Genomic DNA, 72,089 nt, shown 5'->3' on the forward strand with positions numbered 1-72,089 from the left:
TGATAATCTCTACCAATAAAAAAAGTTCTGCATCTTGAACTTTCATAAAGTGAAGTTTGTTTTGTCAATCTTCTCCCTGACAATTTTAGTGATGTTGTTAGTTTCTTGAGCATTTGCCATAGTTGCAAATTTAGTGCTCATTGAATGCTTGATGCCCTGCACACCCCTCAGGCGTTTATGATAGTTTCAGTTCAATAAGCTATCACAATAAAAACTAACAATAAACAATGTATTTCAGCTCATATGTATGTCAAATACATCCCCAGTCATGTGGCAAAACATCTAGATGCAGTGGCATTCCAAATAGAGAGCATGTGTCTGCATAGTAGACATGTAGGTGTTCATGACAATCAATGAAAGACAACAACCTATAATAGCAGTCTGTGTATAACTAGTAGTGTTTTCTCTACTAAAACAAGAGCATTCAAACCTCAAAACAGCCCCAAAATATCTCATACAATTGTCACTCTATGTAGGAGTTGATATATGTCCAATCGGTCAGAATAGATTGCATGTGTGTCAAGTGAAGATGATAGGTATCCTTCCTGCAGATAATAACTAGTCAATACCCTAGTATAACCAGCAACAAATCAGCCCAAACTTTGGGCTTTCAGCACTCATTGTATCCCAGAAAGCATCTACCATTCAAGTGGTATGATCCAAGCATTTGTCAGTAGCAAATAAGCATCACAGATACTTCAACCCTGTAGGTATACCATTTCCAAATTCAAAACAACAACTAGTTCACTATTTCTAGCCTGCAAATAAGCTCCAAAACTGAGTATTTGACACTCCAATATCATGCCCATGTATGCATAAGTGTTGCTATAGCACTTGCCAAGCATCCAGGATGATTGTCGGCATCATTCTCAAGCATTTCTTGATCAAACAATGCCATATTTTAGTGCTAGAAATTCCAGGACAGATTTTAGCCTGTCAAAACTTTCCAAAGTTGAGCATTTGACATTCCATACCAATGCTTAAATGCATGAGAGAAAGCCCACATACTTTTCCAAGCATCCCTGAAGATCAAGTGTGACATTCATGAATCATTCTCACTGTTGTAGTAAACTGATCTAAGAGTGCAGGTACCAAACACATTTCTCCTTCCACAGACATGTCAAATCATTGCTGAATATACTGATCTAGATGGAGGCTCAAATTATCATGTCCAAGTGATTAAGCATGTAGCTATTGCTCAAGTAAATGAGTGATTAATCATGGTTAGATATGCTAACTTCCGTGCTTCAAGAAAGCAGGTGCAAACGGACAGATGACGTTTTTATATCTGTTGCTTATGCTAAACATGAATGCTTGCTAATGCAAGTTCTAATGCTTGATAATATTCCCCAATAATTCAAGCATCACATCTATGATGGTATTCAGTCATACTTGGTGCTCAAGCCTCCATAAACCATGTGCATTTTAGTAGGTCACGTTTTTGCATCCAAGCCACATTTTTTTTGAGATCTACTACTATTTTTATCAACAATGAGCTTATCAATAAACTCTCACACCTACCATCAATCCCTTATGCATGCTTCACATGGTCTTGGCATTCCATTTAGCATTACTGTTCATTGACAGTCCACCATGGAGCAACAGGTGCAACCATCCCACGTTTTTGTTGACAGCTCACATTTTTTTAGATTTACTGATGCTAAACATTAGGAGGCTCAATGATAGGCTCCATTACATGCCATTAACCCTTTGAACCACCTTCCACAAGCTCTGTTAGTTGCAGAAACTTTAGCCAAGATACATACCTTCCAGATGAGAGTTATGGATGCCAATATTGTAGGCTTACTTCAATCTTCAAGCTCCAGCTTCTCCCGCAACTTCACTACAGGCTCTCACACTCCAGGGATCCACAGTTCCATGGCTCTAATACCATGTCAAAAGATAGGGAGAGAGAGATGAGGCAACAGGGAGCAGTGAACTCCCATATTCTTCATTATTCCATGTACTTCGCACACATACTGAATGACTAGAAAGAACTAGGTCTAAGTGACCTGATGACTACTCACACTAACTAACTCTACCAGAGTTAAGTGTACCCGACTTATTGACTATGACTCACATCCTAGAGACAGTTGGACACTAGCTATCATGTCGTTGTACATGAGTTGAGCTTGAAGTCTCAATAGAATGGGCTTCAATAGGGCCTAGCAGAAGATGGATAATCCACAAATACATATAGCAATCCCATTAGTTATATGGTTCTTCGCATGTTAGAGACCTCCACAATCTAGCGTCTAACAAATAGACACACTAATTAGAAATTTTCATTAAGTAGGAGACATGAGAAACTGACCTTCCTTCTTGGATAACAACAAATGATAAGTTCATGATAACTAAAGTTGACATTTTACCACTTTAAAAGGAGATAGTCGATACTTGATTGGTCCCAGAACTAGCACCGCTTTCAATATCTCTTTAATGTATATTCCTTGAGCCTTTTAGTACACAAATTTTTATCCCCAACAAATTGATTGATTTCTCTACAAACTCAGGAATGACGGGCTCTCACAAGTGACCAGCAATGTAAAGTGTAAATTACTCCTTGAACTAATGCACATTCAAGCACAATCAAGACTTCTCAATTTTAGATGGGAAATCTTTGTCAAACAACAATCTTTGCAATCACAAGGCTACAATGGGCACACTTCTCGAGGTGATTGAGAAACCCTAATTATAGAAGTATTTAGGTTTAATAGCATAACAACGTTGGGTACTTTCTTATTTTTGGAAAGAGAAAATTACTAAGAGAGAGAATCTTTCAAATGCAATAACTCTCACCAATAGCTTTAAAAGGGGGATAAAACTCCTACACAATTGACCTAGCATGGCTCACGAGCTCTCTTCTTCTACCACCACCTCTCATGGAGGTAGAGAAGGAAATTTATTGGTCTAGCCCTATCATATGCATGGTGTGTTATTGTCTAATCCAAAATTGATTTGATGACCCACAAAATGCATGCAACAATAATGGCCTAGTCTTGAATAGAACCAATTGATACTCCACCAACAAAAATGGCTCTTGTTAGCTTTTTATGGTATGTTGTCTCTTCGCTTTCCAAGTGACGCACTTGTCTATGCACTTTTCAAACTCTAAAAGTGCATTTCCAACAATTATTGTGAAAATCTTAAAATTCACTTGGCCGTGCCTACAAATTGGCCATTACCCATCCATAATTTAATGTGCTAAGCCCTTTGAACATAAAAGTCTCTTAACTTTCATAAGCCTTAGTCTTAAGCATTAAATGTTGAATCTTCTCTAGCTTAATAACACCACAAGTCATTGGCAAGGGTTGGTTTTACGTGAACAACCAAGATTGTCAATCCAGGAGCACTTGTCCAACATAACTTATCACAACTTTTGTTAATGTTCCCCACTACCCAACTAGAGTTTTGGATTGTCGCCATGCCCAAAATAGTGCCAAAGTGATAAGTTAAAAATTAATGTCCTTGTGACAGATCTCCTTCTTAAATCCTTGCAATTATCCTTGACTAAACAGCAATGTGACAAAAGTGTATTAACACTACTACAAGAGCATGTGGTATCATAGTCAAACGACATCTACAATTGATGCGTACCCAAACCCATGCCAAATAACATGCTGAAACTTCTAGCTAGGAAAATAAAGAAATAATTCATGAGCATAAGCATAGCAACTAGAGGAATCATACGGGATGAATCCATGTACCATATTAAAGCAATATTGTTTTGACGATCAAGGTAAAGTAATGTGTAGACCTAGCATAGATAGTGCCTTATCACAATGAGATATCACATGATACTAATGTATGCTTTACAACACGATGTATCTTTTGTTAAACTACATCTAGCCATGGCCTATGCAAAGAAGGCCACCCTTCACATACCTTTTTGTGAATCAGCCCTAAACTTGGGCTATTAAAAAATGTATATGACAATGTACAGCAATCTTTTTCATTTTCTTTATCTTTTTTTTAAAATACTTGATACGATTCGATAGTATTGATTGTAAAACAGACATATTCTGGACAGGCCTCCTTTAGGCTTTTGGGGAGCTGTTGGCTGGAAAATATATGCAATAAGATAGTCAAATGATTGGGGTCTCGTAGGACTGGTAAAGCGGCTAAAGACGAGCTACAATCCACGCATATGGGGTTCGTGTCACCATAATTCAAGCATATGGGCAGATCGCAGATGCCGAAAAGAGAGAGAGAGAGAGAGAGAGAGAGAGAGATTTTGGGACCTGAAGCAGCTACGGCTCTGCGCAGCCTCTACAGACTCTCTCAGAGTCAGAGACTAAACGTTTCAACTTTCAATTTTCCTGTGCTCATGCAGGCTGACCGTATGACATGTCCATGTGTCTAATTAGACAGGCAGGCAAAAGCCCCATTGGCTACTTTCCCATAAGGCCGGACATTGGAGCACGAGGAGCTCGCAGCAGCAGCAGCAGCACACACCTACCCCTCTCTCTCTCTCTCTCTCTCGCATGCGCTTTAACCCTTCACATGCTCTTCTGAACCCTCCCCTATGTACCCCCCCCCCCCGCCCCGGTTATACATACTCATACGGTACGCAGGTGATCGTATCCATTCCTATCGCGTTATCCACCTGCCCCTCAGTTTACTAACCTTTTTCCCTACCCCCCTTCAACCCCTTTTACTTTCGATGTGCCACCATAGGCGCAATTTCATTACCTCATGCCCTTGCTCCGGAGATCCTTCGGGCCTCAAACATCATCATTCATCATGACCATCATCACTTTCACCCTTTCAATCAAGAAGGTTCCGTATTTTGTTTTTGTTGGGGAAATATCTTTTGAAGAATTGGATTTACCTATATCCATATCTATAGTCTTACTACTAAATTATTTTGGTTGTAGGTTCGAAAAATCTCGACTTTCAAAGGGTTTTCCAAACCTAACCCTTTTTCCAAATCTTTAATTAAATCAAACTTCTTTTTAAATTAAATTTTTCTCTCTCTCTTATAGATTAAATTTTTTAATTTAAACTTTCTTTTTTATTAAATATTGTTAAAAGATTTTTTTACTTTAAAGTTTTTCGAACATAGTTTTTCACACACTTTGAGAGAAAGATAGAAGAAGAAGAAGAAGAGAGAGAGAGAGAGAGAGAGAGAGAGAGAGAGAGAGTGTGTGTGTGTGTGTGTGTGTGTGTGATGAAGAAGAAGAAAGAGAAAAGGACGGAAAGGGGGGAAGGAAAGAGAATAGTCTTTTTTAAATTAAAAATTTTCTTCCCCCTCCCCCCCTCTCTCTCTCTCTCGTGTGTAGGGCCTAAGTTATATCTCTCTCCTTTAATTAAATCAAAATTTTTAAAATCAAAGTCTCTCTCTCTCTTAGTTAGATTAAACTTTTTAATTAAAAATTTCCTTTTAATTAAATGTTTTAAAAAGTTTTTTTAATTTAAAGTTTTTTAAACATATTTTTTTATACACTTTGAGAGGGAGATAGAAGAAGAAGAAAAAGAAAGGAAAAAAGACGAAGAGAGGGAAGGGAGGAGAAAAGAGAATGGTCTTTTGATATAGTTTTCAACTTAGAGAGAGAGAGACAGAGAGGAAATATATAATTTGAAAGAGAGAGAAAATAAGGGGAGAGAAAGGGAAAGAGAGGAAAGAGAATTAAAAATATATAGAGAGAAAAGAGAGCAAGAGAAAAAAAACTTGAAAGAGAAAGAGAGAGGAAAAGAAAAATAAGGAAGGAGAGAGAGAGAGAGAATTCGAGAGAAACATACAAAGAGAGCAAAAAAGAAAGAAAGAGGAGAGAAAGAGAGAGGGGTGAAACAAAGAGAAAGAGAATTATAGAGAGAGAGAGAGATGGAAAAAAAGAAAAAGAGACGAGAGAGAGGGAAGAGAGACAAAGAGAAGAAAAATAGGGATAGAAGAAAAAGAGAGAGAGAAAAGAAGAAGAGAGAGGGTTTGAACACAGAGAGAATTATAGAGAGAGAAAAGATAAAATGTAAAATAAAGAGAAAGGAAAAAATTTAAAGAAAGAATAAGAAAAAAAGGAAAAAAGATTAGAGGAAGAGAGAAGAAAAAGAAAGGAGAGAGGGGGGAGACAAAGAAGAAGAGAGAGAGAGAGAGAGAGAGAGAGAGAGAGAGAGAGAGAGAGAGAAGAAGAAGAAGAAGAAGAAAAAGAAATAGGAAAAGAGGAAGAGAGATAGGGAAAAAGAGGAAATACAAAAGTTTTTTTTAATTTAAATATTTTTTCAAGGAGGGGAAAGAAAGAGAGAGAGAGAGAGAGAGAGAGAGAGAGAGAGAGAGAGAGAAGGAGAGAGAGAGGAGGAGGAGAAGAAAGAGAATATGAACATAAAAAGAGAGAATTATATATAGGAAAAATATAAAATTTACATACTTTAAGAGAGACTTAGGAGAGGAAAAAAAGAAGAAAAGAGGAGAGAGAGAGAGAGAAAGAGAGGGAGAGAGGGGATGGAACATGGAGAGAGAATTATAGAGAGAGAAAAGATAAAATACAAAAAGAGAGAGATAGAGAAGAAAAAATAGAGGAGAGAGAGAAGGAAAAGAGAGAGAAAAAAAGGAGAAAGAGAGAGAGAGAAAGAGAGTCAGAGAAAAAGAAGAAGAAGAGAGAATATATAGAGAGAGAGAATAATAGAGAGAGGAAAGATAAAATTTAAAAGAGAGAGAGAGAGAGAGAAGAAAAATTTTAAAAAGAGAATGAAGAGAGAGAGAAGAAGAAAAAAAAATGAAAAAAGAGGAGAGGGAAAGAGAATGAAAAGAGAGGAGAAAGGGGGGGAGAATAAAAGGGGGGACAAAGAAAAAGAAAGAGAGAAGAAAAGTAGAAATTGAGAGGGAAAAGAGGAGAGAGAAAGATGAGAAATGGATTATTGAGCGAAGTTGCCACGCAATAGTATGGCAACTACACTTGTGCCGCTTTGAGCAGCGATGTTGCCGTGAAAGCAGCCCAATGTTCCGTGCGAGCGAAGTGCATGTAGATCACTAGTATTATTATTTTAGTTGTAGGTTTGGGAGGTTTCGAACCTCCAATTTGTTAGAAGATAGGTATAGGAACCCACTATAAGCAAGGGTGTATGAGGGCAGATGGGTGTGAATAGCCTTAGGGACAGGGAAAACCCTAACCCTAGCTTGACAGAGGCTATATAAATAGCCTATGGGTCACTATCAAACTTGAGATAGACTGTACCCAAGTTGTACCTTGAGCAACTTAATAAACAAGAATTTGTTATTGTACTTTGAGCTTCTTTCTCCCTCTTGTGTGCACATTCCAATGCTGTAACTCTGATTTTTCCACATGGTATCAGAGCCTCCTTTGATATCTTCAGCTTCCTATACCCTCAACCTCACTAAGTGCACAAGATGGTCCATCATCTTCAACTTATCTCCTTCACCTCCATAGCTAGCATTACTTGCAAACCTTGGAGGACTTGGGGAGGAAAAAGGAGGCCATATTTGCTCTTACTTTCTTTTGGAGATTCCTTCTCCACATTAGGGCACAGCTGCTCATCAATTCTACCCCCAACATTGTCCACAACTAAGCCCGACATTATGCATTTTCCAGAACATGTGCAGTTTTCTATTAGCGTGACATCCATACCAGTGTGCACACAACATGGGACACAATCTCAGCACCACCTTGGGGCTTTGATAGCCCCCCTAGTGGGCTATCCTCATATACAAGGGTTCCTAGAAATTTTCTTTACAGAGAGAGATATCTGACAAACCCTAACTATGTACCCTGTGGTATCTATAGCCAGTAAGCTCTAAACTTGGCATTTTTCACCTTTTTCACTCTGAGCTTTATTAACAGTGATTCTTATCACTAAAGCATCTTCTCTGAAGCTTATTGAAATCTAAAAGCTCTTGGTCATGCTCAATGGACCTCATTAAGTGCATTGGGAAGCCGACTTCCAACCTGCTTTCATTCAAGCATTTCACTAAGCTTGACATTAGTGTTTCTAAACACTAATCATTAATCATCTAATCATTTGCTTGTTGGGTATTTACTAAATCTAGTGAGTGTTATTTTGTCAACTTCCTCTTCTTATATTGTTGTAAGGTTATGTGTACAATTATAAACACATACACCATCATACACTAGAATTGTATTGCATATCTTGAGTGATTTTGGTTCAAGTACACTAGTCAATGCAATCAAAAGGATGAGTGTCATTGTACTCTCCTCGAAATCATTAGCAACAAGCATTGAGATCATAGACCGACCTTGTCCAACACAAGCTTCATTCCTAAAGCCATACCACAAGGAGGAGCCTGAAGTCCAATCTAGGTTTACCTCATTAAAACCTAAAAAGTTTATTAAACCTCGAAAGAAGATTGTACATAAGAAAGGACCACCACAGTCATACTTTGAAATATTACATTTGTATGATTTTCAGCCTTTCTCCTCATTACAACTTTGATTTCAATTGTTTGATTTGCTTTCGCATTCAGTGGCAAGTTTGTAAGGGAATAGACACTACCCCTGTCTTAACAAGTGGTAAGACCTTCCCAATGGACACAACATATGCTAATGTCCGTCCTCAAATTCAAAAGTTTGATGAAAAAGATTTCCACCCATGGCACGTACTTATAAAGTACAAATTGATGGAGAGAGAGTATTGGCCTCTCATTCAAGGCACTAGAGTTGTAAACTTTGCAAATTTGGTTGATGCAGAGGATGACCAACGTGCCCAAGCCATCATAATGTTACACTTAGATGAGTCCCTGATTCATCACGTCGACTAAACACTGCTAAAGAAAAATGGGATGAGCTTGAAAAACTCTATGGAGCCACTGGTAAAAATACTAAAATCTTCCTTAAAATTGAAATCTTTAGCTTGGAATATAGATCAGTAGAATATTTGGGAAAATTCATCTCTCACATGAAGGGACTTATGGCACAGCTTGCCTCTGTACAAGCTCCAATACATTAACAAGATGCTATTGCTATTCTTCTAAAAACTATAAAACAGGTGTTTCCTACTCTTGTAACCACTCTTACCAACATTCTAGACCCTACATTGGCAAGTACCATCCAATCCTGTTTGGATGAAGAAAAGAGGAACCACAAAGAAAGCAGCAACAGTCAAGCATCTTCAACTTTCCGTGATCAAGTATTGATACATACAATTCTCACTAGATGTTCTTTCTGTAAGAAAAAATGGCATCTTGTAAACAACTATTGGAAGAATTATCCCGAGAAAATGAAATGTAACAAATGCAAGAAGATAGGACATATCACTAGTAAGTGCCCCAACACTCGTGATGTACCCAAAGAATTGGTGGCCAACTATGCCTCCAATCCATTTGAAGGTCAACTGTTTTGACTCTTTAAATCATCTACCTAAAACACTCTTGTAAGCCTGATTTATAAAGGCATCCCGAGGGGAGGGGGGAGGGGACATCTTACATGCCTTGTAATCCAATGCCACCTTGGCATTGAGGGGGGGTGTTAGAAGATAGGCATAGGAACCCACTATAAGCAAGGGTGTATGAGGGCAAATGGGTGTGAATAGCCTTAGGGGTAGGGAAAACCCTAACCCTAGCTTGGCAGAGGCTATATAACTAGCCTATGGGTCACTATCAAACTTGAGATAGAGTGTACCCAAGTTGTACCTTGAGCAACTTAATAAACAAGAATTTGTTCTTGTACTTTGAGCTTCTTTCTCCCTCTTGTGCACGCATTTCCAATGCTGCAACTCTGATTTTTCCACACAAAGGGTCCCCCAAACCTACAAATTCTTGCCAATCCTCTTAAATTTGAAATTTGAAATTTATAACTCCCCTCTCTTTCTATCCCTAGCAACATTATAACCTTTTTAGATTGTTTTCTTCCCCCTTTCACTTCACTATTCAAGCGTACACATCTCTCTCTCTCTTCTCTCCCCCCTTCGAGCTTTAGCTTAGAGCTCTCTCTCTCTCTCTCTCTCATGTGCAAGTGCTCATGGAGGACAAGGATTCTTTCTTTCTCTCTATCTCTCTCCCTTGAAGAAGGGCAAGCATGTGGGTGGAGAAAAAGGGTGAGGGGGCTTCAGCATAGAGAGCTCACACACACACACACACACACACATGTGCAACTGCTCATGGTGGACAAGGATTCTTTCTCCCTCTCTCTCTCCTCAAGAAGGGCAAGCAGGTGGTGTGGATCATAAGGAAAAATTAGGCTCTCTCTCTCCTCGGGGCTTTAGCATTCACGAAGTTCATTGGTGTAAGCTTATACAAAAACCATCTAAATGGTCTCCAATTTTTTTGAGATACTAGATTCAATCTAGACATAAGCCAAAACACCTAAGCCGCTCTAAGCTTTTTATACATTATCTTCAAGGGCTTCAAACTTCATCTTAGGTCATTCATCTTCAAGATGGAAGGAGTCTAGTAACCTTGCAAAACCTCCTCCCCTTAAAGATTTGTGAGTTTCTGAATTGCCATTTAACTCTAGTATTGAGACTCTCATGCGTACCATTTTAATTGATTCTTCACATCAAACCCTTCTTAATCATCACCAAAAAATAGAACCACTTTGAGATTAAGGCAATTGCAAGGTTGGCTTCATTTAGCCAGAAATCCAAGCACAAGTTGAAGGAACTGAGAACTCATTAGGCCCAGTAGTTCTCCTTTTGGTGCACCTGTCCTATTAGTTAAGAAGGAAAATAATACCTATAGGATGTGCATTGACTATCGTGCCCTAAACAAGATCACTGTTAAGAATAGATATCCAATCCCTAGGATAGATGATCTCATAGATAACTACAAGGAGCCACTATTTTTAGCAAGATAGATCTCAAATCTAGATATCATCAAGTACGATTGGATACACCTAACATTTTCAAAATTGCATTTAGAAAATTTGGTCATTATGAATTCCTTGTTATGCCTTTCAGTTTGACTAATGCACCAGATATATTTAATCTTATGATGAATTGTATATTTTTGAAGTATCAGCATTGTATAATTGTTTTCTTTGATTAGATACTGGTTTTCAATAAGAATGAGAACGAACATTCTGAACATCTATCTTTGGTTTTCAAATTGTTGAAAGAGAATCAATTGTATGCTAACCATGACAAGAGTGAATTTTGCCAAACACAAATTGAATGCTTAGGTCACATTGTTTCTTCTAATGGTATTCAAGTTTATCCTAAAAAGATAGAGGTAATTTTGAATTTTCCAATTCCTAAAAATGTGCATGAGTTACGTTCTTTCTTAGGTCTTGCTAGCTTTTATAGAAAATTTGTGAGAAATTTTTCATTTCTTGCATTGCCTTTGACGAAATTGTTAAAGAAATGTGTTGTATATCATTGGTCTGATAACCAACAAAAGTCTTTTGATTTACTGAAACATGATTTAACACATGCACTTGTTTTACAATTACCTAATTTTAATTGACAATTCTTTCTAGTAGTCACTGATGCTAGTGGATTAGGAATAGGAGCTGTCCTTATGCAAGATTCACATCCCATAGCCTATTCTAGTTGCAAACTTAAACCCTCTGAACTAAAGTATTCTACCTATGATGAATAACTATTAGTTGTAGTTCAAGCCTTACGTCAATGGAAACACTATCTAATGGGATCTGAATTCATGATCAAAACTGACCAACAAAGTATCAAACATCTTCTTAGTCAGCCACAAATTTCTGACCGATATATTAAATGGGTTGCTTTCATTCAAAGTTTCCATCCACTTATCCAATATCAACCCGGAAGAGAGAATGATGTTGCCGATGCATTGAGTAGAAGACCAAGTATCCATAATATTTTTGTTATATCTTTTGATTCCCTTATTCCTATGAAGGATACCTTTGACCATAACCCCAATTTTCAAGCTGATTGGAATAAATTAGTTGCTGATAACTGGATTCCAATTGATTCTTTGCCTTAATATTTTGATGAATTTATGTTTTATGAGAAAAGATTGTGTGTCATTGTTCCATTTAGATCATTTATTGCACGAAATTCTTGTTCCCCATATCAAGGCCATAGAGGTATTATTTCTACTTTAAGAATGTTGGTTGAAGATTTTTACTAGCCACAAATGGAACCTGATATTTCTAACTTTTTTTAAAAGTGTTTAATTTGTCAAAGAGTCAAGCAATACCATGGTAAGCAATATGATTTGTTAAAATAATGCCTTTACCAATTCTCAAATAACCATTGGAACATATTTCAATGGATTTTATAACTGGTTTTGCCTAATACAAAAGCTCATCATGATATGATTTTGACTATAGTAGATCAATTTAGCAAACAAGCATATTTCCTTCCATGCAAGAAAATTTTAACTACATCTCAAGCTGCACAATTGTTTTTGAAGACTCTTTTCACTAGCCATGGTTTACCAAAAGTTATTATTTTTTATCGTGATTTTAGATTTTGTAATAATTTTTGGACTACTTTATTTGCTAATTTAGACACTAAGATTGATTTCTCATTTGTATTTCATCCTGAAACCAATGGGCAAACAGAAGCTACTAACAGTACAATTCTAGATCTCTTATATGCATACACAATTTTAAAACCACAAATATGGGATATACATTTGCATCTACTTCAATTTGCATATAATAATATACCACACACAACTACACATAAAGCGCATTTTGAAATAATTTATGGATATAGATTGCCTACACTTGTTACATCATTGTCTAACAAAGTTAAAGCTGTTGATGATATTGCCAATACGCATGCTACTATTTTTGCTGAAGTTAAAGATATGATTGTGAAAGCCTAGCAATCATACACTAAACAAGCTAATAAGAAAAGAAAAGCCATGAGTTTCAAAGTTGATGATTATGTTTGGTTATGCATTGAAAAAAGAAGATTGAAAAGTGTTGAGGAAACACCATGTTGTTAAATTAGCACCTAGATTTTATGGACCTTTCAAAATCATCCACAAAATCAATGAAAATGCATTTAAATTAGAACTACCCTAACATAGAAAATTTCATAATACTTTTCATATCAGTTTTTTACGACTTTTCAGAGGCCAATTACTTGTACACCATGTCTATGAAAACCCGCCTTTGTTAGAAGAAGAAACTGAAACTCTTGAACTTGAAACTATTCTAGACATTAAGTTTATGACCACTAAAAGTAGCCGTAGATATTCTAGATATTTGGTTAAGTTTAAAAATCATCCTGTTGAAGAGACCTAATGGATGCACACCCGTGACCTAAGTGCTTGCCCTTCACTGCTCACTCCACATTGAGCTAATAGCAATTGAGGACAATTGCTATCCCATCCCCCTGGGAGTATGATTCCACGAGGCATATTCCATGGTGGATTCCTGAGACCACGGTGGATTCCATGAGGTTTTTATTCCACGATGGATTCTGTGAGGTTTTGCAGTGGATTTCGTAAAACTATATTTATTTGTTGGAGCTTGTATACAAGGTGGATTCCTTGTGCAATAAGTTAATAGGGACACCTGACCTTTTCGCACATCAGATTAATTTAATGTGCACGTAGGTTAGTCCACAGTAGGTGATTCCACAAAATACATATTAAATGAATGAACATTTATGAGTTTAGAGTGTACTCGTATTAAATTAAGGTTAGGAGAGAGTTCCAATCTATTTATTTATTTTGTAGCTGAAGACTGCTAGGTATTCACTTTTGTCGATTTAATTTCATTATTTTCTAACAATTGTGAATGCTTCAGTTGATGTGTAGAGTAGGCTGCGGTAGCGTTGGGAAGCATCGAGCGATGGCATGTATTCAGATTATGTTGTCGTACTACTATGCGCACACCGTGTAAAAAAATCTAGAGTGTGGCTTCCTTTTAGATTTAGAGAGCCAATGCCATTTTAGACATTAGTGTTAGTGTCCATGGCTCAAAAATATTAGATTTTACTCAATTTTTAATATTCTAGATATTATCTCTTGTAAAAAAATCTACAAAACTATAGACAACTTCTAGATTAGGATGACGTGTAAAAGAAAGCATGTAGCTTTCAGCGAATTTGAGAGGATTTTATGTAAAAAGAGAGATTAGCAAAATCGAGTGATGCACGACTGTTGTTTTCAGGCAGCAGTGAATAGCACTCCAAAAGTGGGAGATGAAGGAGTGATCTAGCAGAATTCTTGTCAAGTGTCTCGGTATTTAACCCCCCTTTCGGATCCATTGGAAGGATCAGATTAGCGATCTGAGAAGCATAGAGGAATGTATTATTTTGTACACGTTTTTGTCTATTAGAGTTATATTTTCTCATAATGCTAAAAGAAACTGATAGGCTTCATCTCTGTTACTATTCTTTTATATTTTCTAATTCTTTTTTAAAGTATTCTTCTACATCTTCAATCTCTTCAAACCCCTTCTCTTCTGTCTACTCCTCTCCTTGAATCTACCTTCACCCTACTATCACTTATCTTCAAGAACTTGGCTTGAAACCTTCAACCCTTCTCTTATCTCTACCATCTCTGGAGTCTAAGCTCTTGAAACCCCATACATTCTTCTCTTGTCAAACCCTTGTGGTGACCTTCAACCCTACGCGCTGCGACATTGGTGAACCTGACGTGAAGGTCGGTGTAAAAGAACTCCAAGATGGGGGATTCTTCAGGAGATACTCTACAACAATTGGTGCACATACTGCAGCAGACTCAACAACAATAAAGGCAAGAAGAAGAGAAGATTGATTCCATAGCTATCAAGGCCCTAGAAAAAGTTGGGTGTGAATTAAAACAATTTAATGGTCAAAATGTCTCTGTTTTCATTCATTTGTATGTTGAGAAAATGCTCTTCTTTGGTGTACCGCAACATGTATGGAGCCGTTATTTTGTCAAACTAGCCAAGCATGGTCTTCAAGAAAGAATCCATGGTGTTTTCCAACAAGATGCGGATTGGGCTACATTCAAAAAAGCCCTACGCGAAGAATTCTTCTTAGAAGACTCTGGCCTTATGATGAAGAAAAGTTTCATTGAATGGGTTGAAAAACCCAACAAAGGTTTAGCTGCAACAGCTCTATACCATGAATTTGAAAGTAAATTTGGACAACGCTAAAGACCAACAAAGTATGGAAGGTTACAAGATTGAATTATTTCTTAAGGCTGTAGATCCCATTCTGCAAGAAAATCTTGTTGATCGCCTAGAAGATGCTACCTCCGAATCAGGAGTCAAGACTGCATGGATAGATGTTACTGATGCAGTAAACATGATTGCTCGAAGAGAGCAGATGCGACTAAGAATGGGCTCTACTTCAACTTCAACAACTCCATTGATGGAGCTTGTTCCACCTTCAAAATCCCCTGTTCCTTTGACTAATCAGCCAACTCTTTCTTCTTCTGTTTCTTCTAAAAGTGATGCCATAGATGAACTTATTAAAAGCATGCGTGACCTTCATTTGAATCTTACAAAAATTAGTTCCAAAGTAGAGAAGCTAGATGCCAAAGTTGAAGAACGAGGACGATCATCAACTCAAAGACCCATGAGAGAAGGCTTTAAGAGGCGTTGTATTTGGTGCGACAGCCAGCAACATGACAAGAGGGAGTGTTCTGCCTTTCGTGAGGTTGAAGCATAGAACTCGTCTTTTGAAAAGATGAAAAAATCCATGCAACTAAAACTGGTCTTCCACTGGAGCCAAATTTTGGCAATGGTGGAATGAAGAAAAGATTATAAGATTTAGATGTAAAGAATGCCTATGCAGCAATTGATGCAGCTACCTATGGGCTGCAAATTGAGCCAACTAAATCAAGTTTGAAAGCATGTAAAGCTAATGTGCAATCTAAAGTATGGATGCAAGCACTAGATCAAATGGAATGTGGTAAAGCAGCCAAAGAAGATTTGGCTAACGCCAGTCAGTGCATTCGAGGAATAACTGGTTGGAAAGAACCGGTAGATTCTTTTTCTGCCTTTGCATATTTGGCTGGCATCAATCATAAAGAAATCTTGATTGAAGAAAAGAGAAGAAGAGAACGGGTAACTAGAAGAATGCCCGAACAACCAAAGCTTGCTGAAAATATAACCCTAGATCAAGAGATGGAAGATGCGTCACAAACAAAGAAGACCAAAGGAAAGAAGAAAGGCAAGCAGCCATGCAATTAGTTTTGGTTGGTTGATTGAACAACACCCTAAATGTTTTTTTACAATCACTTGATTGTTGCATTGTGATTTGGATAAATATTCCAAGTGCTTGTGTTTGATGGCAAAGGCATGGCAAGGGTCAGAAATGACAAGTAGCCATGGGAAATAAAGGAATGTTTTCCTAGAAAATGATATTAGGACTAATTGCCTTGATTATGCTTGGTTCTTAATTGGATTAATTAAGGAAGGATATTTTGCACGCGTGGATCATCTCCAAGATCGCACCGTGGATTACCTTGAGAGAGCACTACTCGATTCACAGGCCAATGGTTGAGTGGTGAAAAGGCCAATCCCACGGAAAGTGTGTCTCACTCCTAGGTCGCTTGGGGTCAGTGGAGCTCTGGACACCCCTTGGCGAGTCCGGAATGGAGTTGTAGACTGCCTTGAACCCAACGTATAGGACGTTGGAAGATCCTATTCTAGATAAAGGATGGAAATTTTGGTGCCATGTGATTTGGACCACGTACTTCTATTGGACAAAAGGGATACATAATTCTCTTGTATGGGCAGGAGACAAAGACTAACTTGAAGATAAGTTAAGGAACTTGTTTGTCAAAACGACTGCTTGTTTTGTTTTTGTGTTTGTACTATAAATTACGAGAACGAACCACGTTTCCTAAAATTCTTAATTAATTAAGCTGATTTTAAATATCACACATAAATGTGGTAAGACCTAATTACAAAACTAAAGCTATCAAGGGAAGCGGGTGGACGGAATCCCTGACGGGTCCTTCCTATGGTAGGGTGGTCCCAGAGAAGTAGGAGGCTTCTCACAAGGATTTATAGCCGGTTGACTTTAGGTATTGTTAAGTTAGAACCCAATTCATGCCGTTTTAGGGGACCGGAATGGGACAATGCCCTAGGGGCAGAGAGCTTGAGCAGCCCATCCCTCTCATTTCCCATTCTCTTTGAACCAAGTGTGGTATGGATCTGCTTTAGATTGGGTATCTCTACGTAAAGTAGGATGCCCAAAACTCGACGCTAGAATGCTGTCAGGAGACCTTGACAACTGGGAACCTAGATTTCAGATCAATCTTAGTGGATTTGGCCGCAAACATTCCGTTGCGAGGCGGACTCAGGAAACCCTAGGAGACAAATCTCAAAAAATTCCATGGGAGTGCTAGCAGGCGGCAATGCTTAGATTCGTTTCTTGATGGATAGCTAAAACGTACTTGGACAGTTGATAGGAGGGCACGTTATAGTTGGTATCAGAGAAAAACTTCATGATGATGCATGATTTATTAATATTTGGTTCATAGACATATCCTAAACAGAAATAACTTGAGTGGTATGGCTTGATTGTCAGGCACCTCCTGCACCCACAAATGCTGACATGCAAGAGAAGAAATTTCTTCTCAAGCAAATTAAGGCGCCCGAGTTTGATGGAGAAGGAATAGATGTCGCAACAGAGGTGAAGATATGGATTGAGTCGATGGATGATTATTTCTCTACTTTGGGAATTGCCTCCATGAATCAAGCAATGATAGTCAAACTAAGCTAGTTGGCCATGCTCGATTATGGTGGAAGTAATGGTGCAAAGATCAAGGTATTTCTGACGCCGTTGTCACTTGGGTTCAACTGAAAGATTATGCACGCGGACGATACCTTCTGTCAACCTACCAGACTTTGAAGATGAATGAATTCTTCAAGCTCAAGTAGATGGAATTAACCCTGGAAGCTTACTACTCAAAGTTTTTAACCCTACTAAAATATACGCCACCTATGGATATTACATAGCAAGTATCCAAGTTTTGCCATGGCCTGAACACTCCTCTGAACCACCGTCTTGAAGCAATGCGTCCAACACACTTGTAAGATGCATTACTCCGAGTGAATCCAATCATCCAAGGACTTAAATCGGAAAATTGTAGCAAAGATGAGTCCCGAGATTAGGGTAAGAGATGCCATACGTGCGAAGAGATAGGGCGCATCCATAGGAGATGTCTCTACCATCAATGCTTCCATTGTAATGAGCTAGGACACATCCAAGTAGACTACCCTGATCTAAGTCTAGAAGACATTGAGCCGCCAAGAAAACGAAGCTACACAAGTGCAGTCTATGGATATATAAAGGAATCAGATGAAGACGAAAACCTAGAACACACTACACCTTATCAGGAGAACTAAAAATCCTAGAAGCTTAATTGACATGTAACACAACTTATATTGAGAATAAATCCTACTCTTGTAATAATATGAGTTGCACTACTTGAAACATTAAGAGTAGTGCAACGGATGCATGGTGGGTCCTAACCCACAGGCCCTAAGCCCCATTAATGCTTGTCTTTCCTAGTTTCTCTCGAGATGAGGACATCTTGATTTCTCTAAGGGGAGGAGGATGTAATATTTCCATGCAATAAAAGTTTGTTGGTTAGTTCGAAAGTTAGTTAGTCAATTAATAAGTTAGTAGGATTACTAACTAAAGACTAACTAAGGTAAAAAGTAACTAACATTAATAACTAATAATTTTTATTTAATTAAAAATATATTTTAAAATAAATCAAGAGTCGTAACCTAGCATTTTTCTCGGATTGACAAGGACCGTAGCCACCCTTCACGGAAGTTACAATGTGAACAAGACTTATGAGCCATATTAATCACTAGTATTAATGTGTATAGTTTGGATGGTCCAAAAATATTAGATTTTTGGGCAAAAAAAACTAGTATATTTTAGATATTATCCTAAAAAGATAGAACTGAAAGTCATTTAAAAGAAAAGACAAGTGATGTTTTAGTTAGTTTTGGAGATTTTATAAAAAGAAAAAAAAAAGAAAAGTGACTAATGAAATCACGTGCACTGCGATCGCAGTCTATAGGCAGTAGACAACACTTTAAACATAGAAAAGAAGAAGGAGTGAACTGAGAGATTTCTATTCAAGTGTTTTGGAGTTTTACCCCCCTTTTGGAGCCAATACAACCATCAAATTTATGATCTGAGCATCATATCACCGAGTCTTCCAAGAGCCCCTCCACTCTTATTCTAAGTCTTATCCCTTCCTCTCTAATTCATTATAAATATGAGACATGGGGAGGCACAAGGGAGCATAAAGAGACCCCGAGAGACTACAAGAGAGAGGTAGAGAGAAGGATACCCCTCCAAGAGATTGTGAGAGAGAGCTTGAGAGAGAGAGAGAGAGAGAGAGAGAGAGAGAGAGAGAGAGAGAGAGGAGTTACCCCGAGAGGCTGCACAGTTCCCTCTATCTTGATCCTCGACTTAACCATCTTCTCTTATCCTCTCCCATCTTGAATCCATTCTGCCTTCTTAATCTCTTGAGTCTACTTGCAGATGATGGCCTCCAAGCAAAGAATATCGTGTGCGGATGGAAATCTTACAACTGGCAACAAAGCTTCGGGTGAAGGCATCATTGTCAATCCAAATGCAGTTCCGATCATAAGTGATGTATTTCTAAATTGATATACACTTGCTTTGATTCTCACAAGAGATACATTAGGCTTTGTACTTTTTGGTGCTAGAATAGGTCATTGAAAAGGATAAATCGCATCTCAAATATTCAAAGATGAAGTTTGTGAAGTGTTTGTATCAAAGGGAGTTAAATTGCACCTAGTTGCTATGCAATGAATCCATGCATAGCATAAGCAGCATATGGGACACTAAAGTATTGAGCATCGATGAGTCTTTGACTAATCTTTACCTAGGTCAATATTGTTTAAGGTTCGCAAATGCACATAAACGGTACATACATGGGAGAGATTATGTGAACTTTACATCAATGACATGCGATTCCTTGCCTTAGGCGAAATGAAGATAAAGCTAAGATAAAATGTTGCATAGTAGGGAAAGGCTAAAAGATAATTGTCACTTAGAGAAGAGACATAAATGCTCTTGTTAGATTGATTAATTTGCATTGGAATGATAGGACTTATGACGTGTATAATATTGGAACCTTTATCATATGCCTTAGCCTAAAGGAGGGAATGTTAAGTAAATTTTACTTTTTGGTCCCAAGGGGGAGAGCGAATATGCGATGGAATTATTATCACGTCTATTCTTGTATTGTTTGGAAAAAATACAATTAGTTTTGGTTGGTTGATTGAACAACACCCTTAATGTTTTTTTTACAATCACGTGATTGTTGCATTGTGATTTGGATAAATATTCCAAGTGCTTGTGTTTGATGGCAAAGGCATGGCAAGGGTCAAAAATGACAAGTAGCCATGGGAAATAAATGAATGTTTTCCTAGAAAATGATGTTAGGGCTGATTTCCTTGATTATGCTTGATTCTTAATTGGATTAATTAAGGAAGGATATTTTGCACGCTTGGATCATCTCTAAGATTGCACCACGGATTACCCCGAGAGGGCACTACTCGATTCACACGCCGATGATCAAGTGGTGAGAAGGCCAACCCCACGAAAAGTGTGTCTCACTCCTAGGTCCCTTGGGGTCAGTGGAGCTCTGGACACCCCTTGGCGAGTTCGGAATGGAGTTGTAGAATGCCTTGAACCCAACGTCTGGGACATTGGAAGATCCTATTCTAGATAAAGGATGGAAATTTTGGTGCCATGTGATTTGGACCAGGTACTTCTATTGGACAAAAGGGATACATAATTCTCTTGTATGGGCAGGAGACAAAGACTAACTTGAAGATAAGTTAAGGAACTTGTTTGTCAAAAGGATTGCTTGTTTTGTTTTTGTGTTTGTGCTATAAATTACGAGAACGAACCACGTTTCCTGAAAGTCTTAATTAATGAAGCTAATATTAAATATTGCACATAAATGTTGTAGGACGTAATTAGAAAACTAAAGCTATCAAGGGAAGCGGGTGGATGCAATCCTCGCCCGACGGGTCCATCCTACGGCAAGGTGGTCCCAGAGAATTGGGAGGCTTCTCACAAGGATTTATCACCGGTTGACTTTAGGTATTGTTAAGTTAGAACCCGATTCATGCCATTTTAGGGGATCGGAATGGGACTATGCCCTACGGGCAGAGAGGTTGAGCAGCGCATCCCTCTCATTTCCCATTCTCTTTGAACCAAGTGCGGTATGGATCTGCTTTGGATTGGGTATCTCTGCGTAAAGTAGGATTCATAAAACCCGACACTAGAGTGCTATTAGGAGACCTTGACAACTAGGAACCCAGATTTCAGGTCAATCCTAGTGGGTTTGGCCCCACGAACGTTCTGTTGCGAGGCAGATTCGGGAAACCCTAGGCGACAAACCCCAAAACATTCCATGGGAGTGCCAGGCCACGACACTTAGATTTGTTTCTTGATGGACCACTAAAACATAATAGAACAGCCAATAGGTGGGCACATTACAAAGGATAAGCTTTCTTTGGAAAAAGATCAAAGGAGATGTTCTTAAATATATCACTGAATACCTGAGTTGCCAATAGGCCAAGGCTAAGCATGTCAAAATGCTAGGGAAGCTCCAACCACTTGACATCTTGAAAATGAAGTTGAATTTTATCAATATGGATTTTGTAGTTGTGTTACCTTGTGTCCAAGGAGGATACACTTCAATCCTAGTCATTGCAGATATGCTAACTAAGGTTTACTCACCTTATGCCAATTAAAACCAACTATAAGGCTGTAGATATTACAAAATCTTTGTAACTGAAATTTTTAGGCTGCACGGATTGTTTAAAAGGATCATCAATGATCATGATTCTCTCTTCACTTCCCATTTTTGGAAAACTTTATTTCAAGCCATTGGTATCCCACTTTATTTCAGCACCATCTATCACCCTCAAACTGATGGGAAAACTAAATGAGTCAACCAAGTCATTAAAGACATACTCAAAGCTTACTACTGTAGGGAGCCTAAGCGATGGATACAATACCTACATTTGGTGGAGTTTGCTTACTATTCATCCTATCATCAAAGCATTTAAATGACCCCATTCCAAGCTTTGTATGGACAAGAGTGCCCAACCCCACTAAACTTTTCAAACCACCCTACCTTAAAGGTAGAAGCTTCCAAGAAGATGTTAGAAGAAATGGATGGGCAAGTTAAGGTTAATAGACAAGATATGCAAGCTGTCAAGGATTGACAGATAGCATATGCTAATCTAGAAAGACAAGAATAGATCTTTAAAGAAGGAGACATGGTTTTCATTCGTATTTGTCCTATGAAGATCTCTTTCTCCTTAGGGAAATACAAGAAGCTAAGCCCAAGTTATTATGGACTCTATAAAATTCTCAAGTGTCTAAGTTTCAATGCTTACAAGAAACTACAACTTCCTAAACACCTAAAAGTTCACATGTACTTTATGTTAGCCTTCTAAAAGGTTATGTACCCAATCTTGATCATGTTCTTAATGATCAACAAGCTGTAATGCCAAGCCAAGGATTCCTTGAGCCTCAACCTGATAGTAGAGAGTGCATTCTTAGAAGCAGGACCATTAGGGAATATCTTGTCCAATGGAAAGACTATCCTATGAGGAGGACGCCACTTGGGTGGACGAGGATACCCTATGTAAACAACATCCCTAATTTCTTTCATAATAAAGAACTAAGACCCAATAAAATCTTAGATAGTGTTTCAAGAAATGAGATCGTAAAAAAAGATATTCCTCATATGTGATAAACCCTACACTTCAAATAAAAGCTATTTAAAATAACTATTCTATCTTACAATTCTATGTAGCACCATGAGAAAAATGAAGAGCCATATTCTACAAACCTTGAAATCTAACCTATCCCCTTAGTTCAAGATGAGAACATCTCGCTTCCTCTAAGGGGGAGGGAATATAATATTCTCACATGCGAAGGGGGGTAACTCACAAAGTTTTTACAACCTTAGGACAAAATAAAAAGGGGGAGAATCATTAATAAATTGACTAATAAGGAACTGATCTTTGCTGCCACATTCTTGGACTTGCCACCTTCAAGCTCGACATCATTGCCTCTCAGAATGATCATACCATCCACAAACTATCAAACGATTGGATAATCAAGGAGAGCCTTGATATAATCAAATGGTTAGTCGAGGAGAAAAGGGTGCAACTCATTTAGCCCACTAACTAAGACTATAAAGCCTTAGCCTAATACTAAGGCAAGGCTAGTTAGTCTTTTCTTGTGCATCACTTGCTGATAACAAATCTAGAGAGAGAGGGAAAGAGAGAGAGAGAGAGAGAGAGAGAGAGAGAGAGAGAGAGAGAGAGAGAGAGAGAGAGAGAGAGAGAGAGAGAGAGAGAGAGAGAGAGAGAGAGAGAGAGGAGGGGGGGAGGGAGAAGTGAGGAGAAGAGAGAGGGAGAAGAGAAGAGAAGAAGAGAGGAGGAGAGGTGAAGAAGGGGAGAAGAGAAGAGAGAAGAGAAGAGAAGAGAAGAGAAGGAGTAGAGAGGAAGAAGGGAAGAGAGAAGATAAGAAGGAGGGAAGAATAGAAAGGGAGAAACTGAAGAAACAGAGGGAGCAAGACAAAGGAGCACAAAAGGTTAATCTTTGTTCACAAAGAAGAGTACCATCCCTGACTCTCAAGAATCCCACCTGCTTCTATACTCTTGGACTTTGACACAAATCCTGCCTCGCCTAGTGAAGCCTCGAGCCAAAAGGAGCCACCCAAACCATTTAGAACTCAAGAACATCAAAGCTTGGAGTTAGTATCGTGGATACCCTTCTTGTACTAGTTCCCAAGAGAAGATGAATATTCTAGAGCGAGGAGCAAAAGTGCTACGAACACGGTCACAAATGTGGTCGACACACCATCTCACACGACATAAGATCAAGTTTTCTCATAAATTATGCTCGTTCAATACATGGTTAAGAACATAGAAATAGGACACATAATGATTATTAAGTCAAAATTGTATAATTTAAAGTTAGGGTAAATTGTATAATATCATGTTGAATAATTGTCTTAAGATCCTTCATGTAAGCAAATAGTTGCATTCTATATTTATAAATCATGGAAAATTGAAAGTAGCATTAAGCTTAATTTCTTTACATTTATAATCATGGAGAGATGAAAGTCACATTAATAATAATTTCTTTTTGCATAAAAACATTGGGAAGATAGAAATTGCATCGAGAATAATTTCTTTTTGCATCTATAAATTATGTAAATGTTGAAAAGATGAAAATTACATCAAGAATAGCTTCTTTTTGCATTTATAAATTATGAAAACATTAGGATAAGTGATGTTACACTAATAATAATTTCTTTAGTTTTTATGTGAATGTAAGGGATGGTGAAAATCGTATCAAGGATAATTCTCTTCATAACTATGAAAATTTTAAATATCAATAAATTTTTCCTTATTATTTATAAGCATAGAAAAAATAGCTTTAGTTTGTATTACATGAATTAAGAAGGATAAAATAGATGATCAAGATTATCAGTTAGGGGTACTTCTAAAGGGAGAATAATCTTACTATAAAATGTAAAAAAAAATCCCATAAATTTTCCTAGTTTAGGATCATCTCTAGATTCTTAGTGAGGTTAACAACACAAGCTGAAAAGTACCCCTGGACACCCCAAGCTGGCATACAAGGCTAGATTGGTAGCAAAGGGTTTTAAGCAGGAGCATGGTGTGGACTTTGATGAGGTCTTTTCTCCTGTGGTTAAGATTACCACCCTGCGCTTAGTCTTGGCTTTGATTGCTCAGCTTGACTTGGATTTATACCAGATGGATGTCAAGACGGATTTCTTACATGGGGACTTGCATGATGAGATTTATATGGAGCAGCCTAAGGGCTTTGCAGAACCTGGCAGGGAGCACCTAGTGTGCAAATTGAAGAAAAGCCTTTATGGCTTGAAGCAAGCACCTAGGGAGTGGTATCATAAGTTTGATGCCTTTACACAGTCACACAGGGCTACAGCACGAGTGCTATGGATCCGTGTCTTTACACGAAGAAAGCCCGTGATGGTTCTTTATTAATTTTGGTACTCTATGTGGATGATATGCTGATAGTAGGGAAAGCTCATGATGAGCTAGATGCTCTTAAGGCTCAGCTCAAGAAGAGCTTTGAGATGAAAGATCTGGAACATGCCTCTCACATACTTGGTATGCGCATTAGACGCGACAAACATCATGGACTCCTCTACTTGTCATAGAGGGAGTACATTCATAAAGTCCTTGAGCGCTTCCGCATGCAGGACGTAAAGCCTATTGGTTGTCCATTGCCTTCTTATGTGAAGGTCTCACAGACTGATTGTTCGCAGATAGATGAGCAGAGGGCCGAGATGGCCAAGATTCCTATGCCTTCGTAGTAGGCAGTCTTATGTATGCCATGATAGCCACTCGTCCAGATATTGCCTTTGCAGTTGGTATTGTGGTACGCTATATGGCTACACCTGGCAAGAAGCATTGGGATGCCGTGAAGGGTATCATGAGGTACCTGAAGGGCACTGCAGATATGTGCATATGCTATGGCAGCTAGGATATAGGAGTCATGGGATACACTGACTCTTATTATGTAGGACATGCAGATAGTAGGAAGTCCACTTCCGGCTATGTATTCACCTATGCTGGAGGTGTTGTTTCTTGGATGTCCAGGGTGCAAAAATGCACGACCCTTTCTACTACAGAGGCCGAGTATGTTGCATCCACTGAGACTTGCAAGGAGCCCATTTGGTTGGGTTGGTTGGTTGCTGACCTTGGTATTGGTGCTATCCCTACACTGCATTCGAATTCTATGAGTGCTATTTAGTTAGCCAAGAATTTGGTCTTCCATGCGAAGACAAAACACATTGAGGTGAGGTATCACTTCATATGTGGGGTTATTGAGGACAAGTTTGTTGATCTTGTCAAGATCTCGACTGACCAGAATCCTGCAGATCTACTCAAGAAAATCCTCTCTACAGAGCGCTTTGCCTTCCTCAGGAGGTTGATGGGCATGGGATGAGATGACGTATTTTCTCATCCTGTTGTACATGTGTACATGTTGTACTGTATTTTTTCTTTTTCTTTTCACTCCTCACTAGGGTAGATTCACCTTTAAGTGGGAGGTTTTTGGGGGTAAAGGCGCCTCCGCCTAGCGGCCCGTGTATTATTACACTGATAGTCATTACCGCCGTTGCACAATGCAGGTGGCGGGTGCTCGTCACCGTCACTTTATTCTTTTTTCTTTTAGTTATATTTTGAATAAAGGAAGGCCCGGTCACACATTGTGACTGTTGGAGTTCCCACTTCTTGTCTCTCTCCTTCTTGCTCTTGCTCTCTTGCCATAGCTCTCACGTGCAAGCTTCGATCCTTCTCACCTTTCAATCAACGCTACTTTGGATGTCCACGCTAGTCGAAAGGAGTCCAAGATAAGCAAGCAAACATTCAAATTTAATTATTTTGATGGTCTTACAGATGGTCACAAAATTCTATCATGGTTAAGTCAGTTTAAAGATTATTTTGACAATGAGAAATACTCAGAAAGTGATAAAATTAAATGTGCATCTCATTATTTTATTGAGAAATCTGCATTATGGTGGGATGTCACGCGTAAAAGCATTGATCGTCCTCTCGCATGAAATGACTTTCGCAAGAAGGTTCTCTCTTGCAGCTCCAAATGGTGGAGCCAATGGCCAAATCTACCTTCAAGAGAAAGTATATGTCCGGTTTAATTCCATCCATCCAAGCCGAAGTCAACATGTTCAAGCCCAATAACCTGGACGAAGCCATATCCCTAGCTCACGACGCTGAAAAGAAGCAGTCTAAAGACCGAAGGCAATTTTTGGCATCCAACAGTAACAACATGGGTAACAACTTTCGTTTTAATTCTTTCCGTAACTTTAATTCCCAATATGGAAAGAATCATTTTAACCGACAGCCATGGATGCGAAATGTTCTTAATAATCATGGTCAATCAGTTTCCAATTCTAAACCTCCCAATCTACCTTCAAATTTTCTTAAATCTGGTGAACCTAAAAATGTTAACCCCAGTGTCTCCAATACCATTTCCAAAAATGTAATTTGTTGTAATTGTAAGCATCTTGGTCATATTGCGAGTCGTTGTCCCATGGGCAACACCCGTGATTGGAAGAAACCCATGGCACATCTAAATTTTCTTGGAGCTAAAGAATCCAATGAAGACCTTGAAGCAATGCCTGACTTCGATGAGGCTACACTTATCGGCAAAAATTCTAACGAACCTAAAGACCTTGCTAGTAAAATTTATTTGGATGCCTTATTAAAGATGCGATGTAAAATCAATAATAATGATATGACTATTTTGCATGACGATGGTAGTACTCATGATTTTGTTTCAGAAAAAGTAGCTAGAAACTTACAACTTAAAACTATTCCATCTACCTATAAAATTAAGGCTGCATTTCTAGAACAATGGTATAATGGTACTAAAGAAGTTCATAATTAGAAATTTGTATTGGATCTTATAAGGAAAAGCAAAAAATTTTAGTAGCACCTTTGCAATCTGCTGATGTAATTCTAGGAATGCCATGGCGTCACCAATTCAACCCCAATATAGATTACAACACACACTCAATGCACATTAAGCACAAAGGTAAACAAATTTTACTCGAAGGGTTAACAAAAACTGAATTATTTCCAATTATTAGTCATACATAGGAAAAGCGAGCTTTGCATAAACAATTAAAAGCTTTCTTAGTATGGATTAATGAAGTTGATGTTACAACAACTGAACTAACTCCAAAGCAATAACATTTTATTGCTAAATTTTTTGATTGCTTTTCTAATGATTTACCTTTACAACTTCCTCCATTACGACTTGAAGACCACCAAATTGATTTACTTCCTGGTAGTCAACCACCTTGCAAAGCTCCCTATCGCCATACCCCAATTAGAACAGAAAGAGATTCAGAAGCAAATTGAAGAACTTCTAGGTAGAAAATTAATTTGTCCAAGTAGTTCGCCTTTTGGAGCTCTTGTATTATTAGTTAAAAAGAAAAATCAAACTTACCGCATGTGTATAGATTATAGAGCACTTAATAAAATAACAGTTAAAAATAGGTATCCAATACCTAGAATAGATGACCTTCTAGATAAATTACAAGGAGCAACAATGTTTAGTAAAATTGATTTAAAATAAGGATATCATCAAGTTCGTATGTCTACTTCAAACTTTTTAAGACAACTTTTTGTACAGAATTTGGACATTATGAATTCTTGGTAATGCCCTTTGGACTTAACAACGCACCAGCTACATTTAGTAGAATGATGAATAGAATATTTTTGCATTTTCAGCATTGTGTAACAGTTTTTTTCAATGACATTCTTGTTTTCAGCAAAACTGAAAAAGAACACAAAGAACATTTATCTTTAGTGTTTAGTTTATTAAAACAAAACCATCTATATGCTAACCCTGACAAAAGTTCTTTCTTTCAATCTGAAATAGAATATTTAGGTCATATCCAAAGGCATACATGTAGATCCATGTAAAATTGAAGCAATTAAGTCTTGGCCAACACCTAAAAATGTCCATGAAGTTCGTTCATTTCTAGGACTAGCTAGCTTCTATCAAAAATTTATTAGAATTTTTTCATTGCTTGCTTTACCGTTTACTCTTTTGTTAAAGAAATGTCTTATTTATTGTTGGGGTGATAGCCAACAACGATCATTTGAAATACTTAAGCATGCACTCACACACGCACCAGTTTTACAGTTACTTGATTTCAATAGACCATTCTTTATTGTGGTTATTAATGCAAGTGGTTCTGATCGGTGCAATATTAATACAAGACAATCACCCTATAGCATACTCTAGTTGTAAACTGAAACCGTCTAAAGTTAAATATAGTACATATGACAAAGAATTACTAGCCATAGTTCATGCATTGCACATATGGAAGCATTATTTAATGGGTTCGGAGTTTATGATTAAAAGCGATCTCAATAGAGTATTAAACATTTATTGTCACCACCACAAATATCTGATAGACACATACAATGGGCATCATTTATTCAATCCTTTCATCCACTCATTCAATATCAACTAGGTAAGGAAAATGTGGTAGCCAATGCACTTAGCCGTAGGCCATCATTAAACAATATATTTATCATTTCTACTTCTTCATTAGACATAATGAAAAATACTTATCTTCAAGATCCCAATTTTCATGATGTTTGGGTAAATTTATCTAACAATCAATGGATCCCTACTAATAACTTTTCTGGTTCTGATGGTTTTCTAGTTTATGAAAAACGGTTATGTATTACTAAACCTTTTCATCATTTCATTATGCAAGAAGTACACGAGCCTCCTTATATGGGACATCGTGGTATTATCTCCACACTTAAAAATTTACATGAAGATTTTTTCTGGCCAAATATGCAACGTGATGTTTTTAATTTTGTTTCTGACTGTATTGTATGTCAAAGCATAAAAAGACATAATGGTAAATCATATGGTTTATTACTTCCATTACCTATCCCTAATTCACTTTGGGAGCATATTTCTATGGACTTGATTATAGGTTTACCACAAACTTCTTCATAGAATGATATGATATGGACCATAGTTGATAGATTTAGTAAACATGCTTACTTCATTGCTTGTAAAAAGACCTTAAGTGTTGCACAAGCCGCTAACTTATTTCTCAAGTATATTTTTGTGCACCATGGATTGCTGAAAATTATTGTGTCCAACCAAGATCCTCGATTCTGTAATAATTTTTGGATTACATTGTTTACAAACTTAGGAACTAAGATTGATTTTAGTTCTACATTTCATCCAGAGACTAACGAAGAAATAGAGGCCACAAATAGCACAATTTTGGATTTAATCCGTGCTCACACAATTTCTTCTCCTGCCACATGGGATAATCATTTGCACCTTCTACAGTTTGCTTACAATAATGCCACTCACACGACTACACAAAAGGCACCTTTTGAAATTGTTTATGGTCACAAATTTCCAACTCCCACATTTCGTCTAACTCAGAAAATACATTATGTTGACGATTTGATTCAAAATAATTCAAGTCTTTATGAGCAAGTTAAACAAATACTAGCAAATGCCCAACAATCATATGTGAAACAAGCAAATAAAAAGAGGAAAGCTATGATTTATAAGGAAGGATATTATGTTTGGTTACGTGTTGAAAAACGTAGACTCCATAGTGTAGAAAAGAACCCGAATGTTAAATTAGCTCCTCGTTTCTATGGACCTTTTAAAATTCTCCATTGTATTAATCCTAATGCTTACAAATTAGAGTTACCTCATCATTGGAAAATCCACAACACTTTTCACATTAGTCTTTTATGTCCCTTCAAAGGTTCTATTTGTGTTCACCCTGTTTATGAATCACCACCCTTGATTGCAGATGACCATGAAATCCTAATCCCTGAAACAATTCTTGATGTTGACTATATGACCACTAGAATTGGAAATACTTATCCTCGTTATCTTGTTAAATTCCACAATCACCCTGTTGAGGAAGCTCAATGGATGCATGCTCGTGATTTACAACCTTTTTCCAATTTATTGTCTCCACATCCAGCAGATAGCAATTGAGGACAATTGCTATCCCACCCCAGGGCTATGTTGCCAAGTGGCACCTACGCAAAGGGATGAGCACCTTAAATGGTTCTCCTTTGTGTGTACGTTGGCGGGATGAGTGCCTTAAATGGTTCTCTGTCAATGCGCGGCACGTTCCTAAGAATTATCTTAGGCGGAAGGTCGATGGGGATGCCTATCCTTTCCGAGCGTCGATGCAAGTGTGAACGTGGGTTGTACCATTTTATCCACATGAGTATTAACGTCTTCGTGAACTAATTATTGTATGGAATTCCAAATTAATTGATTTATGAGGCTAGATGCAATTATTCAGTTGGTTATTATTCTAACATGATTTTTTGAATTTTTGGCGCTGATGTGTAGAGCAAGGAGAATTGGAAAGGCATGCCATGTGCAAGCATTCTAAAGATTATTTTCTCAAGAATTTATTAGGTGATTATTGGATTATTGTATTAGACGCACCGATATTTCTTATAAAGCATGCGCATAGCCTCTATGTAAATATTTATTAGCAAAATAGATTTTTAGAAGATATGTTCAAATAAAATATTACTGGTTCTAGAGAGTTGTGGGATGCTGCTAGTATCCATTAATTCAGATTACTCTTTCTCATTTTCAGTTTACTCAAACTCTTTATGAGTGATTGTAAAGGGCCTAAATCTTGGGCAAAGAAGATTTCATAATATTATTATAAATATGGCATGAAGGGAGCTGCCCACTTCATGTCGGGGGGAGATTGAACCCAATCTTGAGTCGTTCATTTTACTTTACCTTTTCTTTTAGTGTATTTTTCAATTTCTCATGAGTCGTATGCAATTTTATGAGTAAAAGAGAGAAAGAGGAAGCTTCTTCCATTCACTATGTGCAAACCACACATCTGTTGTTTGCAACAAAAAGGAGAGTAAAATATCAGCACACCTGGCCAGAATTCTGCCAGATCACTCCTTCTTCATCTCCCACTTTGGAGTGTTGTTCATTGCCTGAAAACAACGATCGCGACGCGCACGATTTTGTCCATCTATCTTTTTACACAAAATCCTCACAGATGGCTGAAGCTACATGCTTTCTTTTACATGTCATCCTAATCTAGAAGTTGTCTACAATTTGTGGATTTTTACAAGAGATAATATCTAAAATATTATAAATTGGCTACACTTGTCGAAAAATAATAATATGTTTGAACCATGAAAACTAACACTAATGTCTAAAATGGCATTGGCTTTCTAGATCAATAAGAAGGCCACACTTTAGAGTTTTTCACATGGTGTGCGCAATCAATAAGAAAGCCGCACTTTAGATTTTTTCATGTGGTGTGCGCATAGTGGCATGACATCCACCCCCTCCTAGTGTGCACATCCTTTGGCATGTGCCAAAGTCTTATGGATCCGCAGTGTCAGAAGAAGTATCCTCTACCATGTCAATGTCTTCATCTTCTACCTCTTCTTCTTCCATATTATCATGTTCATGCTGACTATCCAACTCCTTCAACTCATATGCCGAAGACTCCCTACGTTTAAAGAGTTTGATACATTTTCCAACCACTATAATCCTTAGAGTTGTCCCATCCATCTCATTTAATGCATAGGTAGCATTGTCAAAAATAAACCTTACCACATATGGACCAAACCACTGCTTTGTCATCTTCCAACTAGCACTATGCTGATTTTCTAAGCTATTGTCATAAACTAGTACCCAGTCTCCTTCTTGTATAGCTCGTGGTCAAAGTCTGTGTCGCTTGTCAAACCTCTTCTTGTTCTTGATCCTTGCAGTCTTCAGCTTTTTCATGGTTGTCTCAATGTCTTCAGGTCTTCTTTCTAACTGTCTAATGCGTAGGACCAGCAACTCTTCTCTATTCAAACCCTCTTCCCATGGTAGAACACTCCAAGTAGCAATATTCTCCTCAATAGGCATGATTGGCTATTGTCCATACATTAATTCAACAGGCATATGCCCTGTAACTGCACTATGAGTGGTCCTATCAGCCCACAAAGAAAAGGGTAACACTATTGGTCATTATTTCATCCTGCCTTTGCATGACTTTGCTGATGCCTTAATGATAGGCTGATGAACTCTTTCACTTTTGCCATTTGCTTCGAGATTGTAGGTTGAAGTTAAAGCCAGCTTGATACCCAATCGTGAAAAGAAGTCATGAGCCTCATCCACATCCGATTCTCCTCTATCAACAACCACTTTACCAACACAACCATACCTGCAAAGACTTCTTCCTATAAGAACCTGCAAATTGCTTGAGTAGTCTTTGTACTAAGAGCTCGACCTTCCACTTGATTTGTTAAGTCTTCTCATGAAAGCACAATATATCTCATATTCCATAAACCTGTAGGCATGCAACCAAATCAACTACCCATTTGTAATGCATAGACAATGGATAGGTCGGTTGCAACCCATCTCTATGCTTTACCACGGAATACATCTGACAGACACTGCACAATTCCACATAATTCTCCACATCTTTATACATGTTTTGCCACCAATACTTCTCTTTGATCTTGGCAAATGTGCCCCAAACTCCTCTATGTCCAGCCCATAAGCTTTCATGAAACTCTTGCATCACCTGTTGTTGAGAAGCCCTATCTCCCAAAACAAGTACAGGAGCTCCTCTCTTTTTCTTTGCATGCTTCCATAAACATCCATATTTTAAGAAAAACCCATAAGCTTTTCTTTTAATCCTTTTGAATTCAGCTTCAGACCATTCAGCCTTCTTTGTCATGAGGCTGAGATATTGACCTATTTTCAACCAATCATCCTCATACAACTCTTCCAAAAATTGTGTTCTTACTGAAGCATAACATTGATGATGCTTTCTCTCTATTTCCCATTTCTTCTCCATGGCTGTTAGCTCTTTTCTTACTACTGAAATCCCTGTTACAACAATTGTACATGCAGTAACAGTAGCTGTATAATCATTCCCTATTGTCATAAAGTCATTTTTAGCACCTATCACATCATCCTCTTCATATTCAAACCTCGCTCGTGAAAGCATGTCAGCCATGGGGTTTCTCTACTTGCAATATGCTGAAAATCAGGGTTAAGTGACTTTATATATGCAATCCATAGTAACATGGCAATATTAGGAGTTGAGCAATTTGCTATCATGCCCAATAGAGGTAGACAATCAATCTCTACTACTACATGAGCTCCCATAAAATACTCCCTATCACAGTTAAGGGATGTCAGTACACCCCAAAGCTGTCTTTTGACTTGAGAATATCGTCATTGGCATTCATTGAGGACCTTTGCTCCAAACTGAATGGCATATCTATTCCCATCAGCATCATCCTGACCCACTGCCCAACCAATGCCAATTGGGCTTGTATCCACAATGAGAATAATAGGTTTCCCATTCTCATAATTTGCTCTCTTTAGTGTTGGGGCTGAAATCAATAAGCTCTTTAACTTCTGAACCACCTTCGTATGCTATTTTCACCACCAAAACTTTTGCCCTTTTCTCAAGAATTCATATAGACTTTCAGCCACATGAGCAAAATGCGAAATCCATATCAAGTAAAAGACACATGCACCCAAAAATCTTCTTACCTCGAATACATTTGAACATGTCTCCCGCATCCTGCTTATGGCATCAATCTTTACTAGTGAGAGCTTTCTTCCATATGGTCCACACGTGCCCAACAACCAATACTTCATCTACTCCAAAAACTGATTTTTCTCTTGATAGAGTCAAATGCACTTCTTAGACGACTCAAAATCCTGTCACAAGCAACAATATGATAAGCCACAAATCCTCTACATCCCTAATCATTCAGCTCTTCATTCTTCTCATGGATATCGCACCCTTTTATCGGCACATCATCAAGAAAGGGTAAGCTCAACTGAGGAATATACTCCCTCAAAACTTTATGCATAGCATTCATCATATGCGCCACTAAATTGGTTGCCTCCTGTGGAAGCATACACATCCTAACCAATATAAGTGGTGTCTTCATGGTAGTGATATCCCGGCTTTCTAATGCAAGCTGGAATTGATCATATCCTGAATATAAATCTCCCAAAGAGTAAATTGCCTTGCTTGCAAATGCTTCTGCAAATTCATCAACTATCGGGCCTGATCCAACATTCCTTATGATGACTTTATTAACTGCCTGCAAATCCTATATAAACCTCAAAGAACCATTCTCTTTGAAGCAGTAAACCACCGATTCGAATATGGAGCTGAAGAGGGCTCCAAAATCCGCATCCTAATCTTCTCGTTCAAAAGCTTTAGCAACTTAGGCAAATATGCTCGAGGTACTAGAATAGGCTTTAAATTCCATGGCACATAAGGTACTGTAAAGATCACCACAGGTGCAACTATGGTCGGATCAACACATCCAATTTCATCTGGCTAAAAGGCAAAGGATTTCCCATGCCGTGCCAACATCTGCAAGAAACAAGCTCTTTCTACAAGTAAAAGAAAGCTTGTATCACCAATTTTTAGCTTTTGTAAAGTTTCAGCTGTAAATTGATGTCCCACTCCATGTGGATCTCGTAAACTAGGCTATTGAGTCACTTTGTCAGCCAACCCATCACTTTCAGGTGGTAAAGGCAAAGCCACATGCTTAATCTTCTTTGCAACTGTTTTGTACTTTGTATCCACCCTTGCTTCAGCCCTATTTTGTAGCCCATATTGCAACCCATAACATTCATGCTTCACAAACTCTTGAATGACTTCATACATTTCTAAAGTGTCAACATAAATAACCTCTTTTTCTGCCATGCTTTCAGCATTAATTGGTGCAAAAATTTCAGCCATTGTATCAACATCAATTAGCCCTTAAAATAGCCCTAAAATACCTTCATTTGCAGCCATCAAACCATATGTCCTCATCTCTTTTTCAGCCCATCCTACATATTTCTTTTCAGCCTTGCACATGGCTGAAACATTCTTAAAACTGCCAAGACTACATGATGTTGATTCCTGCTACCTAGACACAAACACAGCTTTTCCCTTTCATGGAGGCATAATTATATTCCGAGAGGCACTCCCATAGCCTCAGGCCCTTATAGCAGTGCTATCTAAAAACCCTTAAACTCTCATGCATTAGGTGGCATGGGATTATCCCGATTGCGGGGATAATTCACACAAACCGTGAGAAATTATACTGCCTTTGTATTATCTTTACTTCGAACCCGAGCATATGAAGAACCATCATCCAAGGCTTTTGTTTCCAGCCTTGATTCTGAAATATAGGGCTACCCCAAAATCACTGGATAAGTACATGAATCTTGCACAAAAAAATGATATTCATCCCTAACATCTCCAATAGTCATGGGTACATTTGCACAAGCTGCATAAAGATCCCTTGATGAATTGTTTGTAGCCCGCATGCGCCATCCTGGATCTACATCAATTGGCCAACCTCCATTCTCATAAAAACTGCGTGTCATAACATTGATTTCATAACCATGATCCAAGAGAGCTATGCAAGGCATCTTTCTTTCTCCCACTTTAACAATTGTCTCTGTTGTAGCACGAGCCCAATGGGTTCATGAATAATGATTTCTTGGAATAAAATGAGCATATTCTTCTTCATGTGCTTGTTAATGGACATCCCTGTTATACATAGCCTTTTCTCTATGCTTAGTGCTGCACATAATACTATTTTCAGCCACAAGCTTGCTGTCTATACTTCCATCTAGCCCATTTTCAGCATTAGCCTGTTCCAAAACAACATTACATACATCATCATATTCCCTCTGAAGATGTTTCTCTATGTCTCTATCAACTTGCATCAATGCTTGCAAAACTTCACCATCAACGTGTCTTTTTTGTTTCATCATGTTAATGATTGCATCATGAAATTCACGCTTTGCGATTCCAAGAACTTCACCAAGTGTGAACTCCACTCTACTGCCAAGTATGTGATCTTCCAAGACTTTTTTAAGATTTGCGGCAGTCTCAAGATCTGATTGTAACCTGTAACCGGGCTACTTGCCCCTTTTCTTCCCTTCTTGTTTCTTCTATTGAGATGCATCATCCATAACATGCTTAGGTATGGCTTTTTCAGTCCTTTTTGTTGCTCCATTTTACTTCGTGTTATGCATTTAGATGGGCGTGAAGAGGAAGGACCGACAGTGTCCTCATCTCTTCTTCTCTTTTCTTCCACAAGAGCTTCTTGATTATGAACCTCAGCCAAATAAGCATAGGCTGAAAATGAATCCACTGGTGCACTCCATCCTAGTCTCCCTCGTATACTCTGACTTGCATCAGCCAATTCAGACTTTGTTGTTTTTCCCTTTTCCATGCAATCTAATGCTTGAATCCAAACACGAGATCTTGCTTCAGCCATGCTTCCTTTATGAGCTTCATCAGTCCTTTCAATTCTCAACCCATATGTGGCTACATCTATGGCAGCAAATGCTGTCCTTGCAGCCATATCTTCCAACTTCTTCTGCATGCCACCATTTCTAAAATTTGGCTCTATTGGAAGACCAATTTTTGTTGCATGTATTTTTCCATCTTTCGAAAAGATTAACCTTTTTGCTTCCTCTTCACGGTAAGCTGTACAATCTCGCTTTTCATGTTGTAAACTGTCACACCAAATGCATCTCCTCTTGTATCCTTCTTTGTATGGCCTTTGGGCTGTTGTCCGAGCCTTCTCTTCTACCTTAACATCAAACTTTTCGACCTTTGCATAGATCTCTCTCAAATTCAGCCTCAAATCACGCATGCCTTTGATTAATTCATCCACAGCATCACCTTTAAGAGCTAGACCAATAGGTATAGCCAATTGTTCTACCATAGCTACAGGCACCTTGGCTACAATTTCAGCCCCCTTCCGAGCACTGGCAGTTGTGGTGCCTGTATCCCATCTTAATTTCATCCACTCTCTCTTTACTAACATATGCACTGCTTCAATTACATTAGCCCAATCTGATTTCAGCCCTGTTTTAGAAGAGACATCTTCTAAACGATCAGTCAGCTTCTCCTGCAAGACAAGATCTGTAGCCTTTAGAAACAAATCAATTTTTTGACTCTCCAATGATTGTTGCTCATTGGCATCCAATTGCACATACCGACTTTCAAATTCACGGAGCAAAGCTTTAGTAGCCAACCCTTTATTGGGCTTTTCAATCCAATCTATAAATGTCTTTTTAGTTACCAATCCTGTATCTTCCAAGAAAAACTCTTCTCTCAAAGCTTTCTTAAAAGCTTCCCAATTAAGCATCTCTTCTATATAACTCATCAATTCGATCATGCAAAGCATGCATGGCCAAATGGGAGAAATACCGACTCCATGCATACTGCGATACCCCATGAAACAACACATTTTCTTCATACATCCGCATGAAGGCCAAAACATTTTGACCATTAAACTGCTTCAATTCTTGTCCCACTGCCTGCAATACATTCACGGCTAAGGAATCAATTCTTTCTGCTTCCTGCCGAGTTTGCATCTATTGTTGTAACAACAACTATTGTTGTTGTTGTTGCTGCAACAAAGCAATCATTTGTTGCAAAGCATCACCACCACTTGAAGCTATAGAATCTCCCATATTTACACACCTCTACTACTGACTTTCATGTCGAGTTCACCACTGTTAGAGCATTTGCAGTCGAAAGTCTACCGCGGGGGTAAGAGACAGCAAGGTGAAGGGAGATTCAAGGAGTGGAGTAGACGGAAGAGAAGGGGTTGAAAGAAAGAGAAGATATGAAAGAATACTCACAGACATAAATAGAAAACATAGAATAATACTCACAGAATTGAAGCTTGTCAGTTTATTTCTCCATTATGAGAAGACAAATCTCTTGAATAATACTCACAAAATTGAAGTCTGTCAATTTATTTCTCCATTATGAGAAGACTTGTACACAAAAACGTACACAAATAATACCTTCCTCTATGCTACTCAAACTACCAATATGATGCCTCCATTGGCTCTGAAAGGGGAGTAAATTACCAGCATACCTAGCCAGAATTCTGCCAGATCACTCCTTCTTCATCTCCCACTTCGGAGTGTTGTTCACTACCTCAAAACAGCGATCATGACGCGCACAATTTCGTCAATCTCTCTTTTTACATAAAATCCTCACAGATGGCTGAAAGCTACATGCTTTCTTTTGCATGTCATCCTAATTTAGAAGTTGTCTACAGTTTTTGGATTTTTACAAGAGATAATATCTAAAATATCATAAATTGGCTACACTTGTAAAAAAAAACTAACATGTTTGAACCATGGAAACTAACGCTAATGTCTAAAATGGCATTGGATCTCTAGATCAATAAGAAAGCCGCACTTTAGAGTTTTTCACATGGTGTGCGCGATCAATAAGAATATGGCACTTTAGAGTTTTTCACATGGTGTACGCGTAGCGGCACGATAGCGCCAGTCATCACGCGTGTCCTCATGTCATGTCTGGGAGTCGTCCATACATGTTTACGCACGAGGACATGCGTCTAAACTTATCCATGCGGTGGTGCTTGCCTGTCCATTCACAAGCAGCTGTTCACACGCAGTCGAGTACCCTATTTTTCATGAAAAAACTATCAAAAATCCTAAAAATACATAAAAATTAAAAAAATTAAAAAATTTTATGATAAAATAGTTGAAATTTCCTTTGACCAACTAGATAATTTTTGGATTATTTTCTAAAGCTAAAATTCAAAAAATTAATTGCAAAAAATTCAAAAACTTCTAAATTTATATAAAAACCATTAAAAATTGGTTTTAAAAATATTAAAAATATTTAAAAATAAAAAATATTAAAAATATTTTAAAAATAAAAAATTCCATCTACTTTTTTATTTAAATTTGAAATTTAAAAAAATCCAAACATGATTTATAAAATCATCAAATTTTTATTTTTGGGCAAAATTCTTGAAAAAAGCATGTTAAATGCCAAACATAAAAGAAAAAATGTTGGAAAAATCTAGACACCTTGTTGGAATTGGTTGGTTCAGTTTTGACTCACGTTGGATGGTTGAAATATCATACTTAAAATTCAAAACCTTTTTTATGTGTCCAACGTACCACATTTTGAAAAAAATCTAACCTCCAAAATGCTTTTCAATTGGATTCACACCTCAACATTTCAACCTAGGGGATTTCTTTATTAAAAACAACAAAGCAAAAATTTAAAAAAAAGTCAACACACAATCGAAACACTAACCCCAACCAAATTAAATACACCCACTCTAATCTTGTCGCTAAAAGTATTATCTTGCCAAAAATCTAACCAAACACCACATGTTTCTTGATTTTTTTTAAAAAATGAGGTGTTGGTTTGGTTTTTTATGAGCTTACCATGTTTAACTCTTTTTCAGTTGTTGTTGGCTTTTCTCTTTTGAGACTCATTTGCATTGTGGGATTGATACGTGTACATTCAGTATCCTTGCACACACACACACACACACATTCAGGTAATTCTAACCCTTCTCATTTATTTTTTTCTGCTACCCCAAAATTCACCTATTAATTCTTAAAATGAACCTTAATCACCACCATGGCACGCGCATCCATGCTCAACGCACCTTTTTAATTAAATAAAACTTAACCAGTCGTTCACTTTGCACGCGCTACGTGTGCTTCAGAGGCACCTTAATTTTGAAGCACACGCGCTACGTGTGCTTCAGAGGCACCTTAAAATAAACCAGACATCACAAAAATGTACACAGTGAAAAAGAAGAGTGCTTCAAACACATTAAATTCTTAATTCATTAATCTGCATTTAGAGACTCAATCTGGGTATTGAAGTTTGGGATTCGTTAAAAGCACCATTCCACCTTAATAAATTGTAACTAACAATTTAAAAATGAACCGCCTTTTCCTTTTCTAAGGTCTACAACCTAATAAAATTTCACCCATTTTTAATAATTTATTAAAATAAACCCTTCACTAAAATCATTCCCCTCTTTGTACTTACTCCCCTTTTCAATAAACACGCTTCGTGGGATGGGCACGTGTAGTCTTCAAAATGGTATATTTTTGTTATTGATGGTCAATGATGTTTTGGTTATGTTGTGTGTAGTTATTGATTTGGTTGATTTATATGATTAAGGGTATGGTCTAAATTTATGTTTCATTTTATCTACTCGATACGGGGTCTGGGGTGCATGTCTCTTGCATATCACCAAGCTTTCGGTCGCATTTGTCTAGAGATCATATCAATTTTTTTCTAGGATGTGCCTTTTTCTTAGGGATAATTGGTCGAGTCTCATTTCAAAATATTAATTGATATCTTATCTTTGATCTTTTCTGTTATTTTTGTAGGCACCTCTTTTGTTTATGTATGAATTATGTTGTGTGTTCACTATTTGAATGGCACCTCTATGCCTCCTCATGTTAATACGTCCCATTGATCAGTAGGGATTATTCTTCCCTTCTAACTTTTGAGCCCATTACAAAAGCTAGCCTTGTATCTTTTGTGGTTGCTCCTCTCCTTCTGATTCCAAATGATCCAGCCCTTTGTGATGAGTTTCTTGTGTCATACTGTAAGAAATCGGGCTTGCTTTGTGGTACTTCCATGGTCCTGACACCTAGAGGGTTAGGGAAGCCTTTGTCCCTCCCCTACAAAGGGGAACCCTTTGTCACAGCCAGACAATTATTCTCAAATAAAGAGATCCTCAAGCTGTTACAGAAGCAGACTAAAGGGATCCTTGATGTCAAGAAGGTGATTAACACTTCACGAGTATCTTTCTCAATGATCATTGATCCTCTCTCGAAGCTAGGCTGCCAATTTCTCTAGGACAGGTTCATGCCTACCAAGACACCATCTCACTATTTGTCCAAGGAGCTCTTCAGAGCTTCCAGGATTTTTTTAAGAGGGGTTTCCATTGACTAGAGCACTTACGTTCTTACCAAGATGGACCAACATTTTGTCAAGGTGACTAGAGGGAATGTTACCAATATAACATTTGCTTCATATTTATATGCTTTTCTGACTCAACAATTATATTCTTCTTTCTATGAAGAATTGAGGCAATCTAAAGACCAGATAAATAGTGCAACCATAGAGCTAGCCTCTACCAAATACACTCTTTTTTATCTATTTAAGTAGATGGAGCAATAGACCAAAAGGATTGAGACCCAGAGAGAAGAAATATCCTCTTTGAAAAATCAGTTAGCAGAAGCTCAGTCGTCACTAGGGTTTCTGAAGAGAAAGAGAAAATGTCCAAAGAAGCTCAAGAGATCAAGACTCTTCTGGATACAAAACTGTCATACCTGCAGACTACTCACAATACAGTGGAATCCCAAGCCTCCCAGATTAAACAGTTGAAGGGCTGACTAGCGCAGTCACGATCCATTCCCCCAAGTCTCGGTGTCCCCATGATTCCTTCTATGTCTTAGCAGAACTTGGCTGCTCTTCAACAGAATGCCACTTTATATCCTTTATTTCCGGCCAAGGTTGAGAGATTGCAATCTAGAATGGGTATTTTATGGACTACTTTTGAGTAGTTTATGGAGTTTATTCCTCTCACCCACTCTTTCTTTGTTCATTATCAACAACAGAAGTTGCCCTTGTTAAACTTTCAACCATGGATTTATCTCCTCCAGAGGATGGCTGGAGTGGAACCTGATGTGTGGATTTGTTGTCTAAAGTAGTCAGGATGGTGTTTGAGGATTTGGTAGTCCCAGATTCAATGTTGATGTCCTATATGTACCTCAGAAGTGACTTGTTAATTCCAGATGATGAAGACCTCTCTTGGTATGTTGAAGATGTAGTCTTGCAAGTAGTACTCTATGTACACCAGTTGGAGCTTAAGATTGATGAAATGTTTCAAAAGTATACTTCTAGAGTAGCTAACTGTCCAGAGGATTTTTGGCATCCTATGTTGGATTCTGTGATCTTAAATCAAAGACAGTTAAAGGCTTCGTCTCATGTGCAAAATGTCAACCAATTGAGGGTGGATCTGTTATCCCATCTTTCCAAGCAACCTCCTTTTGATCCTTTATTTTTTGAGGCCTATGCTAGATGTTCTGCCTTAGGACCATCAGTTCCATCCTTGACCTACTATCAACACATGGCTCATAGATATGTCACTTATTTGTCTCTTTTCTAGAATATCCCACATGTCAATTTACCCCTTCTATTTCAACCTAAAGATGCACCCCATATTCCTATTTTTATGCAATGTTCTTTCATCATTGATCGAGTATTTTCTTCCCTTCTTCCTTGTCCTCCCCCATCTTCTCATTTCCTATCCACATTCCCACCGCATTACCTTACTCCCTTCCTTTCTGATACTGCTAAATTGTTGGATTCTCCTACCTTATCTTATTCTTCTTTTTATGATTTCGCTTATCCCTTTCTTCATCCTCTATCCCTTATTCCATTCCCGTCTCCTTCATCTTTTATTCAGACTCCCCCTTAATTGTTGTTGTAGAATATGAAGGTTTTGATCAGACAATCATGAGAAGAAGAAGCTGGAGTGCTGGAGATTCTTTGGCGGGACCCCAAATTAATTGGCCTGTGATTCCAGGAGAATGAAAGACTGCAAATCAAGCCTTTCACAACTATTTACGTTTTGCTCAGCTTCATTCTCAATCTTTGGATCCATCAGTGAGATTGACTGCCCATTTTTCATGGTATCTAGCCTTTATGCACCGTCACTCTCATAGTGATCAAAAGCAAGTGCCGAATTTATGTTTGGATTTCAATGTAGACGTGGATACCCATAAGTTGGATGTGCTTTATTTTTATGCTTTTGCTTGCCAAGCAAATTTGTTATCGTACTAGAGAGAATGTGTTGTTTACAATTCTTGCAAAATCCTCCAAAAACCTTTGTGGATGAATCTTTATCCCTAGAAAGGTTTAAAAATCATCAATCCTTTAAAGGGATCATCTTCATTGATCCATTATCCTTTGTAACTTTGATGCTTGATTAGAATACATCTATCTATATTTTTCCTTACAAAGAGGTGCCATTCAAATATTGTTTGTATAAGTGGTGTGAGTTGTGGTATGTGTATATTGCTTATCTTTGTTGAATGGAGCTGAAGTTGAAGCTCGATTGATAAAGAAGATATTGGATTCAAAGCTAGCAGAAGATGATGCTGATTTAAAGAAAACTCTTATATCCTTTATGAGTTCATGTTGCTATCAATTTTTTTTTAAAATTTGAGATAATATCCAAAAGGGTATTTTCCTTTTGTTGTAGTATTATCAAATATATAGGTTACTTGTTGGGGTTGTGATTGGATGATTTTATGAAGTGCTATTGAAGACAAAAGATCACATTGAGCTCTTTACTGAACTTATATTCTTCTTTTCCTTAGGTCTCAAGGACACTTCCTATTTTAAGTGTGGGGATATGTTAAGAGTGGAAAAAGACAGAAATTTTGACTGATTTTTGTTGTTTTCGATGGACTGAATGGCTAATTTGGTATGATTTTTGATTGATTTTAGAATGATTTGGAATGATTTAAATATATTTTGATTTATTTTGATGACTCATGATATTTTTTGATGTAGTTATATTAATGTGATAGGTTTTGATGATGTTCCTATAGCTTCTGTATGATTCTCTTTGAGCCTGTTGAGCCTTTTGTTTTCTTCCATTTTACTCTGTTTTGTTTGAGTAAGTGAGGTTGGGATATTGAATTAGGAATTTTGAGGTTGTATGATAGCTTATTTAGTGATTTATAATGGAATTATTTGGTTTTAGTTGAGTTGAATGTCTGTTGTTTAGTTGCTATTGAACCTCTGTAGAGCTTCTATAAATCCTATGTATGCTTTTGTGAGTGTTCTATGATATGAGGGCGTCCTTTGGGAAACTTTTCAACTTTTGGAAAGGGTGAATGTAAGTTCAAAAGAGCTCAAGGAAGTGGAAGAAGCAGCTGTTAATAAAGACTGAAGAGAAGACTGGAGTGAAGTGATAGTAGTGAGCTATGAAGAGTCACTATAGTGGCTCTGGTGCCCTTTCATACCTCCCATGCCTTTTGGAAGGGGCATTCATTACCAAAGAAGGATTATTATGAGTGATTATTGATTATTGTAGTGAGGAGATGATGTACTATTGATTGAGAGAGAAAGAGAGAGTCAGAGATAGCCAATTCTATCAAAACAATGCATCCTTCTATGAGAGATTGAGAGATAGAACTATGAAGATGAATACTGTGTGATTATTTCCATTCAAAAGTTGTGTATTCTTTTGTGTTATTGCTAGTTTTGATGGATTCTATGAAGATATTGAAGATTATGGTTGATTCTATCAAATCTGTGGGAGATATCTCCTATGATGCTGCATGAAGATTTGTTCTTTTTCTTGTTGTGGTTCTCTAAATAATGAAATAAAAGCTTGATGATGTTACAATATAGATTTTCTTGCAGTAGAAACCCCTTGTCCTTGGTGTCTCTCTTGGGGCTCCAATTATATATGTTGATGATGTGACTAAATACTTCTCCCAATACTCTTTTATATTTTTCTCAAGTTGATATACAAATGAGGATGTCATCAAGATAGATAGCCACTACCTTTTTCTTGATTAAGTTACCAAGATTTTATTGCCTAGCCATTGGAATGTACTACTAGTGTCAATTGATCCAAATGGCATGTATGTGAACTAGAATTAGCCATTTGATATTTGAAATGCTATTTTATGGACATATTCTTAGCCACTACCTTTTTCTTGATTAAGTTACCAAGATTTTATTGCCTAGCCATTGGAATGTACTACTAGTGTCAATTGATCCAAATGGCATGTATGTGAACTAGAATTAGCCATTTGATATTTGAAATGCTATTTTATGGACATATTCTTTCTTGAAAAGTATTTTCTAGTAATGTGATGCTAATTCATGTCAAAAATCATGTGGTGGGGAGACTTGCTTGAGCTACTACACCAAACACACACCATACACACAAGAGGAAGCTCACTCAAGAACACAAGAAGAGAGATGGAGGCCTAAACATTTTCTTGCTGGTTTTTTCTTCTTTGTCCACACACAATACAATATACACAAAGTATAGATAAGATACAACATAAAGGAAAGTGGTCTACTATGTCAAACAGCGCAACACTGACTATATTGATCGACTGGCTCTTTACCTACAGCTATAGGTAAGTGCAACAACAAACTAAATATAATAAGTGATAAGTTAGTGGCCATGTGAGGATCATAATGACCATCGAGGTGTGAAATGTAGATGTGAGGACCCATCTAGCTAGGTAGTCCACCATCAATGTCCATACATTTTGAGCTTGCCATCTCAATAAGTCAACTATCCAACTAGAAGAGAGGGTAGACATCCTGTTGTGTGATCTTATTCAGAGGTAAAAAATTAACCCTCTCCTAGGAGTGACTGTCACCTCTGCGCATAGCCTCATCATAAGTGAAAGGCTCTCTTGAATCTGTAACCAAGACATAATGCATCGAGGGCTGAAATCTATCAGGTGGACGTCTGTCTCTAGCAGACCATCTCATGGCAGGCTCTACTGCCTGCCCAGCTACCTGTCCAACACCCTGACCATGAGCATCTGTTGTAGCTGTAGGCTATCCAACTGGCTATGCAGGAGCTCTCAACTCCTCCTGAAATATGACCCTATGGATCTCAACAACTCTCTCAGGCTGCCTATGCAACTTGTCTTCATGGAAGACTACATCATGACTGCGGATGACTTTTCGCGCCTGTGTATCCCAGAGATGGTAACCCATCTTGCTTGCATCCCCATAACCAAGGAAAATGCATTTGACACTCTTAGGATCCAGCTTACTTCTCTTGTCCCTGGGAACATAGCAAAAGGCCTCACATCCAAAGACATGGAGATGCGCATAAGAGGGAGGTTTTCAAGTCCATACCTCGTCGGCAACCTAGAAATCCAAACCACTAAAAGGTGATATGTTTATGATATGCACAGATGTACTAAAAGTGCCTTAGCCCAAAAGCTATGTGGTAGGCCTGCATGGTTAAGCATATTGCGTACACGCTCCTGGATAGTTCTATTCATCTACTTAGCCAAACCATTCTGGGGGGGTGTAGGGGGCGGTCAACTGACGCTTAATACCCCTCTCATCACAAAATTGCTCAAAAGCACGTGAGACATACTCACCCCCATTATCTTTCCTTAGGCCTTTTAGCCTATACCCAGACTCGTTCTCAACCAATGCAAGCCATCTCTAAAACACAGTCAAGGCATCGGATTTCAACTTAATGGGATAAGCCCAAAATTTTCATGAAAAATCATCTATGAAAGTAACAAAATACTTTGCACCACCCATAGACTGACAAGGCATGGGCCCACAGACATCCAAATGTACCAATGCCAAGGGCTCACTCATGCGTGGCCTACCAGACTTCTTATGTGTAGACCTAGTCTGCCTGCCATAAAGACAATGCTCACATGAATCAAAACATGCATAATCAAGGGGCGGTAAGTACTGCAAACCAGAAAGCATTTTCATTCCCTTCAAAGACATATGGCCCAAACAAGCATGCCAAAGAGGTACATGTGGGATAGAACCCACAGACAAAACATGATCAAGGGAAGAAGTGGATACAATCAAGGGATAGAGGCTGCTAGCCTTGGCACCTCTCGCAATCACAAGTCTACCACGAGTGATCTTCCATGCAGAGTCTCCAAAAGAGACATGATAACCTGCATCATCAAGCTATCCAGCTAACATGAGACTATGTGTCAAAGCAGGTACATGATGTACATCCTGCATAACAAAACTGCTGCCAGAAGGAAACTGCAGCCTAACATCACTAATGCCCACAATATCAAGAGAGATGTCATCACCCAAGCGCACAGAACCCGAAACAGTACGGTATGAATGAAACCACTCTTGGCAAGGTGTCACATGAAAGGATGCACCTGAGTCCAAGAGCCAACACTGTGCATACATAGAGTGTATCTCTGTCATCTGCGAAGCACTAGAAGGAGCTGCAAGGATATAATCATCATCAACATCCTTAGGATGCATAACATTGATCTCTTCAATTTTAACACTGGACTTTGCAGGCACTGTGCCGATCAGAAGACTTATCTTGCATTTTGTCTTTCCCCTTATCTTTGCGCCTTTCATTGCGCAATTCATGGCATTATGGCCTAATATGGCCCTTTTTCCAACAATGGTGACAAGTAACATCCGCATTCCTGCCACGGGATTTGCTACGTGACTTCCCACGAGACTTGGACCAAGATTTCTAATAATCCCGTCCACGACCACTGCCACTACCATGCTTTCTATATCCATCATTCCTGCCTCTAACTATCATAATGTGCGACACACAAGAGACATCCAAATTCTTACGGTTAACCTCTTCCTACAGAAGAGCACTCTCAACATCAAATAATTTCAAGGTAGTAGTAGAGGCACATAATGGAGTGCGGAATACATCCCATGACTCATTAAGAGTACCAAGCAAGAAAAGAGGAGTAACATCCTCTGCAACAGTGATGTCTTGCGAAGTCAAGTTCTTGATTATAGGATGGAACTAGCTCAAGTGAGCAGACATAGTCACATTCTCCTTCATGCGCAGATCCATAAGTTGCTTCAGCCAATACATCTAACTTGCTGGACTTTTCTTGTCATAGAGATTCTTGATTTTATCCCACAACTGCCATGCACTCTGTTCTTCCTCAAATACATTGTAATGAACCTGTTCTGTGAGAGATAATAAAATAATGGACTTGCATAACTCATCAAGCTCAATCCATTCCTCATCTGGCATACTTGCAGGCGGATGCCCGCTCAACCTCAAAGGTTTGATCTGTGATTTCTGCACTAACACCTATCAAATCTGGCTCTTCCAATAAGAGTAATTCATACCATCAAGCTTAGTGATGTTAAAAATAGCATGATCAGTGGACAAACTCGCCATAATGCAGGTTGGAAGACTGCAGACAGTTCAAAACTGCTTGCTGTTTACTGCAAAAAATGACAAAAAAATCACAAAAAGCGAGAGAAAATGGCGAGAAAGGTTTAACCAAAGCTTCTACATACCAAGTACTACTAAAAGTACATCATTTCAAAATATTTCAGCATGAAAAATCCATGTCAGTCTAGAGTTATATGCTTGTCATAATAAATGACAACAAGGTACTGTGAGAGTCAATTGCTGACCAAATCACTGCACCAAGTCAATAAATGATAGCCAATACATGACTAGCCATAAATGGGCATAAATCAGCACCAAACAGTCATCAAGACCCTGAGAAAATACCCAAACATGTCACCAAAGCATCCCTCAGTGAGTAGGCATATCCCCTGGACAATAGAGCAAAGTATACATAACACTGGCAAGACCTGACACCAGTAGGTGTATGCTCACAAGAGTGCAAAACCCAAGCTCAGGTCAAAAGCAACTCTAATGTCCCCCCTCCTGCTTCCCCCATGCCTCCCCCCTCAAAGGAACTCCCCCCCAGGTCAAAAGCAACTCTAATGTCCCCCCCATGCTTCCCCCGTGCCTCCCCCCTCATATGAATTCCCCCCTTAATGGAAAAAAAATAAATTAAGTTTAGTGCAAATTTTTTTAACTCCCCCTCTCTCTCCCCGCCGACAGGATGTCGGGGAGAGAGAGAGAGAGAGAGGGAGTGAAGTGATACTATGCAGGCATGCAGCCCCCCAGGTGGGAGGGGTGGCGGCCATGCCACCCTCCTCCCCCCCTATAAACGGGAGCCTTCCCCCCCCGGACTACAAGCGACCCCCTCCAACTCGTCCTCTGTAGGGGAAGAAACCCCCCCTCGTCAATCTGCCCAGCCCCCCCTTTGACAGCAGTACGCCCCCCAGCTCGTGGTAGCAGCGCCCCTCCCCTAGGCTTTCGTCAGGTGGAAACCCCCCTCTATGGCCATCGTAGTGAAACCCCCCCCCTTTTCACCAGGCAAGCTGCGCCCCCGTGATCAGAAAGAGAGAGACGAAGAAGGAGGAGGAGGAGGAGGAGGAGGAGGAGGAGGAGGTGAGAAAGAAGAGAACTCGAAGAGAAATCAGAAGGCCAAACACGAAGACTCATTCGTGGCCATCAAGAAATCCCCTCAAAAATGGTGTCCTCTAACCCTCCCGCTATTCTTATTCCTTATTGTTCATGATTTTCTTCCATACTTAAAATGCATGATTATGAAAAGTCAAGTGCATAAGTTGCATGAAACATTGACTAGCCTAGTACATGAAATGTTGTTGCACGAAATATTGCAAATACGAGATGATTGCATGGGAGTGAAGTGGACAAATAGAATGGATTCCGCATGGATTGACACACATGAAATGATAAGGTTTTCATAAATTTTTACATAAAATGATAGGTGTTCGCGTGGAGCAATGTTTAAATTAACCAATAAAAATCACGATTTGCATCTGCATAAAAATTAAACACATGAAATGTTAGTTTCCATTCATAGGATGCAATTGCATCGATGGATAGAAACCTAGACTTTCATATACGCAAGTCACATGAGATCCCGTGCATTAGGAATAAGTATTCATTGTCAAGTATGAAGAGAGTTAAAGGTCGTTTAGGATGTACTAATATATTAAACGCACCATGTGCATGATGGGTAAGTTTGATTGGAAAATTCTGCATAGTACTACACTAAGAGAGATGGATGGGACGTATGCATCTGCACTGTATCCTGAAGGCCTAGGTGAAAAGTCTTGCATTGCCAAGTGTGTTAACTTTACTTGGTTAGAGAGAGATGAGTAAAGAACTGGAAGAATAAAGGCTCTTTGATGGGTTGCGAATAAGGCTTGTCCATTGCCTAGGTTGACCACTCAATACTTTGGGTTAGGACTAAGTTACCGCAAGGAAACGCCCAAGGGGAAGAGAGCTTCAAAAGAAGTTAAGAGGTCAAGTATAATTGCCTGCAAATTGTCTTATCAATCTTGCTGTAGATTATCGCAAATGGATATGCTCCTAGCTTAATAGAAGCTGGTGACCTAACCCACCACGAGAGGTCTCTCTATGGAAATTACTTGGCGTAGGAGGATGCTTGGGTGCCAGGGGGGCTCTAGCCATAATTCCCAATGCCTCCGAACCCTACACAAGTGTTCTATGTGACTGGAGATGGGATCTCAAGGCCTTGATACTAGTTACAAGGCAGAATCATGGTAGGATAAACCTTCGGGTTTTTATTGCCGAGAGATGGAAGGATTGTTCTGCGGAGGTAGAAAGGGACACTTAATTCTCCTATATTGGCAGGAAACAAACATTAATATGAAGATAAGTTAAGGAAGTGTTTGATCTTGTTTTATCTTGTCTTCGTGTCTGTGCCCTAAACTAGGTAAAGGAACCTGTGATTAACGTGTTAATTAAGGAAGCTGCTTTTAAGCATCAAACATAATGTGGTAGGTAATAAGATAACTAAAACAACCCTCGAGGGAAGTGTGGTGGATGTGTCCGTCGGGTCCATCCTACGGCAGGGTGGTCTCGATTAGTCGAGAGCTTTCCTCAATGGAATTTATTTGATGCGAACGTTAGTTAGACAAGGACCTTAGAACTTGTAAGTTGAAACCCTAATTCATATCATTTTAGGGGACCAGAATGGGACTATGCCCTATGGGCAGAGAGGTCGAGCCATGCCTTCCTTTCGTTTCCCATTCTCTTTGAACCAAGTGCGGTATGAGTTTGTTTGGGTTCAGTTGTATCTAAGCAAAGTGGAGCGGCTGGCAACCGACGCTAGAAGGCTGTTAGGAAGACTCCACTGCTAGGAACCCGGACTTCATGTCGATCCTAGTGGGAACGGCCGGATAAGTTCCGTTGCAAGGCAAACTCGAGAGACCCTAGTTGGCAAACCCCGTGTCATTGCTTGGTAGTGCTGGGGGGCGTCTTCTAGATTGATCTCTCGATGGGCTACTAAGACGTGTCCCGCAATTTGAGGGGCGGGCACGTTACAGTTGGTATCAGAGCAAAACTGCTTAAGCTAAGGGCTTTGCTACATGATTAGAGTTGTGCAGTAGAAGCGTGATGGGTCCTAACCCACAGGTTCTAGAACCCAATGATAACTTGTCATCAATAAACCCTAAGCGCATTCGAGATTAGGGATACATCTCGACTCCTTTAAGGGGGAAAGGATGTAATGTCCCCCTCGTGCTTCCCCCGTGCCTCCCCCCTCATAAAAACTCCGCCCCTTAATGAAAACGAAATTATTAAGTTTAGTGCAAAATTTTTTAACTCCCCCCTCTCTCCCCGCCGACAGGACATCGAGGAGAGAAAGAGAGAGGCAGTGAAGTGATAGTATAGGGGGGCCATGTAGCCCCCCAGGTGGGAGGGGTGGCGACCATGCCACCCTCCTCCCCCCCCCCCCCCCCCCCCCCCGACCCCTCTAGCTCCTCCTCCGAAGGGGAAGAAACCCCCCCTCGTTAATCTGCCCAGCCCCTCCTTTGACAGTAGTACACCCCCCCAACTCGTGGCGGCAACAGTGCCCATCCCGTGGGCTTTTATCAAGTGGAAACCCCCCTCTATGGCCATCGACTCAAACCCCCCCCCTTTTCGCCAGGCAAGCTGCGTCCTTGTGATAAGAAGAAGAAGAAGAAGAAGAAGAAGAAGAAAAAGAAGAAGAAGAAGAAGAAGAAGAAGGAGGAGGAGAGAAGAGAGAAGGAGAAGAAGAAGAAGAAGGTGAGAAAGAAGAGAACTCGAAGAGAAATCAGAGCCAAACATGAAGACTCGTTCGCGGCCATCAAGAAATCCCCTCGAAAATGGTGTCCTCCAACCCTACCGCTATTCTTATTGCTTATTGTTCATGGTTTTCTTCCATACTTAAAGTGCATGATTATGAAAAGTCAAGTCCATGAGTTGCATGAAATATTGACTAGCCTAGTATATGAAATATTGTTGCACGACATGATTGCTTGGGGGTCAAGTGGACAAATAGAATGGATTCCGCATGGATTGACGAACATGAAATGATAAGGTTTTCATAAATTTTTACATAAAATGATAGACCTTCGCATAGAGCAATGTTTAAATTAACCAGTAAAAATCACGATTTGCATCTGCATAAAAATTAAACACATGAAATGTTAGTTTCCGTTCATAGGATGCAATTACACTGATGGATAGAAACCTAGACTTTCATATATGCAAGTCACATGAGATTCGGTGCATTAGGAATAAGTATTCATTGTTAGGTATGAAGAGAGTTAAAGGTCGTTTAGGATGTACTAATATATTAAACGCACCATGTGCATGATGGTTAAGTTTGATTGGAAAATTCTGCATAGTACCACACTAAGAGAGATGGATGGGACGCATGCATCTGGACTATATCCTGAAGGCCTAGGTGAAAAGTCTTGCGTTGCCAAGTGTGTTAACTTTACTTGGTTAGAGAGAGATAAGTAAAAAACTTGAAGAATAAAGGCTCTTGGATGGGTTGCGAATAAGGCTTGTCCATTGCTTGGGTTGACCAGTCAATAATTTGGGTTAGGACTAAGTTACCACAAGGAAATGCCCAAGGGAAAGAGAGCTTCAAAAGAAGTTAAGAGGTCAAGTATAATTGCCTGCAAATTGTCTTATCAATCTTGCTGTAGACTATTGCAAATGGATACACTCCTAGCTTAATAGAAGCTGGTGACCTAACCCTAAACGGATTGTTGACCCAAGCTATGCTTGGTTGTTTGAAAAGGTTGTAAATTCTTTGAGAAAGTGTTTTGATACATCCAAATTAAATTCTGGTTGTGCATGCAATAGGATTGTGATGCCTTGAAGCAAGAGGTTGTGCATTCAACTATTTGTTGATGTGCTTTTGGATGCTAATCCAAGTTGTCTGTGATTGATGGTTTCATGGCCGGGTCTGGGATGACTGATTGCCATGGGAACAAAAGGGATGTTTTCCCTAGTAAATGTTATTAGGCTGGTTTCTTCAGCTGTGGATGATTTCCTAAAGGGATAAATTAAGGAAGGATGGCGCTAGCTACCCCCACGAACCGCCAAACGCTAGCCAAGGGGGTTATGAATGCGCACCGGGAATGTGGACCGAACCCGTCACGAGAGTTCTCTTCGTGGAAATTACTTGGCGTAGGAGGATGCTTGGGTGCCAGGGGGCTCTAGCCGTAAATCCACATGCCTCCCGACCCTACACAAGTGTTCTATGTGACTTGATATGGGATCTCGAGGCCTTGATACTAATTACAGGGCAGAATCTTGGTAGGATAAACATTCGAGTTTTTATTGCCGAGAGACGGAATGATTTTTCTGCGGAGGCAGAAAGGAACACTTAAATCTCCTGTATTGGTGGGAGACAAACATTAATCTGAAGATAAGTTAAGGAAGTGTTTGATCTTGTTTTATCTTGTCTTCGTGTCTGTGCCCTAAATTAGGTAAAGGAACCTATGATTAATGGGTTATTTAAGGAAGCCACTTTTAAGTGTCAAATGTAATGTGGTAGGTAATTAGATAACTAAAACAAACCTCAAGGAAAGTGTGGTGGATGTGTCCATCGGGTCTATCCTACGGCAGGGTGGTCTCGATTAGCCGAGAGCTTTCCTCAATGGAATTTATTTGATACGAATGTTAGTTAGACAAGGACCTTAGAACTTGTAAGTTGAAACCCTGATTCATACCGTTTTAGGGGACCGGAATGGGACTGCTTGGGTATGAGTCTGCTTGGGTCCACTTGTATCCACGCAAAGTGGAGCGGCTGGCAACTGACGCTAGAAGGCTGTTAGGAAGACTCCACTGCTAGGAAACCGGACTTCAGATCGATCCTAGTGGGAACAACCGGATAAGTTCCATTGCGAGGCAGACTCAAGAGACCCCAGCGCAATCCCCGTGTCATTCCTTGGGAGTGCCGGGTGGCATCTTCTAGATTAATCTCTCAATGGGCTACTAAGACGTGTCCCGCAATTTGAGGGGCGGGCACGTTACAGTTGGTATCAGAGCCAAATTGCTTAAGCTAAGGGCTCTGCTACATGATCAAAATTGCACAGTAGAAGCGTGATGGGTCCTAACCCACAAGTTCTAGAACCCAATGATAACTTGTCATCAATAAACCCTAAGCGCATTAGAGATGAGGCATACATCTCGATTCCTTTAAGGAGGAGAGGATGTAATGTCCCCCCCCCCCCCCCCCCCCCCCCCCCCGTGCTTCCCCCCTCATAGGAACTCTCCCCCATTAATGAAAAAAAAAATATTAAGTTTAGTGAAAAAAATTTTAACTCCCCCCTCTCTCCCCACTGACAGGACATCGGGGGGAGAGAGAGAGAGGGAGTGAAGTGATAGTATAGGGGGGCCATGCAACCCCCCAGGTGGGAGGTGTGGCGGCCGTGCCACCCTCCTCCCCCCCCCTATAAAGGGGAGCCTTCCCCCCTCCCTGGACTACAGGTGCTCCCCTCCAGCTCGTCCTTCGCAGGGGAAGAAACCCCCCCTTGTCAATCTGCCCAGCCCCCCTCTGATAGCAGTACGCCCCCCCCCCCCAACTCGTGGCGACAACAGCGCCCCTCCCGTGGGCTTTCATCAAGTGCAAACCCCCCTCTATGGCCATCGACTCAAACCCCCCCTTTTCGCCAGGCAAGCTGCGTCCTCGTGATCTGAAAGAGAGAGAGTGAGAGAAAGAGGAAGAAGAAGAAGAAGAAGAAGGAGGAGGAGGAGGAGGAGGAGGAGGAGGAGGAGGAGGAGGAGGAGGAGGAGGAGGAGGAGGAGGAGGAGGAGAAGAAGGAGAGGGAGGAGGAGGAGGAGGAGGAGAGAAGAGAGAAGGAGAAGAAGAAGAAGAAGGTGAGAAAAAAGAGGACTCGAAGAGAAATCAAAAGGCCGAACATGAAGACTCGTTCGTGGCCACCATCAAGAAATGCGCTCAACAATGGTGTCCTCTAACCCTCCCACTATTCTTATTGCTTATTGTTCATGGTTTTCTTCCATACTTAAAGTGCATCATTATGAAAAGTCAAGTGCATGAGTTGCATGAAATATTGACTAGCCTAGTACATGAAATATTGTTGCACGAAATATTGCAAATACGGGATGATTGCATGGGGGTCAAGTGGACAAATAGAATGGATTCCGCGTGGATTGACACACATGAAATGATAAGGTTTTCATAAATTTTTACATAAAATGATAGACCTTCACGTAGAGCAATGTTTAAATTAACCAATAGAAATCACAATTTGCATCTGCATAAAAATTAAACACATGAAATGTTAGTTTCCGTTCATAGGATGCAATTGCACCAATGGATAGAAACCTAGACTTTCATATATGCAAGTCACATGAGATTCGGTGCATTAGGAATAAGTATTCGTTGTTAGGTACGAAGAGAGTTAAAGGTCGTTTAGGATGTACTAATATATTAAATGCACCATGTGCATGATGGGTAAGTTTGATTGGAAAATTCTGCATAGTACCGCACTAAGAGAGATGGATGGGACGAATGCATCTGGACTATATCCTGAAGGCCTAGGTGAAAAGTCTTGTGTTGCCAAGTGTGTTAACATTACTTGGTTAGAGAGAGATGAGTAAAGAACTCGAAGAATAAAGGCTCTTGGATGGGTTGCGAATAAGGCTTGTCCGTTGCTTGGGTTGACCAGTCAATAATTTGGGTTAGGACTAAGTTACCACAAGGAAACACCCAAGGGGAAGAGAGCTTCAAAAGAAGTTAAGAGGTCAAGTATAATTGCCTGCAAATTGTCTTATCAATCTTGCTGTAGACTATCGCAAATGGATATGCTACTAGCTTAATAGAAGTTGGTGACCTAACCCTAAATGGATTGTTTACCCAAGTTATGCATGGTTGTTTGAAAAGGTTGTAAATTCCTTGAGCAAGTGTTTTGATACATCCAAGTTAAATTCTGTGCATGCAATGGGATTGCGATGCCTTGAAGCAAGAGGTTGTGCATTCAACTATTTCTTGATGTGGTTTTGGATGCTAATCCAAGTTGTCTGTGATTTATGATTTCATGGCCAGGTCTGTGATGATTGATTGCCATGGGAACAAAAGGGATGTTTTCCCTAGTAAATGTTATTAGGCCAATTGCTTCAGCTGTGGATGATTTCCTAAAGGGATAATTAAGGAAGAATGGCGCTAGCTACCCCCCGCAAACTGCCAAACCCTTGCCAAGGGGGTTATGAATCCACGCCAGGAATGTGGACCAAACCCGCCACAGGAGGTCTCTCCGTGGAAATCACTTGGCGTTGGAGGACGCTTGGGTGCCAGGGGGGGCTCTGGCCGTAAATCCCAATGCCTCCGGACCCTACACAAGTGTTCTACGTGACTCGAGATGGGATCTCGAGGCCTTGATACTAGTTACAAGGTAGAATCTTGGTAGGATAAACATTTGGGTTTTTATTTTCCGAGAGACGGAAGGTATTTTCTGCAGAGGCAGAAAGGGACACTTAATTCTCATGTATGGGCGGGAGACAAACATTAATCTGAAGATAAGTTAAGGAAGTGTTTGATCTTGTTTTATCTTGTCTTTGTGTCTGTGCCTTAAATTACGTAAAGGAACCTATGATTAACATGTTAATTAAGGAAGTTGCTTTTAAATGTCAAACATAATGTGGTAGGTAATTAGATAACTAAAACAACCCTCGAGGGAAGCGTGGTGGATGTGTCGGTCGGGTCCATCCTATGGCAGGGTGGTCTCAGTTAGCCGAGAGCTTTCCTCAATGGAATTTATTTGATGCAAATGTTAGTTAGACAAGGACCTTAGAACTTGTAAGTTGAAACCCTGATTCATACGGTTTTAGGGAACCAAAAGGGGACTATGCCCTATGTGCAGAGAGGTCGAGCAATGCCTCCCTCTCATTTCCCATTCTCTTTGAACCAAGTGCGATATGAGTCTGCTTGGGTCCTGTTGGATCTATGCAAAGTGGAGCGGCTATCAATCAACGCTAGAAGGCTCTTAGGAAGAATCCACTACTAGGAACCCGAACTTCAGGTCGATCCTAGTGGGAACGGTCGGATAAGTTCCATTGCGAGGTAGACTAGAGAGACCCTATTTTGGCAAACCCTGTGTCATTCCTTGGGAGTGCCGGGCAGCATCTTCTAGATTGATCTCTCGATGGGCTGCTAAGACATGTCTTGCAATTTGAGGGGTGGGCACGTTACAGTTGGTATCAGAGCAAAACTGCTTAAGCTAAGGGCTCTGCTACATGATCAGATTTGCGCAATAGAAGCATGATGGGTCCTAACCCACAGGTAACTTGTTATCAATAAACCCTAAGCGCATTCGAGATGAGGACATCTGGATTCCTTTAAGGAGGAGAGGATGTAATGTTCCCCCCCCCCCCCCCACCCCCGGTGCTTCCCCCATGCCTCCCCCCTCATAGGAACTCCCCCCCTTAATGGAAAAAAAAAATTAAGTTTAGTGCAATTTTTTTTAACTCCCCCTCTCTCACCCCGCCAACAGGACATCGGGGAGAGAGAGAGAGGGAGTGAAGTGATAGTATAGGGGGGACTTGCAACCCCCCAGGTGGGAGGGCTGGCGACCATGCCACCCTCCTCCCCGCCCCCCCCCCCTATAAAGAGGAGCCTTCCCCCCCCTCCTTGGACTACAGGCACCCCCCTCCAGCTTGTCCTCCATAGGGGAAGAAACCCCCCCTCGCCAATCTGCCCAGCCCCCCCTGACAGCAGTACGCTCCCCATCTCGTGGTGGCAGCAGCGCCCCTCCCCTGGGCTTTCGTCAGGTGGAAACCCCCCTTTTTGCAAGGCAAGCTGCGTCCCCATGATCAGAAAGAGAGAGAGAGAAGAAGAAGAAGAAGAAGAAGAAGAAGAAGAAGAAGAAGAAGAAGAAGGAGAGAAGAGAGAAGGAGAAGAAGGTGAGAAAGAAGAGAACTCAAAGAGAAATCAGAAGGCCAAACACGAAGACTTGTTCGCGGCCATCAAGAAATCCCCTCCAAAATGGTGTCCTCTAACCCTCCCACTATTCTTATTGCTTATTGTTCATGGTTTTCTTCCATACTTAAAGTGCATCATTATGAAAAGTCAAGTGCATGAGTTGCATGAAATATTGACTAGCCTAGTACATGAAATATTGTTGCACGAAATATTGCAAATATGGGATGATTGCATGGGAGTCAAGTGGACAAATAGAATGGATTTCACATGGATTGACGCACATGAAATGATAAGGTTTTCATAATTTTTTACATAAAATGATTGACCTTCGCGTAGAGCGATGTTTAAATTAACCAATTAAAAACACGATTGGCATCTGCATAAAAATTAAACACATGAAATGTTAGTTTCCGTTCATAGAACGCAATTTCACCAATGGATAAAAACCGAGACTTTCATATACGCAAGTCACATGAGATCCGGTGCATTAGGAATAAGTATTTGTTGTCAGATACAAAGAGAGTTAAAGGTCGTTTAGGATGTACTAATATATTAAACGCACCATGTGCATGATGGGTAAGTTTGATTGGAAAATTCTGCATAGTACCGCACTAAGAGAGATGGATGGGACGCATGCATCTGGACTATATCCTGAAGGACTAGGTGAAAAGTCTTGCATTCCAAGTGTGTTAACATTACTTGGTTAGAGAGAGATGAGTAATGAACTCGAAGAATAAAGGCTCTTGGATGGGTTGCGAATAAGGCTTGTCCATCGCCTAGGTTGACAAGTCAATACTTTGGGTTAGGGCTAAGTTACCACAAGGAAAGGCCCAAGGGGAAGAGAGCTTCAAAAGAAGTTAAGAGGTCAAGTATAATTGCCTGCAAATTGTCTTATCAATCTTGCTATAGACTATCGCAAATGGATACGCTCCTAGCTTAATAGAAGCTGGCGACCTAACCCTAAATGGATTGTTAACCCAAGTTATGCTTGGTTGTTTGAAAAGGTTGTAAATTCCTTGAGCAAGTGTTTTGATACATCGAAGTTAAATTCTAGTTATGCATGCAATAGGATTCCGATGCCTTGAAGCAAGAGGTTGTGCATTCAACTGTTTGTTGATGTGGTTTTGGATGCTAATCCAAGTTGTCTGTGATTGATGATTTCATGGCCAGGTCAGTGATGATTGATTGCCATGGGAACAAAAGGGATGTTTTCCCTAGTAAATGTTATTAGGCCAGTTGCTTCAGCTGTGGATGATTTCCTAAAGGGATAATTAAGGAAGGATGGCGCTAGCTACCCCCCGCAAACCGCCAAACCCTAGCCAAGGGGGTTATGAATCCGCGCCAGGAATGTGGACCAAACCTGCCACTAGAGGTCTCTCCGTGGAAATCACTTGGCATTGGAGGACGCTTGGGTACCAGGGGGGGCTCTGGCCGTAAATCCCAATGCCTCCGGACCCTACACAAGTGTTCTACATGACTCGAGATGGGATCTCGAGGCCTTGATACTAGTTAGAAGGCAGAATCTTGGTAGGTTAAACATTCGGGTTTTTATTGTCAGGAGACGGAAGGTATTTTCTATGGAGGCAAGAAGGGACACTTAATTCCCATGTATGGGCGGGAGACAAACATTAATCTGAAGATAAGTTAAGAAAGTGTTTGATCTTGTTTTATCTTGTCTTTATGTCTGTGCCCTAAATTACGTAAAGGAACCTGTGATTAACAGGTTATTGAAGGAAGCTACTTTTAAATGTCAAACATAATGTTGTAGGTAATTAGATAACTAAAACAACCCCCAAGGGAAGCGTGGTGGATGTGTCCGTCGGGTCCATCCTATGGCAGGGTGGTCTCAGTTAGGCGAGAGCTTTCCTCAATGGAATTTCTTTCATGCGAACGTTAGTTAGACAAGGACCTTAGAACTTGTAAGTTGAAACCCTGATTTATACCATTTAAGGGGACCAGAAGAGGACTATGCCCTACAGGCAGAGAGGTCGAGCGATGCCTCCCTCTCGTTTCCCATTCTCTTTGAACCAAGTGCGGTATGAGTCTGCTTGGGTCTAGTTGGATCTATGCAAAGTGGAGCAGCTGTTGATGATGACTGACACTAGAAGGCTGTTAGGAAGACTCCGCTGGTAGGAACCCGGATTTCAGGTCGATCCTAGTGGGAACAGTCGGATAAGTTCCGTTGCGAGGCAGACTATAGAGACCCTGGTTTGGCAAACCCTGTGTCATTCCTTGGGAGTGCCGAGTGGCATATTCTAGATTGATCTCTCGATGGGCTGCTAAGACATGTCCCGCAATTTGAGGGGTGGGCACGTTACAGTTGGTATCAGAGAAAAATTGCTTAAGCTAAGGGCTCTGCTACATGATCAGAGTTGCTCAACAGAAGCATGATGGGTCCTAATCCACAGGTAACTTGTCATCAATAAACCCTAAGCGCATTGGAGATGAGGACATCTAGATTCCTTTAAGGAGGAGAGGATGTAATGTCCCCCCCCATGCTTCCCCCGTGCCTCCCCCCTCATAGGAACTCCCCCCCTTAATGGAAAATATATTTAAGTTTGGTGCAATTTTTTCTAACTCCCCCCTCTCTCCCCGCTGACAGGACATCGGGGAGAGTGAGAGAGGGAGTGAAGTGATAATATAGGGGGGGCATGCAGCCCCCCAGGTGGAAGGGCTGGCGACCATGCCACCCTCCTCCCCCCTTATAAAGGGGAGCCTTCCCCCCCTCCTTGGACTACAGGTGCCCCCCTCTAGCTTGTCTTCCACAGGGGAAAAAACCCCCCCTCGTCAATTTTCCCAGCCCTCCATCTGACAGCAGTACGCTCCCCAGCTCGTGGTGGTAGCAGCACCCCTCCCCTAGGCTTTCGTCAGGTGGAAACCCCCCTCTATGGCCATCGACTGAAAACCCCCCCTTTTCACCAAGCAAGCTGCGCACCCATGATCAGAAAGAGAGAGAGTGAGAGGGAGAGGAAGAAGAAGAAGAAGAAGAAGAAGAAGAAGAAGAAAAAGAAGAAGAAGAAGGTGAGAAAGAAGAGAACTCGAATAGAAATTAGAAGTCCAAACACAAAGAGTTGTTTGCGGCCATCAAGAAATCCCCTCCAAAAGGGTGTCCTCTAACCCTCCCGCTATTCTTATTGCTTATTCTTCATGGTTTTCTTCCATACTTAAAGTGCATCATTATGAAAAGTCAAGTGCATGAGTTGCATGAAATATTGGCTAGCCTAGTACATGAAATATTGTTGCATGAAATATTGCAAATACGGGATGATTGCATGGGAGTCAAGTGGACAAATAGAATGGATTCTGCATGGATTGACACACATGAAATTATAATTTTTTCATAAATTTTTACATAAAATGATAGACCTTCGCATAGAGCGATGTTTAAATTAACCAATAAAAATCACGATTTGCATCTGCATAAAAATTAAACACATGAAATGTTAGTTTCCGTTCATAGAACGCAATTGCACCGATGGATAGAAACCTAGACTTTCATATACGCAAGTCACATGAGATCCGGTGCATTAGGAATAAGTATTCGTTGTCATATACGAAGAGAGTTAAAGGTCGTTTAGGATGTACTAATATATTAAATGCACCATGTGCATGATGGGTAAGTTTGATTGGGAGATTCTGCATAGTACCGCACTAAGAGAGATGGTTGGGACGCATGCATCTGCACTATATCCTGAAGGCCTAGGTGAAAAGTCTTGTGTTGCCAAGTGTGTTAACATTACTTGGTTAGAGAGAGATGAGTAAAGAACTCGAAGAATAAAGGCTCTTGGATGGGTTGCGAATAAGGCTTGTCCGTTGCTTGGGTTGACTAGTCAATAATTTGGGTTAGGATTAAGTTACCACAAGGAAACACCCAAGGGGAAGAGAGCTTCAAAAGAAGTTAAGAGGTCAAGTATAATTGCTTGCAAATTGTCTTATCAATCTTGATGTAGACTATTGCAAATGGATACGCTCCTAGCTTAATAGAAGCTGGTGACCTAACCCTAAATGGATTGTTGACCCAAGTTATGCTTGGTTGTTTGAAAAGGTTGTAAATTCCTTGAGAAAGTGTTTTGATACATCCAAATTAAATTCTAGTTGTGCATGCAATGGGATTGCGATGCCTTGAAGCAAGAGGTTTTGCATTCAACTATTTGTTGATGTGGTTTTGGATGCTAATCCAAGTTGTCTGTGATTGATGATTTCATGGCCGGGTCTGGGATGACTGATTGCCATGGGAACAAAAGGGATGTTTTCCCTAGTAAATGTTATTAGGCCGATTGCTTCAACTGTGGATGATTTCCTAAAGGGATAATTAAGGAAGGATGGCGCTAGCTACCCCCCACGAACCGCCAAACCCTACCCAAGGGGGTTATGAATGCGCACCGGGAATGTGGACCGCACCCGTCACACGAGAGGTCTCTCTGTGGAAATTACTTGGCGTAGGAGGATGCTTGGGTGCCAAGGGGGCTCTAGCCGTAAATCCCCATGCCTCCCAACCCTACACAAGTGTTCTATGTGACTCAGATGGGATCTCAAGGCCTTAATACTAGTTACAAGACTCCACTGCTAGGAACCTGGACTTTAGGTCGATCCTAGTGGGAACGGCCGGATAAGTTCCGTTGCGAGGCAGACTCGAGAGACCCTAGTTGGCAAACCCTATGTCATTCCTTGGGAGTGCCGGGCGGCGTCTTCTAGATTGATCTCTCGATGGACTGCTAAGACGTGTCCCACAATTTGATGGGTGGGCACATTACAGCAACTCCAAGATATCAGTGCATGAACCATGCAACATGTAAGTGTAAGAGATCCCAAAGTCTCAAGTGTCTGCAAAATGCTCAAATAGCATAAACCTCCTGTTCAATGTCGGTCAAGCATAAAAGATTCTCCCACTAGCTCAAAAGGCAGATAAACGAGCTCAATAGCTCAAGCAAAGCAAGTCAAAGTACCAAAGACAGGTAACCAAGACAATTCCTTAATAGCATCCCAAGAGCATGACGGCTACAAAGCAACTGTAGGTAGCATCCATGAGCAAGACATACATCCCAATAAAGATATCTGACAACCAAAATGACATCGAGTACAAAATTCTGAAATAGCAGATGAGAATCCAAGCCAAGTCTTCAGAGAGCACTAAAGCTCAACAAATACATGGTACACTATGCCAAGACAAATGCATCAAGCCGTAGGCGTCAGGTAAGCATGTATCCAAAGAGTATATAACTGTCAAAGCACTAACCATTGTCAAGCATAGAACGATGTTGATAAGTGCGGGCTGAAATAAGCTCAAGCTTCCAAAAGCATCCGATCCAATGACAAGCTCAAAGTCGTCCCTTGATGATCAATACATCATAGCATAACCCAAGACATACACCCGGAACCAATAGGCATACGTCAAAGCATGAAAGATAGCTTCAGCCCAAGAGTATTCAACATGCATTTATTGTTATAAACTGTGTATTTCCAGCCCCACAATCAAGCAAAAATCATAGCATGACATGTAGCTTCAATCCACCAATCAATCGGGAGGCAATAGGCATACAACCGGTTATGTAGTCATGCCCAAACAAGCATAGGCATAAACTGTGAATGTAGCACTAGCATCAAATGTCTATGGACTATTTATAACAATCCTGAAACACTTTTTTCAGCCACCAAACCAATGCCTAATCTCAAAGGATCAATGCCAAGTATCAATACATGTGCAATAAGCCCGAAATGGAGCCTGAACAAGTGCTTAATGCCAAGCTGGAGCTGGAGCTGAAGTGGCTAAATGGTGGCTGTCCAAAACCAGGTGTAGATTTGTGTGTTGTTGCTGCTACTCTTGCTGGTCCACATGACAGGTGTGGAGAGGTTGGAGGGCTCAAACATAAGCCAAAGAGGCATGGGAACAAGCCTCTAGCAGCCCACAACCAGTGGCAAAGAGATATGAAGGTTGGAAGCTTCAATGGTGGCTACCCTATTTACCTAGACTTGTGGATTGAGATAAATCTCTAAAATAATGAAGCAATACCTCAATGTCAATGCCGTAATTTTGCCTCAATAGGTCGGGAAGAAGCTCAAGAAGCCAGGGAGTGACAGGAGCTCAAGAGAATGAGCTATGGCTGCCGGGAAGGAGACCCAATGTGAGTGGGGAGTCAATAGGAAGCTAAGAATGCCACGAGCCAAGCTCAAGAGTCGGGAAGCTGAGCTCTGATACCAGTTGAAAGGTGAGAAGGATCGAAGCTTGCATGTGAGAGCTATGGCGGGAGAGCAAGAGCAAGAAGGAGAGAGACAAGAAGTGGGAACTCCAAACAGCCACAATGTGTGACTGGGCCTTCCTTTATTCAAACTATCACTAAAAGAATAAAGAATAAAGTGACGGTCACGAGCACTCGCCACCTACAGTGTGTAGTGGCAGTGACTGTCAGTGTAGTAATACACGGGCGGCTAGGCAGAGGTGCCTTTACCCCCAACATTGATGGCGCGGACTAGATTGTCTTCGTTGGTAGAAATTTCAGTGGTAGGATGCTTGAGGGACTTCAGTTCTTGCTCCAGTTGTACGCGGTGTTGACGCTCTTCTTCAAGTTGCATGGATATTAAATCCATATGCTGCTCCAAGGTTGGCTCGGGAAGCAGTGATGCAGAGTCGAAATTGGTCATGATTGCTTGATGGAGAAATCCAGAGATTTAGGATGCCTTGCAAATGAAAAATGCATTGCTTTGTCATTGAAGAATTTTGGCATGTAAGACCAAAATTTTAAACGGTCTTTCGATAAGAAATTATGAATGGAAGTAGGCAAGAAAGGCAGGAATTTTTTATGGAAATTTTGTGAAATTCATGAAGCTGGAAAGAACTGCGCGAGAACTACCTCTATGGGAGAGATAGTCGGCTATGACTTGTGAAGATTTGCAGGGTCTGTGTATGACTCAGAGTAAGAGAGGTTGAAGTTGATCAAGTAAGTTAGTAATGTAACTTGCTTGATAAGTTAATCAAGTTTTAAAAAAAACATGGCGTTTTTGGACAAGAATGTGTCGTGATGCGTCAAAAAATGCCCCCCCTCCCCCCATGAAATCAAAAAAGAGCTTAAGCTCTTGCTTAAGCTTTAGCTAGGCTTTTAATTAAGCTTACTCATCACATGTAAGCTCCAACTCTTCATGAAATATGGCGCCATGATGTGGGAGTGGGTATTCTTTAATGTCTGGGAAAATCACAACATTTCTTGACTGTGATAGAGGGGCTTGGGGTTTTGAAGGCCTGGGAATCCAGCCGTGTAGACAGTTCGCGATGAGATGAATCGTAGAGCCTGTTTGCAGCAGAGGCCTTGCCTTCACGCCAAAGGGTAGGCGATTGAAAGCCCAAGAGGTAGGCTGGGCTCTAATACCACTGTTGCGAACAATGGATGTGTGGTTTGCACATAGCGAATGGAAGAAGCTCCTTGTTTCTCTCTTTTACTCATAAAATTGCATACGACTCATGAGAAATTGAAAAATAGACTATAAGAAAAGGTGAAGTAAGGTGAACGACTCAAGATTGGGTTCAATCTCCCCCCGACATGAAGTGGGCAGCTCCCTTCATGCCGTATTTATAATAATATTATGAAATCTTCTTTGCCCAAGATTTAGGCCCTTTACAATCACTCTTTGCATAAAGAGTTTGACTAAACTAAAAATGAGATAGAGTAATCTGAATTAATGGATACTAGCAGTTGTGCATCCCACAACTCTCTAGAACCATTAATAGTTTATTTGAACATATCTTCTAAAAGTCTATTTTGCTAATAAATATTTACATAGAGGCTATGCGCACACTTTATAAGAAATAGCGGTGCATCCAATACAATAATCCAATAATTACCTAATAAATTCTTGAGGAAATAATCTTTAGAATGCTTGCGCATGGTGCGCCTTTCCAATTCTCCTTTCTTTACACATCAATTGCCAAAAATTCAAAAAATCATGTTAGAATAATAACCAATTGAATAATTGCAGCTAGCCTCATAAATCAATTAATTTGGAATTCCATACAATAATTAGTTCACGAAGACGTTAATACTCATGTGGATAAAATCATACCACCCACGTTCACACTTGTATCGACGCCCAGAAAGGATAGGCGTCCCCATCGACCTTCCGCCTAAGAAAATTCTTAGGAACGTGCCCCGCATTGACGGAGAACCATTTAAGGAGCTCATCCCGCCAACGTACACACAAAGGAGAACCATTTAAGGCGCTCATCCCTTTGCATAGGTGCCACCTGGCAACACTTTCAGAGCCAATGGAGGCCTCAAATTGGTGGTTTGAGCAGCATAGAGGAAGGTATTATTTTGTGTACGTTTTTGTGTACAAGAGATTTGTCTTCTCATAATGGAGAAATAAGTTGGCAGGCTTCAATTCTATGAGTATTATTCAAGAGATTTGTCTTCTCATAATGGAGAAATAAACAGACAGGCTTCAATTCTGTGAGTGTTATTCTACGTCTTCTATTTCTTTCTGCGAGTATTCTTTCATATCTTCTCTTTCTTTCAACCCCTTCTCTTTCGTCTACTCCACTCCTTGAATTTCCCTTCACCCTGGTGTCGCTTACCCCCGCGGTAGACTTTCAACCGCAAACGCTCCGACAGTTCAAACACACTCACAAACACTAGCAAGCAGTGTTGTGGGGTTAGTAGTTGGGATTGAGAGGAAGGAGAGTTGGGGCCGTGGGGGGCTACGGTTTGCTGCAGGGGAGTGGTGTTGTGGGTGTCAGTGGGGGAGCAGGGGCCAAGGGGGGTGTTTTTTTAAAGGGGGGGTGGGGTGGTGGGAAGGGGGGCTTAAGGGGGAGGGTAGGGGGTGGGGTTAGTTGGAGAGAGGGGGGGGGGGGAGGGGGGTGGTTGCGGTTTAAGGTAATGGTGGTTTAGGGTAATGGGGTGGGTTAGGGAGGGGGATGGGCAAGCAAGGGCAATAGGGGAAGGAGGGTAGGGGACGACGAGTGAGGTGTGGTGCAGGTGGGGGTGGCATGGGAGAGCGCGGGCGGTGTGTACGACTGCAACGGTGGCATGTAAACAATGGGGGGCGGCGAAGGCGATGCAGATGGCGGGTGGCCCGCAGATGGCTGCGACGGCCTGCAGATGGCTGCGACGGCCTGCAGATGGCGGCGATGACATGGAGGGGCATTGGCGAATGGGCCAACTGGCGCGGTAGAGGAGAGGAGCCGATGGCGGGTGCCTTGGTGGAGACAGGGCAGGTGGTAGGGGGGTGGGGTAGGGGGAGGCGAACGACGGACGGTGGGTGGGAGGGGTTGGGGGAGGGAGTAGGGGGATTACTAGGCAGTGGCGGGAGGGGTTGGGGGGAGGGGAAGAAGAAAGAAGAGGGGGAGAAGGAGGAGTAGGAGGAGAGAAAGAGGGAGGAGAAGAGGAAGGAAGGGAAGGAGGGGGGGAGGAGGAGGAGATGAGAGGGAGGAGGAAGGTAAACAAGGAGAGGGAGTCAAGGAGAGAGAAAGAGAGGGAGAGAGAGAAAAAGAAAGAGAGAGAGAGAGAGAGGGGAGAAGGGAAGGGACTCAGGTGGTTGGGTTATTTTTTTATTTTTTTGAAAATCATTGTTTTTTTTTCTAAAATCAAGTTTTTATGTTGTTTTTTTTAAGAAATAAATAAATAAATAAAGGGGTGCCATTGCACAGGGCGAGGGTAAAAAAATGTGTAGACAGAAAACAACGGGGGTCGGAATGGCGGCACAGGTGCGGGATGATGTGACGGACACAAGGTCATGATTAAAAATCGAAGAAACTGGCAGTCACGTGCGACGCGAGAGACACGACAGGTGCAAATGGATGAAAAAATGCATAAAACCCAAACTGCGCTCCAGAACGAAATGCTGTAAAAAGAAAAACCATGCTAGAAGTTGAGAAGAAGACAATAGAAAAGTGCAAGGGGGTGTTTGAGAACAATTCAAGTCATTCACATGGGAGAAACGCAAAAATCGGGCCCGAAAACGCATACGAAAATGAATATTGAAAAATCCGTTCACAGAAATGAAGCATGGAAAAAAAGGAAAAAGTGCAAAAAGTCATGCCAAACACGCATGTTATGTCAAAATACAGTTCAGACAAAGATAAGACCTGTTCATATGGAAAAAATAAAAAAATCACCCCCAAAACGGGACGCAAAAATTAATATAAGAAGATCAGGAAACCAGAACGAAGTGCAGTAAAAAAGAAGATTATCCATGGAAGGGGATTCACACGGATGGCAAATTAAAACTCATATCCAGGGAAATGAGGAGGAGTTCACATGCAAAAAAAGTGAAAATTGAACCCGAAAATACATACGGGAATTAATATCAAAAAATCCATTAGCCGGAATGAAGTGAGAGAAGAAGGAAAAATGTGTAGAAAAACATGCCCGACAAGCCTATCACATCAGAACATGGTAGCAAGCAAGAGAAGTCCCATTTGCATGGAAAAAACCCAAAAATCGAACTCGAAAAGGGATTCGAAAATTAATATTGAATGATCCGTGCACCAAAATGGAGGGCAATAAAAAGGAAAAATGCCAAGACACAGATGATCTTCAGGGATGTAACATTAGAACTGAGTTCTAAAGGGGTTATGAGGCATTCACATGGAAAAAAATAATAATAATAAAATCCAGGGGTTAAAACATGGCAGAGAAAAAATGAGAAATGTGCAAGAAGGGTAGTTAGACAAGGATATCCAATAAAATTTGAATTCTGAGGGGAATAGGCAAGTTCATATGGAAAAATGGCAAAAATATGCACGAAAAAGACACGAAAACCCGCAAAAATTAATAACAGACAAAGTATACAGCGGAATAACAAGCAGGTAAAAGGAAAAATATCCAAGGGAAGGCATAGGATAGGGTTGGTACATTAGATCACTGTTCCGAAGTGATAAGGGTGCATTCTCATATGGAAATACATTGAATTATGCGAGAAAAGCTTCAAAAATTAATAACGCCTAAAACAGTAAGCTGGAACAGAGGGATGTAAAAAGGAAAAGTGTATCAGCAGTCGAAGGGGCGAACATGGCTATAAGGTTGGATCGGGAGTTTGGTGAATGTAGGGTGTGTTTACATAGAAAAGGGAAAAAAGTGTGCAATAAAAGCAAGCGCAAGGGAAACAGCCTTGACGATAGGTTGTACGAGGGTGGGTGGGAAGGGAAGGGACCCCATTAGGGTAGAACTAGTGCATGGTAAATGTGCATGGTTGGTTAATGACATATGTAGGGGGTATGCACAGCAAACATGCAAAGATGACGCGTCCCCACACTTGAGACCTTACCGGTTAGGGTAAATTGATCGACACAGCCTAGGACTTGTCAACGGACTGGACGCTGATGTCCCTACACTTAAGACATAACATGTACTTGCAAATAGAAAGGTAGGGTTCGGAACACTTGGCCCATTTCGTATATGGTTGAAGGGAACCGTCGTTGATGCAGGAAGATCGGAGCCATCAATAGGAGGTACCATGGATGGCCACAAAACACATCGAGCATGGCAGGGACCATGCAACAACACCCAAAGAGGTAGCTTTGTCAGTAAAGTCTGTCGATTCAAGTGTCAATGACGAAGAATAGAACTCTCAGTTCACGCGCACTCAGGAGGATGATAGAATAGTCGCTCGCCCCATGACACCCATCGCTCAATGAATAAGCATGAAATCCCATAACTCATGCCTGGTTTAGAATTAAACAAGAGGAAAAATATTTGGAGGGAGTATGCCAATGTGCACAATTGATGGTACACTCGTGTGTTCTACCTAGTGTCGGCATACGGTCCGAGAAGGAAGACCAAGGAGCCTTGTTGTGTAGTGTACAGAAGAGGATGATGTGTCCTGTGATGGTGGCATAGACCAATCTCATGGATGCAAAGAGAAAAGAAAACATATCTTACTCCAATATCGTAACATCCCTCAATACTCATCTCTCAATGATTTTTTTGAGGACACACCACTCACACCCTAACCCCCCTCTATCGCACACTCTATTTGAGAATACAGGATGGCAACCCGTTCCTTACATCATTGATGTAATCCTCACTTGTGCTTGTGCAGAATTTTTGTATGCCTTGTGTGCATTTGATGGTGCAACTGTGCATCCCGCCCTGTGTCAGCATATGGTGCAAGAAGGAAGGCTAGGGAGCCTTATAGTGCATTGCACATGAACATATCATGCTTTGTGCATCGAGAGGCCCAACCTATGCGTGCAACACTCCATTCACACATCGCATCCACCTCTCTGTTAAATGTAAAGGGCAAGGATTGGTCACTCACCCCACCCTCTGTCTCACACTCACTGATAGATACAGAGGGTAAACCATACTCACATCCCCATTTGGTTAGGATGAAAGATCGCATCACTCAAGGGGTTGTCGATGAAGATCACTTCTTCTATTATTGTCATCAGGGTGTTGAAGATGAGGCATACCTAGGGAAGCAACCAATATGCTTAGTACTTTGATGATTTGTATGTAAGATCATCAGTTAAAAAGGGTCAGACGGACTGATGAAGTTAGAGGGACAGCGCACCAAGGGAGGTGGCTTGAGGAAGAAGTTCTGCTGGTGAGTGAGCTATCTTGAACTGAGGTGTTACCACCTTTTTCACAGCCAGCTGCCCACCCAAGGGTCTCCCATAGCAGTTTGTTTGTTTTTTCACAACTAGTTACCACTTGGTGAAATAATCTGTACACACTAAGATGTATCTGTTCTGCTTCCGTCTGGTGGGCGGATCAATGGGACCCACGAAATCAATCCCCCACTTCTTGAACGGCTTGATTTTGGCCTTGATTGCATAGTTAGTTCTGGAACTTTATTAGATAGATGTGAAAATGGATTTTCTGCATAGGGACTTACATGAGAATATCTATGTGCAGTAGCCTAAGGGCTTTATGAAATAGGGAAAGGAATACCTAGTGTGCAAGTTGAGAAAGAGTTTTTATGGCCTTAAGCAAGCACCTAGGGAATGGTACCATAAGTTTGATACCTTCATGTATTCATAGGGATGTTCTCGCAGTGATATGGATTTTTGTCTTTACATAAAGAAGGCTCATGATGGTAGACTTATTATCTTGGTACTATATGTCGATGATATGTTGATTACTAGGAGAGCTTGTGATGAGATTAATGCTTTGAAGACTTTGCTCAAGAAGAGATTTGAGATGAAGGATATGGGGTAGGCCTTACATATTCTTGGTATGTGCATCACACATGATCACTTGAAGGGGTTTCTTTACTTATCACTGTAGACATACATATAGAAGGTGCTTGACTGATTTTATATACAGGATGTTAAGCCTATCGATTTTCCTTTACCTTCCCATGTGAAGGTTAATTAGGCCGATTATCCCTAGTCAGATGAGTAGAAGGTCAAGATGGCCAAGATCCCTTATGCATCTATAGTGAGAAGCTTGATGTATACCATGATAGCCACTTACCATGATATAGCATTTGTGGTGGGAGTTGTAGCACCCTTTATGGCTACACTTGGCCAGAAATATTGGGATGCCATGAAGGTTATCATGAGGTACCGAAAATACACTGCAAATATGTGCATTTTCTATGATGGCCCGAATACTATGATCATGGGTTACACTGACTTTAATTACAGAGGACATGCAAATAATAGGAAGTCCACCTCTAGGTATGTCTTCACCTTTGCTAGAGATTATGTTTCTTAGATGTCCTAGGTGCAAAAATGTGCAACCTTACTACTACCGAGATAGAGTATATTACAGTCACTAAGGCTTACAAGAAGGCTCAACGATTAGGCTATGACCTTGGTATTACAATTACTCTTAAATTGCATTTAGATTCTATAAGTGCTATTCACGTGGCTAAGAATCCGTCGATCTTCTATGCAAAGACAAAGTACATTGAGGTGCACTATCACTTCATCAAGGTGGGTAAAGGACAAGTTTTTTAGCTTTTTAAGATCTCGACTAATGAGAATCCTACCAATCTTTTCACTAAAAGTCTCTCGCATAACAATTTTCCTTCCTTAG

This window comes from Lygodium microphyllum, chromosome 18 (assembly GCF_053477565.2).
Source record: "Lygodium microphyllum isolate KBCC chromosome 18, Lygodium_microphyllum_v1.1.10, whole genome shotgun sequence".
Lineage (NCBI taxonomy): Eukaryota > Viridiplantae > Streptophyta > Polypodiopsida > Schizaeales > Lygodiaceae > Lygodium > Lygodium microphyllum.